This window comes from Lissotriton helveticus, chromosome 12, assembly GCF_964261635.1.
Source record: "Lissotriton helveticus chromosome 12, aLisHel1.1, whole genome shotgun sequence".
NCBI classification, from domain to species: domain Eukaryota; kingdom Metazoa; phylum Chordata; class Amphibia; order Caudata; family Salamandridae; genus Lissotriton; species Lissotriton helveticus.
Window position 1 is genome coordinate 752,727,018 of NC_136073.1, and position 60,948 is coordinate 752,787,965.

At 43.9% G+C, this 60,948-nt stretch overlaps 1 long non-coding RNA gene across 1 annotated transcript; it reads right to left on the reverse strand.

Annotated features, from left to right (window-relative positions):
- Positions 1-43,761: 43,761 nt before the first annotated feature.
- On the reverse strand, positions 43,762-57,701 carry LOC144799541 (uncharacterized). Its single transcript, XR_013603833.1, has 4 exons — positions 57,661-57,701; positions 57,536-57,571; positions 56,566-56,646; positions 43,762-43,976 (listed from the first exon to the last, which is right to left on the reverse strand). It is a non-coding gene; the product is annotated as an uncharacterized LOC144799541 (long non-coding RNA).
- Between the last annotated feature and the right edge of the window lie 3,247 nt (positions 57,702-60,948).

Below are 60,948 nucleotides of genomic sequence, written 5' to 3' on the forward strand. Positions count from 1 at the left end.
TTTTCTTCTACTTTGCTCCGTTTTATCTCTCTCCTCTCTTGTTGTTTCTTCTCTACTGTACTCTTGCTGTCTCTCATCTCTAATGACGCCCAAATTGATGTTAAACCTGAAGCAGGACACAGATTAGAATTACTGAACTTCGGTCTTTTGCCTGTGTTTCTAGCGTTGGACAGATTACCTCTGCAAGGGCCGAAACTCATGGCCTTGTTTTTGTTTTCCTTCCTTATGATGTTTTATTTACTTTGATATTGTTTCTATGTGTTGTGCATATCCTCATAGGAATATGATTTTTAAGACGTATTGATGATAGTTTTTGTGTAATGAAATTTTATGTATCATGATACTTAGTGGTCTTACTCGAGATATTATATATACCTTTTTTAACACTTGTTTGATACTGAATACATTTGATAAGACGGACAGTACATTGCCCTTTGAGTGGTTCCAAATCTATGAGTGTGGTGTGTATGACTAAGAGTGATAATAGAACAGTCCATAGGGAAAACGTTTCTTAACATAGCTTATTTATCTTATGCAACTAGCAACCAGAGGCACAACTAGAGTGAAATTTCTGGGGGGCGAATTCTTCCAGCAATCGGCAGAGTGAAGATGCGGGGTCTCTAAGAAGGGGTGAAAAACAACAAAGCCTCATTAACATGTAAATGGTCTTTTAAAGACCTGTGAAGTACTCCGGTGTGGCTGTGTGCGTGCCCGGTAAGCTGTCTAAGCCCCGGCTGACACACACAATTGGAGGGAGGGGGCTGAAGCTCTTTGAGCCCAATGGGCGTTGCGTGCACGCTAGCAACCATTGACAAAGCCAATAGTCCTGACTTGTACGTATGATGTGACTTATATCATATATCTGGACGCAATGATAGGAACAGCAAAATACAAGGCGGGCGACACACTGTGCTAAACACAGAGTTTTAACTTACATGTTTTGAAGCCACGCCCTTAATTACATTGACCACGCCCCTTTGAGAGACCCCACCAGTTTTTTCATCCCACTTAAAGCCCTGCGTGAACGTAAGCTTACACATCAGATGTTTTCCAATGCACTGGTACATTCTCAACAGGATATTGGTGGTACATAAACGCGCCTGCTGAACACCTACATTTTGAGCGCCAAGAGGCGGGTACAGCGCACTACATAAAAATGAATTCGTACATAAATATACAATGTTTATATACAACCCGATCAACTCTTCCCCCTGAGGAAGACCAGTGACATGAGAATCTCGACAATTCTGGAAGCGACTTAAGAACCCCCTGCGCCCCTTCTCGAGGGGGTAGGCATATTCTAAAGTTCCCCCAGAAGCCTTCTCCTTCTAGTACATATTACATAATAGGACAGGGCTCGCTTGCCATTTTGGGAGGGAGAGGAAGGGCGCATTTGTGACAAACACCCGGACTCACAATTTGAGAGAAGGAAAACGACCCCCCACCCATCGGCAGAAACTCAAGCGTATCAACAAAAATAAAGCGAATTGGGAAAGAAAGGATAATCAGAGGATCACTGAACTAACTTCCCGTTTTATATTATATGGCACACCTCGTTTCAATTGGAAAAGGCCTTGTTTTGCCTTGTGAGTGAGGCTTCCTGCAATATGGGGTGCGGCAAAAAGAAAACACACTTTAAATATCAACGTTTTTAAAATATCAAACAGCGGAAGGACAAAATCGTGTGACAATGAGACACGAAGATAATTTTCAGGACACTTGATGGTAAAGGTGTGCTTCCCAAGTTTGAAGATGCCCCCAGCACAGTTTGACAGCCCAAAGGGGCCCTCCATTGAAAAGGAAAAACATACCCAATCACACGCACATCTTAACCCCTGTGTTCAAGGCGGAGGGTGGAGTGGGAGTTGTAAATAAAAACTGGATGAGAAAAATAGCATAACTTATACATAAATCATTCACAGAGTGGCCCCTTTAAGTTCCTGTCTCACCAGAATCAGATATCTTCACATGGGGATGAGCTGTGAACCTGGAGTCTGTGAAGCTTAAGTCTCCTTCCTCAGTTTTAGATGAGAATGTTTCTTTTCAGCAGGAGATTTACCAGAGGGGACATTTTAAGTTGTGTTAATGAAAGAAAGTGAAACAAATCCCATAAAAAAATTACAAAACTTGAACTCTTGGAACAGGGAGGTTGTGCACCGAGAACAGTCAACTAATCTTCACAAAGTGACCTTTCTTTCAACAGCGCCGAGACACGTTCACGCACCAAATACCACTCTGATTGTCCAGGAGTTCCAGCTCCAATGCAACAAAGCTCGCTCTGCCCTCAGACAAAATAAAAAAAGAAAAACATGGCCACGTGGCCGTGAAAGTGAAAGCAATCGCAAATTGGAAACATGATCCTCCACTACACATAGCACCCTGCGCAGTGCTGCTCGCCCCCGCAAGGTGGATGCCTGGCGTGCATGAGCTGCTGAAAAGTGCAGACCGATTCCTAAAGGTCTTTTCCTAGAGCAGTGCATGCGCGCTGCCTAGGTAGGACCTAAAAAGTGGCCCACATTTGCGTATTGCCTTCTGCAAAACACTGCGCCAGCAAAGTTTTATGAAAAGAAAGGGGGTGGAGGGGCATGTTTTATGAACTTCACTTTGATAAAAAAAATGCACAGATTAGTGCACATATTAGTTCACACTGCTGAGCCACACATGAATGCAAGTGAGACCACTTCTGCTCAGTCCCCCTGCCCCGCTCCAATCAGCATACATTAATGGGCCGGCCCAGCAAGAGAAAAGGAGAGATGCCTCCGCCCAGCTGCCTCTAGAAAGGCCTCTCAGGCACCCACTGGGCCGCTGGTGGCATCCTAACAGCACAGACAACCCCCAGGCTGCCAAAAAAGCAGCCCACAGCTGGAACTCGGCTACCGGCCCTTCGGCCATTGCCCAAGTGCCCGCATTACCAATCTGACCCTGTGAACTGGGAACCTGGAAGGACCAGTGAAAGAGACAGGACTCGCTGAGCTCCTGGCAGTCCTGTAATGCTTGGGTCTACACAGCAGTGCAGAACCGAGCATGACTCAGGCGTACCAAACAGGAACGCTTCTTTGTTAACATTAAGGCCTGATTAGGAGTGAAGGCGTTATTTATCGCCCCTGATAAATGACAACATCACAAGGTACCTTATCAGGTGCAAAAAACAACACCTATTACGAGTTAATGGAGAATAATTGGCCGGTACTGACTACCTGCTCTTCTTTCATTTGTCAGGGAGATTACCGGTACTTCTCCGCTCTGGTGCAGTACATTTAATGAGAGCGTACCTGCACTTCTCTGCTCTGGTGCAGTACATTTAGTCACACACATCATTACAAAAAGCAGGAACCAAATTATGACAAGGATACAGAAAGCAACAAGGAAGAAATTACTGCCATACAACCATAAAAACTTATGGGCATTACACTATATAAGAGAACTCTAAACCGTGCACCACCACAACTATCGCACATAAAACATTGTACTGTAATGTTTTGAATAACATTGCAAGGGCAGAGATATCGTCAGTAACAGTATCGTCTGTGGTTATAAAGTCATCTAAGAATTAAAGGGGCTTTTCGATGAATGATGTCACAATAGACCAGCGTGGCTCAGTGGTTAGAGGCGGCAGACCTGGAAGCTGAGATCGACCGTGGACCAGGGTTTGATTCCCCGCCTCGGCGGGTCTCGGGCTCCAAAATTCCACGGACTCGACAATTCTCGCTCTGGTGCCTACTCAACTCACGGGGTCACACTCTGCGACTCTGGGCAATAGCTTGCTTAATCTCCACTACGGCCCCTCGCGGCGGGATGCCTGGCTTTCACCTTGTGGACACCCTGCCGGGGTTTCTCACAGGGGAATACCAGGACGGGTTCCCTAAGCAAGCGCCGGGACGCTCACGGGCAGCTGTGCGCTTTACAAATCCAGCACATATATATAAGTCAAGATGACGTCTTCAAATAAAGGAACATTCTGGAATGCATATTGTTGATATTTTTAAGAGGTGCGGACCAAGATGACCTCGTCAAACAAAGGAACATTCTAGAATGCCTATTGTTGACATGTATAAGAGGTGCAGGCCAAGAAGACATTTTCACACAAAGGAACATTCTGGAATGCCTATTGTTGACATTTATAAGAGGTGAAGGCCAAGATGACCTTTTCAAACAAAGGAACATTCTGGAATGCCTATTGTTGATATTTATAAGAGGTGCAGGCCAAGATGACCTCTTCAAACAAAAGAACATTCTGGAATGCCTATTTTTGACATTGCAAGAAGTGCAGGCCAAGATGACCTATTCAAACAAAGGAACATACTAGAATGCCTATTGTTGACATTTATAAGAGGTGCAGGCCAAGATGCCCTCTTCAAACAAAGGAACATTCTGGAATGCCTATTATTGACATTTATAAGAGTTATAGGCCAAGATGACCACTTCAAACAAAGGAACATTCTGGAATGCCCATTGGTGACACTTATTAGAGGTGCAGGCCAAGATTACCTCTTCAAACAAAGGAACATTCTGGAATGCTTATTGTTGACATTTATAGGAGGTGCAGGCCAAGATGAATACTTCAAACAAAGGAACATTCTGGAATGCCTATCACTGATATTTATTAGAGGTGCAGGCCAAGATGACCTCTTCAAACAATGGAACATTCTGGAATGCCTATTGCTGATATTTATTAGAGGTGCAGGCCAAGATGACCTCATCAAACAATGGAACATTCTGGAATGCCTATCGCTGATATTTATAAGAGGTGCAGGCCAAGATGACCTCTTCAAGCAAAGGAACATTCTGGAATGCCAATCGTTGATATTTATTAGAGGTGCAGCCAAGATGACCTCTTCAAACAAAGGAACATTCTGGAATGCCTATTGTTGATATTTATTGGAGGTGCAGGCCAAGATGACCTCTTCAAACAAAGGAACATTCTGGAGTGCCTATTGTTGATATTTATTGGAGGTGCAGGCCAAGATGACCTCTTCAAACAAAGGAACATTCTGGAATGCCTATTGTTGATATTTATTGGAGGTGCAGGCCAAGATGACCTCTTCAAACAAAGGAACATTCTGGAATGCCCATTGTTGATATTTATTAGAGGTGCAGGATTTGACAGAGACAACCGTTTTTTCTCTACACTGGAGGGCCCTTTCAAGGTAAGCATTAGGTAAGGATTCAAGTTAGGACTAGGTGTGCACTTTTTTCTCTGCACTTACCTCATGTACATTTATAGAACATATTTATTCCAAAAAACAATGTAACGTAATTCAATGTAATAGTAATAAGCATAGTTAATGTTAAAAAATATGTTTGTGCTGTGTTTTGGCAACAATAGAAAAGTGGAACAAAATTATACTACTCAATACAGTGTTGTAACACCATAAAAAAATATCACGTAACCCCTACAAGAGCATAAGACGGACAAGCACACCCTAACTCAGTGACCAAAAACACCACAACTGGACGCGGGGAACGAGTGGTTGAAATCTATCCTAACCACAAAGCTCATAAAACTAAATTTCAAAGCCTCTAAAATGGGAGCCCAGCGCAGCACTCTGGTGCATCATTTACTTCCTCAACACGGATTCAGATAATTTACCTTCCTCCGGTTAGGTCTGGCCTCAGGCCGTACCCAGTAGGGTACACAAGCACCCTCCCTGCCTCCTCACATCTCCAAGGTCTGTCTTCCCCTGCTGCTCCTTCCAATCAGACCCTTCTGTCGGTTTGAGGTGGTGGGCGCATTATTTTATGTTTACTTTAGGAAGCTTCGGGTCTGTCTCTTTCAGCCATCAGCTTAGTTTGCTCTGGAACCTTAAGCCATTGGCTTGAGACATTTACAATCGCTTTTTGGATCAACCCACAGTAGTATTTTAGCCGCATCGTTTTGCTATTGGCCGCTTTGGTGTGGCCTTCTGCCTCCAGTGGGTTTCATGATGGACTATTTTAAATCTGAACACGTTTGATGGGGGGCTACATGCACAGGGGAGCAGGCACAGACAAAAACATCTGAAAAAAAGGAAAGAAAATACTTTTTTTGTAGCATTCATTTTTTTAGCTGGTCCCGTGAGCTGCGGGCACACTCAATACATTTGATATATGTACTGCGTAAGCACGTCAGCTCAGTTGCCATAAAAATGTAAATGGAAATATATGCGTATGTCCACCGTAACCCTTTGCATAATGTGCTTTTGTGTGGAGGAAAGAGTGTGACTGTTTACTTGAAATGTTTACTTAAATAAATCAGCTTGTCTGGGCCTAGAGCACATTCAATATCCTCTTCTCGACTTCATTTTCAGTCCCTTATCCCTCCAAACTATATCCAGTGCAGTTTACTAAAATACTCATTGTAGTGTTGGACCAAAGCTCCACTTTTATGCCCTTAACACTTCCATGCTAATGACAAGGTCAGCTCGTCATGCAGTGCCCATTCATTTCAATGGAAATTACAGCAGAATAATTCAAGTGCCTTAGCACTAAAGGGGTTAAATGGTAATGTGATAGTGAAACAGTATGTGGCTGGTAAAGACCCACTCTGGGTAGGATAAGATGTGTCTCTCACACTCCACTTCCCGCAGGGACACTGAAAATTGACTGCTCCACATCACTACCTCCCCCTTTTTCCCACCCTGTACCGCCTCTTTCAAGCCAACACACAAACTTCCCACTTCCACCCACCTCCTTACGTCACTTCCTGCTGCCTCCAGAAATGGCGCTGACCCCTCCTTCCTCCAGAGTTACGAGATAGGTCAAAGTGAAGAGTTAAATGAGATTGTGGCAATATATGGATGCTTCTCATTGTAATCACAGAGAGCAAGGCCATGCATACACATGTGGACTTATGCTCATGTACATATGTAAAAGATTACAACTGTCGCCGCAAGGCAATGGAGCCCCGCTGACACGTAGACGAGATACCTATGGACCACTGTAAACCTCTTACTAACTTATGATTGTTTCTTTCTTCAGGAAGGGTCCTCGATGGAGTTAGCTGTAGTTACTTGCAGAGATATTCCTTTAAGCTGTGTGGTTGCACCTTGTTTGCCCCTCCAAGCATTATTCCTCAGTGAATCACTATGCGCTAAACCAGGGGGATGGTGCTGCAATGGCAAACAGGACAGAGGGTCTCTGTCACACTGTGAGGGTCAACGCCATGAGCTTGTCGGGATTAGTGACAGGAATATTGAATACCGAACAGTAATGTTGCTGTGTGATACTCTGTGACCCCCACTTAAAGAATAACCCAGTTTATCACATCTTTTTTGTTCAACTGTCCACCATGTCTTCTATCTAACATCAAGGAATTGACAAGGAAATTTCCCTTTGCATACAGGACATAGTTATTCGATAGTAATTACTGTCCACACAGTGTATGCGGTGTACAATATTTTGATTCTTCAATTTAACTTCAACTAAGTATAATTTATTTGCCTTTTGTCATGCAGCTAAATGACACAGTCGTTTTATTACTTTAAATGTATTTATTTTTTGTTGAGCAAGGCCATGGTCCTTTGCAAGGAGTGTTAAACATATTGGGAGAACATGTTTAACATATTCGTAATGAAATAGAATTAGAAGATATGATACAAGACAGTGTTTTTATTTATTTATTTTGCGGGTTTAAATAGTGTGAAGAGGATATGAGAGGCTGTCAGAATGTTTACAATAGAAAAAGTTACAATTCATACACAATTAGGTTTTGTTACATTATGGTTTCTAAGCTCCGGTTTTAGGATACTGGGGCCTTATTATCAAGAAAGGGCGATACATTATCGCCGCTTTTATCGGCAGGAAACTGCCACTAAAGCGCCGATAATGGGCTTGATAATATGCCCTTGTGAATTCCTATAGAAGCCCAGGTTAACACCATAACCTGGGCTTCTATGGGAATTCACAAGGGCATATTATCAAGCCCATTAACGCCGTTTTAGCGGCAGTTTCCTGCCGATAAAAGCGGCGATAATGTATCGCCCTTTCTTGATAATATGGCCCCAGGTTTTTAAATTCCATGTTACCGACCTATGGCCAAATGCAATCCAGAAACTTTCGGATATGGTGTCCAGACCCACCGTCTGCCCTTTCCGTAGGCATGAATCACCCATCGCCATGGAGCCACCACCAGTTCAGAGAGGTATACGCTGCCTTTCGTGATGTTGGGAAAGAGTTGACCAGTCATAGGTCCATATAGAAGCGTCTTATCAATACTTCAGTCCCACCTCTATTCATGGGATTCATTTCTTATTATTTGTGTAAAGGATAAAACAAGAAAACACAATTGTTCCTCTCTAACATGGCCTTGAAGTCTCAGACAGCCATTTCTACCTCCAGTTGTAGAAAATTATGGCAAAACCCCTTTGGTGATTGCAGTCATAAACAGAAAGCCTTGTCTGAGAACGCACATATAGATTTCAGAAAAATTCAAGACAGTGGGAGACAATGAGTTCTTTTTGGGTCGAAGGCCTAAAAGGCTGCGCTTGCGCAGTCTTAGGCCGGAGATTTAATGACTCTTAGTAGCGCAGAAGGTCCCGCCTCCCTGCCCTGTCCTCCTTCATTGGCTGGCTTCCTAAACGGAGGCCAGCCATTGGAGGAGAGATGCGTCACTCCAAACAAGCCCCGTCTTTTTCGGATTCGGGGGCATACATTTTGCTGTTCTTTAGACAGTGACGTTGTCTGTCACTCAAATCAGCAAAACCACGCCCCCGAATCCGAAAAAATCGGAACCTTGAGGCCGCCATTTTTGTTGTTGTCTGCAGTGAGGATCGATCTTTCATTTAGCCCTTCCTCTGCAATCCACAGACACCCGGTTATGCCGCCCTTACTTCTGCCCTCTTACTGCCCTGTGACAAGCCCTCCCCTGCCTGGGCACTCTCGGCTCTTCACTCGTTTGCAGTGCGGAGCGTGCGGCTTTGGGTGGAGCCTGCCGTGTGCGCTGTTCCCTGGGCCGAGTTCAGAGTGTCGTCACTGGCGGGAGGCCCTGCTGCGGCTGCATCCGTTGCTGGATCCCCGCGGTGAGTGTGAGTGGGTGTTGGGGGGCAGGGGTACCCATTAACTTGCATGCTTGAGTTATCTTGCATGCGGGTGCGGCAGTGTGCTGTGCCTGCAGCAGCCCGAGGCTGCCAGGCGCTGGGAAGGTGCCCGAGAGCGAGGAAGCGGCCCACCGACCCGCCATAGCCGGGGGCTGACGAGCTGTTTTAGTAAGCCTACAGAAACAGCAAAATACATGTCGGACGGGTGGGGGGCTAAAAGCAGATGCAGTGACAGAAACAGCAAAATACATGTCGGACGGCACACTATGCTTAGCACACATTTTTAGCGTTTGTGTTTTTAAGCCACACCCTTAATTAAATTGCCCACGGACGTTTGAGAGACTCACCACCTCCCCCACCCACCCTCTGGATGCAATAACAGAAACAGCAAAATACATGTCGGACGGCACACTATGCTTAGCACACATTTTTAGCGTTTGTGTTTTTAAGCCACACCCTTAATTAAATTGCCCACGGACGTTTGAGAGACTCACCACCTCCCCCACCCACCCTCTGGATGCAATAACAGAAACAGCAAAATACATGTCGGACGGCACACTATGCTTAGCACAGATTTTTAGCTTGCTGTGCCTGCAGCAGCCCGAGGCTGCCAGGCGCTGGGAAGGTGCCCGAGAGCGAGGAAGCGACCCGCCATAGCCGGGGGCTGGCGAGCTGTTTTAGTAAGCCTACAATGTAGAGTCACTGCTCGGGCTCACCTATGGGCCATGCTTAGAGAGACCCCCTCAACGCTGTCCGTGTCTCCTTTCCCCCCCCCACCCTCCCTCCCGCTGTCTCCTTTTCCGCCCCCCCCCCCGTCCGTGTCTCGAGCGAGGAAGCGGCCCACCGACCCGCCATAGCCGGGGGCTGGCGAGCTGTTTTAGTAAGCCTACAGAAACAGCAAAATACATGTCGGACGGGTGGGGGGCTACTCGCAGATGCAGTGACAGAAACAACCCTCTACCTTATTTAAAAGTGCGGTGGGCTCATCCAGAATTAAATGTAAATTCACATTTGCGCAGATGGATTGTTTAATGTCCGTGGCTGCCACCCCTGGTGACACAGCTATTGAAATGATAGTGGTCTGGTGTAGGGCTGTAGGACGGCGCCTCAGTTACCTCAGTACCTTTCTTTCCATTCTTGGAAGGTGGATTTTTGGTTCAGGGCTTCTTTCCCTCACAGGTCTCCATGCACCTGGATCACCAGGGCGGGCAGGGATATGGGACTATGAGTGGGAGCTCTGTCGCAAAGCAGGCATCTTAGTCTCTGTCAGCCCACCTGCCAAATGCACTCTTTTAATGCATCAGCCATTTGTGCTAACCGCAGTTGTTACCAATCGGTCCGCATGGCATGCAAACAGCATGTGGACTGCTGTGGACTAGCTGAAGTAAAGGTATTAAGCCCCAGAGATTGAGGACACACGCTCACTAGGATATCATATCTCAGCTTTTACTGAAAAAGCATGTAATCTGGTAGCTCTTTTCCTGTAATACCCACTGTTGCTCCACTTCGCAATCCTGGGAAAGTGTCGGAATAGAAGCATTGTACTACTTTTTTAATTGGCAGGTCAATTATGCAAACCTTAGTTTATTTAATCTTTTTTAAGTTTGCGCAAAAAATCTATATACTTTTTTTTTAAAACCAGTGGTATTTATTTGATGTAATCCCACTTTATTTAAAATTGTGTATGAAAGGTTTCTTAGTCACCAAAACCTTATCCTCGGATAATGCAGGAGGAACAGTAGACTGTCTTATTGTGTCTCCCTCACTACCTCACTCTTTCACTACCTCACTCTCTCTGTCTCTCACTACCTCACTCTCTATCTACCTCACTCTCTCACTACATAACTCTCTCTAGCTCACTACTCCACTCTATCTATCTCACTACCTCACTATCTCACAACTTCTCTCTCTCAAAACATCACTACCTCACTCTCTCACTACCTCACTCTCTAGCTCACAAGCTCACAACTTCCCTCTCTCTCTAACTCACTACCTCAATCACTCTCTCACTACCTCACTTTCTATTTCACTAACTCACTTTCACTCTCTCTTTCACTACCTCTCTCTCTATCTCACTACATCACAACATCACTCTATGCTTATATCTCACTACCTCACAACATCCCTCTCCCTCACTACCTCACTCTCTCTATCTCACTACCTCACTCTCTTTCTACCTCACTCTCTCTCTATTTCAATACCTCACTCTCTATTATTTCAAAACCTCACTCTCTCTCTATCTCACTACCTCACTCTCTCTCTGCTAATGCAATAGGTATCGCATATGCAAAAAAAAAAGCTAATGCCCATAGAAATGACAATGCCATTTATTTAGGGATACAAACAAGATAAAAAAAATAATGAGCAATACCAATAGCTCTACCTATAATATTGCAGAGACCATTGCATTGTAAATGCTTGTTAAGGCTGGAGTGAAGGAAGTGGCCATACCAGTCTTTTTTGGGAGGCAGATCCAAATTGCCTGAGAAAGAATGCTTTATTATTGAATTTTTCTCAAACCTGAGAAGGTCAAGATTTAGGTCGGCCCTCTCTCTGAGGTCTTTACTGCTTCCCATTAAAGTCACTTTATTATCCACTTAGTTAGGTGTTTCTAAATGTAATACTTTGTATTGGATTCAATAGTCTTGAATGCACGTTGTGCCTCTAGGGGTAGCCAGTTCAATGATTTCAAGATTGGGGTGTTGTCATTAAATTTCCTTCTTCTAGAGAAGAGGCAAGCGACAGAGTGAAAGACCGTTTTCAATGATGCAAGCCAAAGAAGGCCTGTAAGGCACTTCCACATTCAGTTCAGGATTCAGCCATCGTTTGAACTCAATTCGGTAGACATATTGGCAGGAAACATCTGATATAAAGTGTAATTCTGAGATGATAGCAGCGCTTGGGATTGCCTTGATGTGTGCGGACAAGGAGCTTTCAATCTGGCATGACACCCAGATATTTTCTCTAAGAAATATTTTTGGGTGAAATGCCCATTTTGTGAGTTGTTCAAGCCAGTCATTTGGTAGTGTGCAGTTTTATTAGAAAAACAGAACAAGGGCTAAAGGTCCAGAAATGTGAAGGTTTTCAACAGTCGCAAACCCTACAATTCAACAATTCGGGGGTTTGAAACTGGTAAAGAGCAATCTTCTAATGTACTACATGCAATTTACCAATTGGAACACTTTTTCCAAATCGCTAAATTGGTTTAGAAACAGTTACAAATTTGGTATTTGTAGGTGGCATGTTTTGGGCATTTCTTCCAAATACTGATTTGAAATTCTGTGCATTAAATGTTAAGGTGGTAACTAATTTGCAAAGGATACGGCATCAACTTTGGAACCCTTTCCTTTGAGAACTGGAATGGCAGCTTCAGGGGGAGGGTGTAATTGCCCAGGGGACCACTGCTAGCCATCACTGAAGATTTTCAAAATGGAGTCCTTTTTTTGTTTAAATGACGCCCTAATTAATTTAAGGAGATCAGGCTACTTTAAAAAAAAATCTATTTTGAAATGCAATCACAGGATGATGATCTGCGGTCCCTTGCAGGCCACCATCACCGTATGTGGTGTCAAATTTAGGGAGCAGAAATTATGACCTGCCTATTTAATATTCTCTAGGCAGATCACATTGCAATGCCTTGTGATTCCTCATTTGAGCACTGATTGGTTGGTACAGTTGTCAGAAATTTGGTAGATACATTTGTCGGTTCACAAAACAAGAAAAATGGTTACAAAATGTTGGATCACAAATTGTAATCAGTATTTCAGCACATCTGGCCCTAAATCATTGGTGAATTGTGCTTTACTTTCATCATTTTTATCCAGTTCAGTTTTTGTGTTATTATGAAAGTAGTTAAGGGCTTTAGGCTATAGTCTGGTACATTTTGAAGTATATTTGTTGTCATCCATGCATTGGAGAAAGGAGTCATCATGTTTCCACAGGAGTTCAACTAAAGATGCTATGGCAATGTTTAGCATGAAGAGTGCCAGTACAAAGCCTTGGTCACTGCTGAAGGTGAAGGGGTGAGGTTTGAGGTTGAGATTCCAAATTTCATCCAAGCTACCCCTTTCCTCCTCAGCTGGCGGCTGCCCCAGCTCTCTTTTGACAGTAGTGAACAGAGCGTTGGGACAGCTGTGAGCTGCCTCACCTTTCCTAGCCTGCAACATTTAGTTTACCATGGAGGAGTGGGGCAGCCAGGGCTGGACTGGCTACCGGGCGTTTTGGCATGCTGCCGACCTGGGGGCTGATTTCACTGCAGTGGGGCTGATTTCGTTGCTGGGGACCTGTGTGTGCTTCGAAATAAACAAAGCAAAATGAATGATTTTCAGCACACGCTGGTCCCCATCAACAAAATTGGCCCCCAGCTAGGCAGCATGCCAAAACGCCCGGTAGCCAGTCCGGCCCTGGGTGCAGCTGGCAGCTATCTCGACTTTTTTCTGAGCCCCCCCCCCCCTTTCCGTTCATCAAGGGGGAGGTGTAAGGAAGTAAATGTCCCTCTTCTAGTTGGGCAGGAAGCTAGTAAATAAAACCCTCCCTGAGACAAAGCAGGGGAGGGTGTAAAAATCCTGCTGACACTTGAGAAATGAAGGTGTGCTAGTAAGTATCTATACATGCTTAGGTAAGGTTACCATGTTTCTCCTTGAGGTCAACTTAAGATTTTGTGTAAATGTTCAACAAGATGGGTGCCTGTGCAGAGCCTTGGAGCACTGCTTAAGGCGAAGGTGTGAGTTTTGAGGTCGAGTTTTCAGTTTGCATCTTCAAGGTTGATAGCAGCCAAACAAAGCATATTTTTTTTTTGCCTCAAGATCAAGGCATCTCAGCAGCCATCTTGGTCCCCTACAGGGCCGGACTGGGAACCAAAACCGGCCTTTGCAAAGGGCTCGGCCGACCCCTCCGGGGGGTTGGGGGTACCGCCGAGCTCTTTGCCAGGGCCGGTTTTTGGCCGATTTTGTTACAGGGCCGATTTCGCAGCTATGCTGCAAAAACGGTCCTGTAACAAAAACGGCCCCCAGGGGCCCAAAACCGGCCCCCCAACACGTGGGGCCTACCCGGGGATTGCCCGATGCCTGCTACGACCAGTCCGGCCCTGGTCCCCTGGTACCATCCACTCTCGAGAAAAAAGACAACAGCTTCCCAGAAAACGATCGCAACACTGCTGTGCTGTTGAGCTGGAACAATCACCATCTTCCATACCCAAACCATGGGAATGTCTAGGGTATCTTATCACCACATTTGGCATGAGAATGGAGTGAATACAAAGTTACATCAGTCCAGCAGTGCCAAAATCGGAGCAGATATGGAGAATTTTCTTGGCTTTGGCTAATTTTTATAGGTATTTCATTCCTTCATTTACAGCTGTAGTACAACACATAAAACACATATTCCGCAAAGGTGCCACATTTACTAGAACTGCTTAGACAGAGCTTTCTTTCACAGTCCTGAGAGACAGAACCAGGACTCGACTAGGGCTGGCCCGACTGGTGGTTGTCGGCATCTGGGAGCCTTCTGGAGATTCAAAGGGGCTTGGGGAACAAACCTATGTTCGGGCCTGGCAGGAGTAGGATGAATTCATGCCTCTTAAAGATCATTTCAATTCTGCTCAGGTAGCCAGCCTTGATTGCTTTTCCACTTCCTCCTCCATTCGGAGTACTTTTGTCAGCAGGATACTACATACCTGCCTTTAAAAAAAAGAAAAAAGGAGAATAGCTACTTGAACTCATATCACCATTTCCAGTTCTTGTCCTTTGGCATCCTTTTACTCATGCAACACCACCTCGGCCTGTTGCATTTTGCCATATGGATTACCGGTCCTTACCTGATATCACCTCATTATTGGCGTACACACGTTGAGCATCCCTCTGCCCTTAGGGCCAGGCTGGTTCTGTGTAGCTGCCCATTTGTTTTAGCCCATGTTACAATTACAATTTGCATGTCTTTCTTTTACATACCAGTGCGATTATCAAGGACCCCTTGAACAGTAAATCATTCAATTCCTAGGACAGGGAAAATTAAATGAAGTAAACAACAATTCCTAGGCAATCATCAATAATTGTCAACACAAACAGATACAAAAGGGAGAGCAACTAAATGAAACCAAGAATGATGATTTTATAAAATAGCATTCATTTTAATAATATTATAAAAACAATTCAATAAAAAATTGCGTAACAACACAATACAAAATATTAATCAAACAAACATATAACGTATCATTGGTCAAGGATCAAAATAGAAAATGCATATATAAAAAATGCAAATAAAAAAACTAGTGGCAAAAGTGTATAATTTCTATCTATATAATAGAAATTATACATTTTTGCCACCAGTTTTTTATATATGCGTTTTTTATATATGCATTTTCTGTTTTGATCCTTGACCAATGATACGTTATATGTTTGTTTGATTTATATTATGTATTGTGTTGTTACACAATTTCTAATTGAATTGTTTTTATAATATTATTAAAATGAATGCTTTTTTATAAAAGCATCATTCTTGGTTTCATTTAGTTGCTCGCCCTTATGTATTTGTTTGTGTTGACAATTATTGATGACTGCCTAGGAATTGTTCTTTTAAATACCCTCACCCATTACAACTCCTAGTGCTATGTCCGACAGCATGATAACTGCACATCGACGGTCATTACACACAACATGAAAACACTTCCCATGCTGGCTCAAAACATAAACAACTTTCACCCTTGCTATCTGTGTCAGTTAGTGCTTCTGCACGCCACATAGGGGCAGAAAGCACTGTACAAATGCTTACTACAATGTGATGTCCTTAGTTCTGACTGGCGGTGGGCCATTGTGCCATCATGGTATACCACTGGACTTTAGGAAGAGCTTTTGAGACACGTCATTCAGTCATTGTTCAGATGGTCTAGTCTTCTTCACAGCACAACTGATGTTCAGTGGACATGGTGTCAGTGAAACTTTCGGCACTTCACCATGTGTCCTGAGGAGGCCGTAAGACTGGCCGAAATGCGTCAACCCACTTTTTAGGAGCACAATAATACATTTTCAAGAATGTAAAGGACAATGAGTCTGGAGGATATTATAGGCAACAGCTAGCCTTTTTTGGACCTCCATGACCTTTTGCCATGCTATCTGGAGGTGGACCACAAAGCAACACTGTACGGTGGACGTCTTTTTCAAAAACACTACAATAAGAAAAATGTGTGCTTACACATCTCTCATTTTAGTGGTACATTGATGAATAAAATTGTTCTGACAGTTTCATGATTTTTAAAGGTAACACTTGTAACATGTTGGACTTGTATGCATATGTGTAATATGGGCGAGTTAGGGAAAGTGTGATATAAAGCAATCAAGTATAACCTTATGGTTCCAAAGAATATGGCATGCCAAATAAGGTTATTTTGTTGTTGACTAAATATGATGTCAATTTATCCCTTCAGAGAACCCTTATTTTCACGTAGGTAATAGGATACAACAGCAACTTCACTGTACCAGCACCCAGACACAATATCACTGTTTATTGTTGAAGCATAAATATCCCATTGGGTGATTGGTTTTTATTTATCTTCAATCCATCCCAGTGCAGTATAATTAACATAACATAATATGTGTATTTGTAAAGCGCACGTATCACCAAAGGGTCTCAAGGCACTGAATAACAGATGCATATTGTTACCCAACTCAATGGTACTCATTTTATCGACCTCGGACGGATGTTGCGGGACATTCATCCTCTGACGATATATAAAGACCACAATATTTTACAGTTAATTGCATCACAAAGAGCCCTAACCCCTCCCATCCCAGATGAGATTGCTTTATATTGTACAATTTATTACTTAGCATTCAGGTATGAGAAACTGGAACGGTGATGCCTTTTCTCAAATGTCCACAACATATGCCAAAGCATCAGAAAACATCAACCAACCACTACTGCTTTTTTGTATCGCCTGGGCTAAAGATGAGTGGTGGGTCGGGGTTTTCTTATGCTCTTTGGGGTAATGAAGTTAGTGTTTGACTGTCTTTTTGGGCTATTCCAAAATCACAATATAGTGGAGTTTTGGAGGACATAGCAATACATGGTGGAACAAAATAATTGGTTCAAATGGCTGTGGACCACCCTCCATGCAAAGGTGAAGTAAGATGTGATTTTGTAATAAAACAAGTTGTAATTTAACACAGTCACAGTATAGGAGAACGTTAAGAACAAACTTCCATAAGATAAACACCATATGGAACAGAGTTGTCGGTTCAGTTTCCATAGCAAGTAGATTTCATTTTCAATTGTAATTGTATAAGGGATATAGCTGTTGTATTGAGTGAGTAGAGCTCCTGGTTCAGTACAGTGTAGGAAACAAACCTATCTCTTCAGCACTTTCTACTCATTGCTTTATAGGTAGTTTTGCTGTCGAGCCAGTACTTTTCAGAGTAAGGGTTGTTGGGTCAGCATGTCGCAGATGTGATATTTGTTGGATCAGTCTGTTGTATAGTGGAGAAATGTAGCATATATTTTTTATTAAGATGAAGACAGGTAGATTTTTACGAGTTATACATAAGGGTTGTGGGATCAGAATTTGTATACCGAGAGTTGTTACTCACAATACCAGAGCAGTTACAAGTTTCCTCTGAGTAACTGACTTTCATTACTTCCTTCAGAGTCTGATTGTATCTAAATTAAACTTCTGTGTCTAACCTTTTCAGTTTGTTGTGGCTACATTACATCCACTGCAGGCAGCTGCCTTCCAGTGCTACCATAAATGGCCACAAGAAGGCTCCAAATAGCAACAAATCACATAAAACAGGGTGTGTGGTTTGCTTGCATTAACAGAGCCTCATAGTGGGTCTCTGAAACCACTTGACCCAGAGGTGAGTGGGTTGATGCCTCAGCGATCTCTTGCAGACTATGGGGCCTATTAGGATGGCGGGCGGACCTGGGTCCTCTCGCCATCCTAGCGGGAACGGGACCGCCCACCTGCCATGCGGCGGTCCCGCACCCCTGATCATGATGCAACTGCCACCGCAGCGGTCGCATCTGGCATTTTCACATTCTGGTCGGTGCTGCACCCACCACAATGGTAAAATGCCATGTTGTGCATTTCCATACCCAACGTTGCAGGCACCGCACAGTGCTTGCCACCTTGTGCATAGACATGCAGGGGGTACCTCCCAAGGGCTCCCACCGGGGGCCCGCAACAGGCCCCCAACGCAAATCCCTGCCGATGCCGCCATGGAAAGGCCTTGAAAACCAAACATCATATCATGGATGGCGGTGCCTCCTAGGCACCACCGCCATATATGTGCCCCAGCTCCGCCCGGCCGGCAATCGTAACGATTGCGGACCGGCGGAAAAGTGGCAGACGGACTTTTCGTCCGCCACGATACCCACCGCCATCGTAATCTGGTGGTGGGTAAATCCCATTACGATGGTGTGATGGTCGCCACCGCCGTGCCCACCGCCATCGTAATCTGGCGGTGGGTAAATCACGTTACGATGGCGTGACGGTTGCCACCTCCGGCATGGTGGTGGTGATTGTTATGCCTTCGTAATCACCCCCCATGTATTTAACCATTATAGATAAAGACATCCTCGCCGTTCGCTTCCGCCAAGTACCGGAGAACTATACCATTGGAGACTTAGGACCTAATCCTCTGGGGGGGGTAAGACTGTTTGGGAGGGGAAGGGAGTTTCTTTGGGTTGTTTGGAAAAGCAGAAGAGACCTATTCATTTTCACCTGTTTTACACTGATGGAACGCGGAGCTATCCACTAAGGATCCGATGCAAATGCCGCCCGACCTCCGGGTTGTGGGATAAATGGCCGTGTATGGATATTCTACTACTGCCAGCGAATTTGTTATGTACCATCGAGCAGGTGCCTACTGTGTGATTATATTTGTTTCCTGCAATAAAAATATATTTGCAAAAAAAAAAAAAAATAGAAAGCCATAGTGTATATTAGTGTAGGCATGACGCACTTATCCTGTTTTATATTAAACATTGACTGCTAAAAAATAAATTAAAAGCTTTGCTGTGGCTGTATATAAAACAATTACAATTTTCAGCTAAAGGACTGCATGCATTTGCAATCATTGCCGCAAACACAAAATTGCACAAACAAACTACAGTTGCAAGTATAAAATAAAAAAAATGCATCAGGGCATTGACCTCAAATTCTCCTACAAGTGATACTCAAGTCTACACATGGGCTCTGCTTGCCGTACCTAGGTCCCACAATGTTGGGGTGTTGCCATAAGAAAAGAAATGTGTTGTTCTTAACGTTTAAAACAAAGCTCGTCTATCGTAGTATTTTTTAATGTGTTATTACATCTTACACAGATGCATGAATTTAATACATGTCTGCCTGCTCGGTCGATCCATTAATTAGTGAATCTACCTATAATTACTGTAGCTCTCTGTGTGTCTTTCTGTCTCGGCCATTTTTTTTTTTTTTTTTTTTTGCATGCCTGCGAGATTAACTCTGTTGAGTTAACAACCGGCTGCGATCAGTAGATAAAATAGGTAACTTAAACTTGTCCTCCAATGCCAGAAGCGAGGTAAATGATCTGTGGTCAAACTATTTATCATGGGGGACCAAGAATATAAAATAAACAACGGCCTAACGATTAAGTCAATTTCCGATGATTTAATCTGGTGCACAGATTACTTTCCACCCGGATCATTCCGCAGAATATAATATTCAGATGGCTATGGACAGCATCAGAAGTGAGAAAAAAACATTTGATTGTGAATGAGGGCTAATGATAAAAAAAAGTGTAACTTGGTTTTCTGTTTTTATTTATATCTAGTTTATGTTACTGCCTGTCTCTTGTTTCCCATTCTTGATCTCCAATTTCATCTTTCCATCCACTTTCGCGTCACTTACCCTGTTACCCAATAGAGTTTTTACCTTTGTGGTCTTCAACTGCTATCTATCTATCTATCTATCTATCTATCTATCTATCTATCTATCTATCTATCTATCTATCTATCTATCTATCTGTCTGTCTGTCTGTCTGTCTGTCTGTCTGTCTATCTATCTATCTATCTATCTGTCTATCTGTCTATCTGTCTATCTATCTATCTGCCTGTCTGCCTGTCTGTCTGTCTGTCTGTCTGTCTGTCTGTCTGTCTGTCTGTCTGTCTGTCTGTCTGTCTGTCTGTCTATCTATCTATCTATCTATCTACCTATCTACCTACCTATCTATCTATCTATCTATCTATCTATCTATCTATCCATCCATCCATCTATCCAACCATCCATCCATCCAACCATCCACCCATCCATCCATCTATTCACCCTTCCATCCACCCATCCATCCATCTGATCTTTCACTTAATCTTCAATTCTCTCCTGTATTCTCATTTCTTTTTTTCAATTCTCTATACTATGTCTACATATACCGCTCCCATGCACACCATCTTTATGTAACATTATACTCAGATTTCTCTCCCATTCTTTGTTTTACTGTCATACAATTTCACTACCCCCTTCTTACTTCTTATCTTTGTCTCCCTCACACTTCACCTTTCTTGTGCCGACTCAATTACCTGTATCCAGTTTTCTTTCCTTGTATCTCTTCAATCATCTACCCTTATGTTCTATCATACTCTACAGTTTCCCTGTCTCTTGGGGTGTGAAATCTGTCCTTAGCCCTCCTCAACCCAAGGAACAATTCTCAGAAAGGGGGTCACTTCACTTAATACAATTGGTTTGTTTGAAATTGAAGTGGTATTTAAAGAGCAAGTCTGCCACATGATCCAGCCAATTCAGTGGGAGTGGAAGTAGTGGGGAGAAAACACTAATAGCTAAAAGTTGGTGGGCTATTGTCTTAACCATCACAAATGTCTCATTGATGCTACAAAACGACCATTTAATCGAAACAGAACTCGGACATCTTAACACTTGGGGGCGATTCCGATCCGGTAAAAAAAACGTCCGTACGAATCGTATCCGGAGCCCTCTCAGTACGACTCGTACACACGCCGTACGACCCGACGAGTACGATCCGGACCGGGGCATCAGGATGCGATCCGTACGGTCCACGTCAGGTAAGGGCGATTCGTACGGAAAAGCGCACAATCACTTACACACTGTACGGTGCGTACACCCCATGAGCGCAGGGGTACGCACCGTACACCCAGCGTACATGGGGTACGGTGCATACCCCCCATGATCACAGGGGTACGCACCGTACACCCAGCGTACATGGGGTACGGTGCATACCCCTGCGATCATGGGGGGTACGCACCGTATCCCATGTACGCTGGGTGTACGGTGCGTACCCCAGCGATCATGGGGGGGTACGCACCGTACCCGGGGGGGGCGTTCCGTACCTGTTTCGGCGCAAACTCTGCTTTTACGGCTGTTTTCAGCTCCCGTATAAAAAGGGTCGTACGGAGCGTACCCGACACGTATCGTACTTGCTGGGTTGTATAAACCAGCCGCGAGCCGTACAGATGTCGCGTACAGCGGGTTCCGACGGAGACTCGTACGGGGATTCGAGTCGTACGGTCTCTGTACGATTCGTACGGAGTCTGGCTCCTGGTACGAATCATACTTCGTCGTACGTACGCAGGACGTTGCAGGGTAAGATTCGTACGGGAAACACGCTCCTAACGGCTATTCGGAGCGTTTTTTCCCGAATCGGAATCGACCCCTAAGAGTACTCAGGTAGGAGACCTCATCCTTCAGATATACAGATGTACTGTTACAACCTTCATTAGTGATCAGGCTTGGTAAATGGTTGAAATATAAAAACAAATTGATACTAATATCGTTAAAAATAAAATAAAAATATCGATTTTCATTATATATTGTATAAAATAGTCAATCTGAAATAGTTTAACATACAACATTAATGTAATGTAAAATAAATAATTTATTTATTTTACATTACATTAATATTATTAATTTATTTATTTTAATATTATATATATAAATATATAATCATAAAAACACACACACATCTATATACACATTTATATAATGTAACACTGTTAATAAAACATATTTTAATTTATATCACATTTTTGAATTATTATTTTTTAATTTCCTATTATAAAAAGCACACATATATATATATATAGTTAAACTAAATTACTAAGTTAATTGAATATAAAAAATTATAACATTAAAAAATGTTATGTTATGTTATGTTATAACAATTTATAATGCGCTCAGCGACCCCAGCGAAGGGGCATCCCGGTATAATAAAAATAATAAAAAAAAAAAAAAAAAAAAAGTGTATTGAAATATTACAAAAATTAATAAAATAGCTATATATCAATAAATAATATAAAATTGAACACAAAAATGGTACTTGTATATACATGAAAAGAAGCGCAGAACCTCACTCAAAGTTTCCAAGACAAGTGATTTTATTGCGGCAATGTGTTTCGACCTAAGGAGGTCTGTGTCACAGCCATTTTGGCAATAGGGCCTAACCAGCTTTAATCACATGGGTGCTCATGACGAGCTCAGTTCGTCATGAGGCACGGTGGGCGTGTGCTCATGACGAGCTGAGCTCGTCATAACGGCCGCAACGCTCGCACGCGGGGCTAATTCCCCCGCTGTGCGAGCGTTCTACAGAAATGGGTGTCACGAGCACCGGGGCGATGTGCGCGCCCCCCCATGAGGTACCGGGTTTTTAGGAACCCGGGGTGCCAGGGGATAACACCCGAAGACCTCTGAGTTCTCCCTTGTTCCGAACCACAGAAACACAGAGTCTTCTAGTCGCAGTCAAAGATCAAGTTTTATTGGTAGCTACCAAGTAACACGTGTCCCAGAAGTACACCACACGCAGAGTAGGTTCTCGGGAGACTGTTCGTTTTTACAGAACCAGCCGTCTCCTTATATACAAAATATATAGCTCCAAGCAAGAATTCTTGAGTTTATGATATGGCTATACACATATTTCTACAATAATACAAAGAGCGAAGTCATGTAAGCAAGCCCATGTTTTAGATGTCCAGTTCGTTGATAGATTACCCGGTTAGGCCTGGAACTCCCATCAGATATCGATGAAACCTCAATAAAGAAGGGTACCTCCTAGTCATAAAACTGGCCATAAACAATGAATGTGGACAGGTGCGTGTTTGCAGAAAGCATGGTCTGTATGTAGTGAATGGTTTGTGGAATGTTATGCACTGATGTTATCGTATTCGGCCACTGGGCGAGGAGCCGCCCAAACAGGTCTGGCCGAAGACAGTGGAGTCAGTTGGGACAGGTCAGGGGGAAGTCAAGGAAGGTGGATGTGTCTATTTGGATCAAGCTCGACCTTTAATTGACTTATCATGAGGGCAAGACGTAAGATGGATGCCGTTTACAAAATGGAGTCTAAGGGGTCGGAACGGAAACTACGATTTAGGGGTGTTGGCAAACTTCGATTATGATGCAAATGCACAGGAATGATGTCCTAGTCATTATCGGTTCGTCGATACCAAATTCGTCATGGTAGGTGGATGTTTTGTGACACGGAAAAGGACCTCGATATCGGATTAACAACAGGGTCCAGATTTTCAGAACCACAGACCCTCCTTTTGCCCTTATGTAAGGCAATAACTCATGTTAATCTGAGTCCAAATCGGTATGGAGAAATTCGCGGAGATGTTGCTGTAGCATCATTCTGTCACTCAGTTCATCCCTTGACACAGGCTTCCGTACACACGAAGTAGCACAGAGGCCACATAGTGCAGGAGCGCATTGTATACATAGGCAAAACATGAACAGGAGTGCCAAGATCATCCCAATGAAGATCAAGGTCTTCCATCCCCAGGCGGTGATCAGCTCCCAGAACCACCCCAGCAAGGACCAATCCCCTTTCTCAACGTGAAGGGAACCAGATATTTCATGTAGCTTAGAGATGGCCTGGTATACCGTCGGCGCATTATCAGGGATGAAAATGCAACAACTAGATTGGATGACTCTACACACACCACCACGATCGGCGAGTATGATATCTAGGGCAATTCGGTTCTGAAGGGTCATGAGTCTATCCGACTGAAGCTCGGTTGTCAAATTGCCAAGGGCTCCGGCCGTCATAATCACGGCGGATTCAACTATCCTTGCTAACTGACGAATATTCCTGCTGTTCACCATAGGCCCCCAAAACGGCAGAAAACCCTTTGCGAAGTCAGCGAATTCCTGACCCGCGGTGTCGTCTTTACTCACGACACCTCTAGCTGTCCTTGTCCGATGGTAATCTGCTCTGGCCGTGTAGGTGGGAGGTAGCAGAAATGAGATGAAACATGTACCTGCGAAGTTAGGGGGCAACCAGGTGTAGGCTTGGTCGTGGCAGACGAAATACGTGCCTTTGGCTGCTAAGAGTATAGGGGAAGTTCGGGAAGCGAATACATATGTTTCTGTGCAAATGCTCTTTCCTAACTGTGCTGTGGGGTCCCTACCAATACCCTGTAAACATAAGTGACCTCGGTGGGGCACTATCCAAACTGGGCGGGATTTCTTTGCTGCCTGGCTCTTGACCAGGTAAACCCCATGTTTAGTCACGTTCCAACGGGTGTAAGGACTGAGTTCATCCTTGGGCATTGTCAGGTATGTGTCGATATCCCTACTCATATTTCTTATCCCTGCAATTAGTGCCTTGTTACTGGAATCGCTCTCAGTGGAGCGGGTCGGGTATGGTTCTAGGGCGAAGAGGAACATGGTCTGGAAAGCCCACAGAGAACCATAGTAACTGAATGGCAAAATGAAGTATGGTACTCCCTTATCGGTTGTGTGTGGCATGAGTCCGCATATCCAACAGTTTGATGTGTTCATTATGGACTGGTGTTGGTGTAGAAGCTGAATGAAAGAGTTATTTACAAATTCGAGTCTTCGGGCAGACTCGTGTTCAGGTAGAGGGTGAAAGTAGTGTGGAGAAATAGTGGGAGGAGGTGGTGGCTGGGTGTTATTCGAGAAGGTAACTTTAAATACGAATAGTGTATAACCAGTAAAAAACACGACTATGCTACATAACATTAAAACACATATTATCAGGAATCTTCTTTTGGACAGTATCGTGCATAATTCTTTTTCAAAGTTCGTAAGTCTGATAGGTCTCTCTACCCTAGGAAACTCCATCCTCTAGTTGCTGCCCGCGGTGGTTGATTGATTCTCCCAGGGGGTGCACTCTGTTCAGTCCGGGGTAACTCCCGTGGACCAACCAGAACCGTGGACCTAAAACTTCCCAGTTGCACTCCCCAGACTTCAACCGCGACCCTAGCAGCAGAACCGGATGGCGGTTCGAAAATCAAAAATGAGCAAGTTCCCTGGGACGAGAGAGCTGAAAAATCAAAAATAGTTCTTGGGGGAAAAGGGAAATCACATTAGATCAAGCTTTATTAGTCTCTTTGTCTAGACCGTATGTTGTACCGTCGTTTCCCAGGTACGGTGTGGTCTTCAAACAATGTCTCAGGTTCGGTAGTGTCTAATTGCATAGATGGTGACACAAGTCCTTGTAGAATATGATCACTCTCCTTCTCGGTACCAGTCTCTTTCAAACGTGCATCACTGAAAGGGATGAAGCGAGGTACGGATTCGGTCTCGGAGTCGGCAAGTCCTTTATTGACCCATCGGTCGTATGGAAGGGGTAGAGGGACCCGTTTACAGTGGGTCCCATGTACCCAGTTCTTCTTGCCTTCCACCCGAACTGCTGATCTCGTTGAAAGCAGCACCAGGTGCGGTCCGGTCCACCTCGGCTGTCCGTTGCTGGTGCGCTTGAAATTCCGCACCAAAACCCACGAGCCGGGTTCGATGAGGTGACCTGGATCGTCAGTGGCTGGCGGAGAGGAACTGTGAACCTGTTGGTGTAAAACACGCAATTTAGTTGTCAATTCGCACAAATAGTCAAGCAGTACGGGGTGTTCTATCTCACTGAGTTTCCTTGGTCTTGGCACGCCCCAGATGTTGGCTGGGCGGCCAAACACTATCTCATGGGGGCTAAGTCCTAATCTGGAATGGGCAGTCACTCTGGTTGACAAGAGTGCTAGGGGCAAGGCGTCGGGCTATTTAAGACCCGTACTGGCTTGGATCTTGGCTAGTTTGACTTTTAGAGTGCCATTGTAGCACTCTACTAATCCAGCTGATTGGGGGTGATTTGCAGCGTGGAATTTTTGGTGGATGCCCAGACACTCACACACTCTCTTCATCACGCATCCTACGAATTCACTTCCGTTATCACTCCAGACAATTCTAGGCATACTGAACCTCGGGAAGAATTCTTTGACAAGGGCTTTGGCAGTCGATAAGGCGGTGTTGTCCTTAAGGGGGTACGCTTCCACCCACCTTGAAAAGGCGCAAACAACAACGAGCACATACTTTAGGTTGTTGCACCTCTCCATGTGGATGAAATCGAGCTGCAAGACCTCGAACGGGTATGTTGGAGGCGCAAAATGACCAGCTGGAGTTGGGGTTCCCCTACCGGGGTTGTACTTCAAACACACCATACAGTTTTTGACCACATTCTCTGCATATTTTGGGATATTGCTATTCTGCCATACTGGAGCCAATAGTTTACATATTCCTTTCGAACTGATGTGCGTAATTCCGTGAGCCATCGTTACTACTGCAAGTACGTATGCATTAGGTAATAGCCATCGCTGGTGTTCTGATAGTTCGACCCAACAACCATTCGCATCTAATCTACCTGTGCTTTCTCTCCATTCATTCACCTCGTTCTCAGTGGCCTCGGCTTGTATCAATTTCACGCTTTCAATGGTGTCCTCACACATTCCCACATCAGCAATCCATCTAGCGGGACCCATAACATACATCCGACTCGTTGTGTTCCTTGCAGTTTCTTTCGCAACCTCGTCTGCGAATGCATTTCCGCGGCCAACATCATCCTGAATCTTTTTGTGTGCACTGCATTTTATGATGGCGACTTGTAGTGGCAAGGTAAGTGACTCAAGGAGCTCATTAACTAACTGACCATGTTGTATCTTTGCACCATGGGACGTAAGGAACCCACGTTCACGCCACAATCTCCCAAAACTGTGAGCCACACCAAAGGCATATTGGCTGTCAGTGTACACGTTCACTCGCTTTCCTTTCGCCAACACACATGCTCTGGTAAGCGCTATAAGTTCTGCGGCTTGTGCAGAACCGTGGGAAATACGCGCGGTCTCTACAATGGTGTGTAATGTCGTTACGGCATATGCTGTGGTCGTATCACCATTCGGCAACTTGAAACATGAACCATCAACCCATAAAGTGTCATTGCATTCGGGAAGGGGAGTGTCCTGTAGGTCTACTCTCCCTTTTGTCTCTTCTTCTGACCTAAAACAGCAGTCATGGTTATCAATCTTGTCTGTGTCTGTTTCTGTTGGGATGGGAAGTAGCGTAGCGGGGTTGAGTGTATCACACCTCTTTATGTGGATGTGACTTGCTAGCAGTGTAAGTTCGTAACTGGATAGTCGAGCGCTAGTAAGATGCTGTGTCTTTGTCCTATTTAACAAAATGTCTACTGCATGCGGAACCATAACGATCAGAGTGTTATTCATGACTAATCCAGCAGATTGTCGAATGCAGACAGCTGCTGCGGCGGTTGCTCTCAGACAACTTGGTAGGGCTTTAGCCACAGGATCTAGAGTTGCCGAAAAATACGCGCATGGGCGCTGTTTGTCCCCAAAGTATTGCGTTAAGACTGATAATACACAACCTTCTTTTTCGTGGACATATAATGTAAAAGGCTTACTGTAGTTGGGGTTTCCCAACACAGGTGCCGAACATAATGCATCACGCAACTCGTGGAAACTCGTCTGACAATCTTCAGACCAAGGCATAGGATTAGGCGTGTCTTTACGGAGTAGCGCCAGCAAAGGTTTGGCTAGTAGTGAAAAATTCGGTATCCACTGTCTACAGTACGATGTAATGCCCAAGAAGGCTCGAACCTCTCTCTGTGTCCTTGGGGCACTTAGTTCTGCAATTGTCTGTATTCTTTCTGGTGTCAGTCTCCTTCCCTCCTTCGACAAGATGTGACCTAAGTAGGTTACTTCTTGTCGACAAAATTGTAGTTTGGAAAGGGAGACTTTGTGCTTCATGTCACATAAGTGATGCAATAGTGACAACGTGGCTTCTTTGCAAATCTCTTCAGTGTCCGCAGCGATCAGCAGATCGTCTACGTACTGGATCAAAGTTGACCCATCTGGCAGCACAATTGTGTCTAGTTGTGTTTTCAGAGCCTGACTGAATTCTTCTGACCTAAAACAGCAGTCATGGTTATCAATCTTGTCTGTGTCTGTTTCTGTTGGGATGGGAAGTAGCGTAGCGGGGTTGAGTGTATCACACCTCTTTATGTGGATGTGACTTGCTAGCAGTGTAAGTTCGTAACTGGATAGTCGAGCGCTAGTAAGATGCTGTGTCTTTGTCCTATTTAACAAAATGTCTACTGCATGCGGAACCATAACGATCAGAGTGTTATTCATGACTAATCCAGCAGATTGTCGAATGCAGACAGCTGCTGCGGCGGTTGCTCTCAGACAACTTGGTAGGGCTTTAGCCACAGGATCTAGAGTTGCCGAAAAATACGCGCATGGGCGCTGTTTGTCCCCAAAGTATTGCGTTAAGACTGATAATGCACAACCTTCTTTTTCGTGGACATATAATGTAAAAGGCTTACTGTAGTTGGGGTTTCCCAACACAGGTGCCGAACATAATGCATCACGCAACTCGTGGAAACTCGTCTGACAATCTTCAGACCAAGGCATAGGATTAGGCGTGTCTTTACGGAGTAGCGCCAGCAAAGGTTTGGCTAGTAGTGAAAAATTCGGTATCCACTGTCTACAGTACGATGTAATGCCCAAGAAGGCTCGAACCTCTCTCTGTGTCCTTGGGGCACTTAGTTCTGCAATTGTCTGTATTCTTTCTGGTGTCAGTCTCCTTCCCTCCTTCGACAAGATGTGACCTAAGTAGGTTACTTCTTGTCGACAAAATTGTAGTTTGGAAAGGGAGACTTTGTGCTTCATGTCACATAAGTGATGCAATAGTGACAACGTGGCTTCTTTGCAAATCTCTTCAGTGTCCGCAGCGATCAGCAGATCGTCTACGTACTGGATCAAAGTTGACCCATCTGGCAGCACAATTGTGTCTAGTTGTGTTTTCAGAGCCTGACTGAATATTGATGGGCTTTCGCAGTAGCCTTGAGGAGCGCATTTGAAGCGGAAACTTCGTCCTCCTAAATTGAAGCCGAAAATATCTCTACTCTCTCCAGCAATTGGGATGCTGAAGAAAGCGTTTTTCAGCTCAATCACCGAGAACCAAGCTGCTGAAGCTGGAACCATTGTCAATAAAGCAGTAATGTTGGGGACAACTGGAAACTGTGGTATAACTACCTTGTTCACTTCTCTAAGGTCGATCACAAACCTGTACACAGGGGGCTGTGAAGGATCAGTACGCTTTAAGACTGGTAAAACCGGACTATTACAAACATTTCCTGTTGTTTCTTCGATGACATCTTTGTCAATCAGATCATAAACAATCGTCAGCAACGCTCTTTCGCATTCGCTGGATATTTTGTATTGGGGAATACGTGGCAACCTAACGTTGGCTTTCAAAGTTATAACGTACGGTGCTATCTCCAAACGACCTACATCAATAGAACCATTAGCCCACAGTATATCAGGAAGTGATGATAATTCAGTTGGAATATCTTCTTTTGACAAATACATTGGAGAAATGACTTTTTTCCCTAAAGTAAGTTGTACTCCCGAGGGAGAACAGTACAAAGTCGCGTAAAACCTCTCTAGTAAATCCAATCCTAACAGATTTTCACCGCAACCCGTTGTAAGAATGAGCGGTGCTTCTAATTCACAGGGGCCAATAGAAAGGGATATAGGACTAGAGATCGGGTTCTTAACAGGGGCGCCAGAGAAGCCTACTGAGACGTTCATTTCGCCAGACAAAGGTGCGCCAGGAAGTGTCGAGTGCATAATAGAACTTTTCGTAGCACCAGTATCCAGCAGAAATGGCTCTGACACTCCTGAGGCAATTACCTCGACATAAGGTCCATCCTGATCTACTGGAACTGAAACGACTCCCTCTCTTTGTCCATGGCTGTCCTAGCAATCGTTGCCCTTATTGTCATGTTCGGTGTAATAGTCGTCAGCATAGTACTGAGCTGACCTGGACGATGCATTATTTTGTTGGTCAAAGCTATTCATGGAATTCTGAGGCGGGAAAGAAGCTGTATTCTGAGTGAAATTTCCACGGCCTCTACCTCTAGGGGCATGCTGAACACCTCTTCCCCTTACACCTTGAGCACCGTTCAAACGTCGCGCAAGGGCCGGACAATTACTTTTGAAGTGACCCTCTTCCTTGCAATACGCACATTGATTCGGGCCATACGGAACACGCTGGTGGGAAAACTCGTTTCCTTGCGCGTTTCTTGAATACTGCGGTTGTTGCTGATAATTGGGCTGACTAGCCATACGAGGCGGATAGGCCTGCTGGAGAAGAACTTTAGTTTTTAAATCTTTCGTCTTTTTGTCGGCCTTATCGAGCTCGTCTTTGCGCCTGTTTTCGTAGTACTGAGCTGTTGCTAAAATCTGCGCTGACGTAGAGACAGCCCAAGCACTCTCAGAGTCTTTTAGTTTCGTACACAGTTCAGGAAGTAAATTATGTACAAATTTGTCTACGAGCAATCTTTGGCCACCCTCGGTAGCCATATCCTGACCACTATGATCGGTGAAAGTTTCCTCGAATCTCGTGAAAAAGTCAGACACATTCTCATCTTTCTTTTGCTTGCACGCAGATAGCTTGTCCCAGTTTACGCGTACTTCAGGCATAATTGTCTTCATGTACACTATAATTCTACCGGGAAGTTCAGCTATTAACGGCTCAGGCTTGAAACCACCGACTTGTCTAGCATCTGTAGTCGCAATGTTCGCCCACGAGTCACCTAATTCTTGGTCATGATCCGTATGACGAATTTTACTCCATAAAGGATGTGGAACAACGTTCCCAAACAACATGTCTATATCCGCTAAATTCATTATACATGAGCTTGCAGTTTGGGACAACTCCTTATAAAACCCAGTCGGGTTTTTACGGGGATCGGGTAGTGTCTGCCTGAGTGCTAAAACTTCGGATCTCTTCCAGGGGACATGTACCCATACGCGCTGGAAATGAGGCAGAACCGGTGGAACTGCAGTTGCGTCACCTTCCCTCCAAACCGGAGGAACCTCTCTCATGGGGTACTGTCTCGCTCTTTTCCTACTAGATGTACCACTTTCAGAGGATGACCCAGAATTACCGCCCGTACTTCGATGTGATAATAATATCTCAACTGCTTTTTCAACGTCGGGACCCACAATCATACCCTCCCCAAATCTAAATCGTACACTACACAACTCTTGCTGGTTGCTCTTCTGACCATTATCTTCCAAATCCTCACACAGAAAAACACACATCTGTTCAAACACGTATCTTTGCGTTGGTTCATCCCATTGACGAAAAACGTTCATGACAGCCTCTACATCATATCTTGCTGTGTCAATAGCCCAATTCCGTGCTAGCTTATTCAATGATTCCCTTTCCTGATAATCGGGCATTTGGCTTCGTAATTGTCTTCGTTCCGTATTAGGGGTCGTGTTAGGCGACCGAAAAAGTGGTGAAGGAAAGTTAGTAACAATGCTGGCCATTTTATGCCAGACGGAAGGTGAAAGTGGAGGAATAACTGGTGGTAGAACAGAGTCACGCAGAGCAGAAACAGAAACATTCGTAGAACGAATATCAGAGAGACTAGAAGGTGCGCTAGGCGAAACTTTAGAAGGAACAGTAGGAGAAGTAGATGTGATCGGTGAGCCTTGATGAGGCTGCACTAGAGAAACAGGAGCCAGCTGAAGAGCAGCTGGTGAGTGCTGTAAAGGAGCCTGTATAACAGCTACCAAAGGTGCAACTAAAGGTTGCGGAGGTGTTGTGGCATTTTGTGCATAGGGTGGTGGTGAATTCAATAAATGGGACATTAATGGATCTTTCTCGGATCCTTTCTCTTGACCCTGTCCCTTATTTGGTAACATCGGGTAACATTTATCTACTGCTAGTTTCTTGCTCCTAAGCATTTGTTCTCTTTCCTGCTCTTCCTCGTTATCTCTGTATGCAACGGCAGCTTGCACCATCGACATACCTTTTATTTCTTTTTGCTAATTTTATTTCTTTCTGTTTGGCTTCTTTGCGCCATAGGCGGAAAGAGTCAAACATCGCCGGCCGGGCTTTTTTCTTGAACAATTTGACCTCCAAGTTATCTAATATTTCTGAGTCGAAACTACCATATTGGGGCCATTTTAAAACCCCATCCTTGTGGGTGTATTTTATCCATACTTCGTTATATGCGATAGGACCTACGCCGTGTTTTACGTAGAGCTCATACATAGGAGTTCCAATCGGAGGAACCGGACAAGAATCCTCTAATCGGGAGTCCTTACTACAACCAAGACAAAACAAGTTTCCAAGTCTGCTAAAACCAGGCATCTTCGCTCACTAGTCTAGCTTCAAACTTCAAAGGATTATCTATTACGATATTTCTCGTGAATGCACGAGTCCTTCGGCTTTGGGGCTTGCAAGTACCAAATCAAAGCGTATCTCAAGGATACCAAAAACTAAGGACAAACTAAGGACTGGGAGACGCTCCACTTATACTTAACTGAAGTATTTGAAGATCTGTGACGTCGCTAGAAGACTCGTCTATCGTTTCGCTCTACCAAGGATCACTGGGTCCAAAACAAGGCGATAGTCAGGGCAGCAGTCCTTCGTAGCCGTCGGGACGCGGGGAACCTCGCAGCAAAGACCTTCGGAACCACGTCGACATACAGGGGTCGCTGAAGTGGCTGGCCGTCCTCCGGAATTTTCACACGAAGCTCCTCACGAACATCTGGCTTGGACCGTCGCCGCTTGATATCGCCCCGAGTTGGGCGCCAACTGAGGTACCGGGTTTTTAGGAACCCGGGGTGCCAGGGGATAACACTCGAAGACCTCTGAGTTCTCCCTTGTCCCGGACCACAGAAACACGGAGTCTTCTAGTCGCAGTCAAATATCAAGTTTTATTGGTAGCTACCAAGTAACACGTGTCCCAGAAGTACACCACACGGAGAGTAGGTTCTCGGGAGACTGTTCGTTTTTACAGAACCAGCCGTCTCCTTATATAAAAAATATATAGCTCCAAGCAAGAATTCTTGAGTTTATGATATGGCTATACACATATTTCTACAATAATACAAAGAGCAAAGTCATATAAGCAAGCCCATGTTTTAGATGTCCAGTTCGTTGATAGATTACCCGGTTAGGCCTGGAACTCCCATCAGATATCGATGAAACCTCAATAAAGAAGGGTACCTCCTAGTCATAAAACTGGCCATAAACAATGAATGTGGACAGGTGCGTGTTTGCAGAAAGCATGGTCTGTATGTAGTAAATGGTTTGTGGAATGTTATGCACTGATGTTATCGTATTCGGCCACTGGGCGAGGAGCCGCCCAAACAGGTCTGGCCGAAGACAGTGGAGTCAGGTGGGACAGGTCAGGGGGAAGTCAAGGAAGGTGGACGTGTCTATTTGGATCAAGCTCGACCTTTAATTGACTTATCATGAGGGCAAGACGTAAGATGGATGCCGTTTACAAAATGGAGTCTAAGGGGTCGGAACGGAAACTACGATTTAGGGGTGTTGGCAAACTTCGATTATGATGCAAATGCACAGGAATGATGTCCTAGTCATTATCGGTTCGTCGATACCAAATTCGTCATGGTAGGTGGATGTTTTGTGACACGGAAAAGGACCTCGATATCGGGATAACAACAGGGTCCAGATTTTCAGAACCACACCCACCCCCCAGCACAGCGGGGGAATTACCCCCGCTGCGACGGGGTTAAAAACAAACCACAACGGTTTATGGAAAGTGAGAAAATACATACAAAGCACCATGTCGCCTAGTGTCAGGATGTAGGAGAAAACAGACTGTTTACATAATACCATCTATACGTGTAGGACATTGCATCATGCTAAAAGATAAATATCAAAAACATATGTTATGCAAAAGAAAAGTATATATTGGCCCAGAATTGGCAAGGACACTGTTGTGAATGTAGGAAACCCAATAGCACCAATTAAGCCACAGTGTACATGTCACGCGTCTGTAAGCACACCAATATTAAACCAAAAACATATTGCATCCCAAATGGAATGAAACATTGATTATGGAAATATGGCTGACACAGAAAGCAGAACAGAATGTCAAATGGCATGTTCATCCAATAACGTTGTGCATTGCTAATGACAAAACAATACAAATGGTCATGTGACCACATTCCCAATCCGATAATCCAGCCAAAGTTGTTCACAATAATGGCCAAGTAGCCTGTTGTGTCATAGTAATTCGAATGATGCATATAAATAACCCCTTTTGTCATGTGCGACAAAAAATGAAAACAGTGATCCCCTTCTCAGACTGAGGAGCCACACAAAAGTGCAAAAAAAGTAAAGGGGTTGGGTAATCAACAAGGGACACAATTGTAGTAGTTGCCCTGTTGTCGGAGAGATTTCTCTTTCTTTCTCTTTCTTTTTATTTGGTAAAGAAGTGTTCAGACAAAAACAGGGAGTAGCAATGGTTGGCTGTTTCTCCCCCAGCTACACATGTTAACATGTGGGCTCGTGGGAGGAACAGGTCCTGAGAAAAACCCACAGTGAACTGTACAATGAACATGTCATGTATTGGCTGAGATTTATAGACAATGTATTCATTATATGAAAGGGCAACAAAGAAAGTGCACTGAACTTCATCAAGGAGATTAATAATAACAATGTAAATCTCAAATGTACATCGCATGTCAGTAAACAATCTATAGATTTCCTAGATGTTAAAGTTTATGTCACGAATATGAAACTAGAGACCACACTGCATCGGAAAGCACACAGCCGGCAATTCCGCACTGCACGCTAAAAGATTTCATCCCAAACATCTCGTTAATAGCATCCCTTACGGTGAATTTCTTAGACATCAACAAATTTGCAGTACTACTGGAGACCTTGAGAAATGTCGACAGGAAGCTAGGGAAAGATTCTCACGTAGGGGCTATGATGATAAAACATTATATGTGGCTATGGAAAAAGCCACTGAAAAACCCAAAGAGACCCTCTTCATGCAAAAGAAGAACAGAAGTGATCATAATCAGGTGCCTGTATCATCTATTCAAACAGAGGCCACTACAATCTGACTCATAACTACATATAATCATCAAGAAAGACAACTCAAGGCGATTATTAATAAGAATTGGCCGATTGTACTAACAGATGGGATGTTTATTTATTTATAAAGTTTTATATAGGGCGAACATGATCCCAAAGGATATCAGAGAGCTTTACAATAGTTGTAATACAGTCAAAAAAGGAATCCAACCCAGGCACCTAGAACGCTGGCAAAACCAACACTCACGTTTATACGTGCACCATCTATGAAAACCCACTTGGTTAAAAGTAGTCCAGAGATTAACCAATCAACTTCATGGTTAAAACCAAAGAAAGGGTTATTTAAATATTCATCCTGTAGGGTCTGTAAATTCAGCATCAACACAACACACTATTCCACACCATTAAATCCTACCCCGGTGGCAATCAGAGGCAATTTCAACTGTAGGACTGAATTTGCAGTTTATGTGCTGGAGTGTACCTACGGCTTACGGTATGTTGGAAGTACGAAGCTGCAGGTACATGTCAGAATTCACCTGCACCTTCAAGCTATAGTCAACCCATATCCTGTGGCATGATACTTTAAATCTAAACACCATATTGATTTAAAATGCCTCAAATAGTTTGTGATTGATGCCATACCAACATTAAAGTGAGGTGGAAACAGAGAACGAATGCTCAGCCAATTAGAATAGTGTATGATAGGTGAACTTGACTGTAGAGCACCATTAGGTCTTAATAATAATGAAGATTTACATAACTTGCTATAAATAATTCTAATATTTGAGGTACATTCAGAGAGAGCCATTTTTAGCACGTGAAGTTTTGTTATCACAATGATTTTTTGCACATGACTGTAACCTCTTGTTCTTATTAGATAAATGATATACCTAGGTGTTTATTTATTAGATATTTATGTATGTGTTTATTTATGTAGGACTGATCATGTGACGATAATGAACTCAGCTCTCTGGAACCATAACCAAATAGAAATTTTGGTGTGTTCTAATTTGAATTGTGTTGCGATCCAATCTGAATCATGTATCCAATTTTCACCTCAATATTGTACCCAAGGGGGCAGGTTTGAGACCAAACATGTGATAAACAAATATGGTTTTATTATATACACATAAGTTCCGAATGCCGACCAATATACATATGTTTTTAATAGATGTGAGATATCAAAGAAAAAAGAGAAAAAACAATATCATGTACATATATGTATTTTGCACACTTATGCACTAAATACTTTTAAGAACCATGCACTTATTTACAAATATGTCAGCACGCAAAGCACTTTATGATGGACATTTGTGTTTACAATGTACATCAAATGACAGCCATGTAAATATTTTAGACTTTTTATGATATATAATAACATGTATGTAATCTCAGCCAATATGCAAACACAAACAGGGGGTAGCATTGCTAAATGCATTATGCAGTAATAAGTGCAATGTTTAAACGTTCACCAGTATGCATTATGATTTAACTATGTATTCATCTATTTATAAATGTATATAGTTATTTTTATGACATGTTGTCTACAGGTATGAATTAAGTCTATTAATGAATTTACAGAATTAGAATGATGTATAACCGGGTCATTGTAAATAGTCTATCTACTATGTCCATTGCGAAAAAAAAGAAATGTGACACATTCAGGGTGTTTTTAACGAGGTCAACCGCAGGGCATTTCATTATGTGATCAAGGTCACGTGCCGTGCGCGAAACGCGTCATGATATGGAGGAGTGAGGTGGAATAAAACTTTGCACTGCTATTCAAGTGGAGTTCGTGCCCATGTGTTTGTCCGTTGGGGGAAGTGGAAGGGCTTATGCATCTCTCTCTCTCTAAATATAAATATATATATATATATATATATATATTTAGAACAAAGGAGGCGGCCTTGCTCACGGTTAGGCCGAAACGCGTTGGTGGGGTGAAGTCTTGCAATAAATAAGGCTTAAATCGATCTCTGACTGTGCCGCCTCCTTTGTTCTAAATAATTATCCGGGTCAGGATCCGACCCCTGGGCAGAGCACACACTGTGGAGCGCGCTCCCATGGCTATGGGATCTCTTTGGTTGCTGATATATATATATATATGTATATGTATGTATATATATATATATATATATATATACACACACACACACATATATAAAATAAGTATTAAAATCAAAAAATAAAACATACACTATTCCCGCTCCAGTCTATGTAACAGTAGAAAAAGCTTGAGACTTGAAGGTTAAATGCACTATTCCCACTCCAATCTGTGCAACAGTAGAGAAAACATTGTACATTGAAGGGGTTAAATTTACTATTCCCATTTCAGACTTTGCAACAGTAGGGAAAGCATTGTAATTCAAAGGGGTCAAATGTATTATCCCCCCCCCCCCCCACCCAGTATGTACAACTGTAAAGCGTTGAACATCAGAGAGGTTACATTTTCTATTCCAACTCCAGTCTGTGCAACAGTAGAGAAAGTGTTGGACTTCGGAGGGGTTACATTTACTATTCCCACTCCATTCTGTTCAACAGTAGGGAAAGTGTTGGACTTTGGAGGGGTTAGATTTACTATTCCCACTACAGTCTGTGCAACAGTAGGGATGGCATTGCACTTCAAAGGGGTTACTTGACTATTCCCACTCCAGTCTGTGCAACAGTAGGGATGGCATTGCACTTCAAAGGGGTTACATTGACTATTCCCACTCCAGGATGTATGTCACTACAACGCATGCTTTTACAACGCATGCCATTACGACGCAGGTTTTACAACGCAAGTCATTAAAACGACTTGCGTTGGGGGGTGCTGGATAGTGAATAGTTTAATTTACTATTCCAACTCCATTCCCCGTGGATAGTAGGGAAGGTGTTGGATAGTAATTAAACTATTCCCTATCCTAGAGCGCCCTCCAGCGCAATTTGTTGTAATGACTTACGTTGTAAAAGCTGCGTCGTAATGGAAGTGCGTTGTAAAAGTTGCGTTGTAAAGGACGTTTCTCCCCACTCCAGTCTGTGCAACAGTAGGGAGAGTGTTGGACTACAGAGAGGTAAAATGTAGTATTTCAGCTACAGTCTGTGCAACAGTAGGGAAAGCGTTGGCCTTCGGAGAGGTAAAATGTACTATTCCAACTCCAGTCTGTGTAACAGTAGGGAAAGCGTTGGACTTCCGAGAGGTCAAATTTACTATTCCAACTCTAGTTTGTGCAACAGTAGGGAAAGTGTTGGGCTTCAGAAGGATTAAATTGACTATTCCCACTCCAGTCTGTGCAACGGTAGGGAAAGTGTTGGACTTCAGAGGGATTGCATTTACTATGCCCATTCTAGTCTGTGCAACAGTAAGGAAAGTGTTGGACTTCAGAGGGTTAAATTGACTACTCCCACTCCAGTCTGTGTAACAGTAGGGAAAGCGTTGGACTTCGGAGAGGTACCATTGACTATTGCAAATCCAGTCTGTGCAACATTAGGGAAAGCATTGGAGTTCGGAGGAGTTACATTTACTTTTCCCAATCCAGTTTGTGCAACAGAAGGGAACATTTTGAACTCCAGGGGGGTAATATTTACTATTCCCACTCAAGTCTGTGCAGAAGGAAAGTACTTCACTTCAAACATATAACATATTTTAATAACCCTATTATGCATGTATGATGGCTATGTTTATTCGGAAAAAAACTTCTTACTAGTTTGACACATCCATACCACTGGTTGATTGTACCTTATGGCAAACTGCGGCTGGCAGGGTGGCAAAAGAACATGCTTTCTCTCTCACATACAGAAATCCTCCAATTCTTCCTAGTCTTTGAAGCAGTGAAGGACTAGCAAAGAAGTATTAAGGTATATTTCGACCAGAATTGTAGAAAATATTTTGTTACTCTGCTGGACAAGGTGTGTTGGTTCCCATTGCCCACTATCTAGTCCTTTTTCAATGTGCACACAACCCACAAAACATGTCAAAGATCTGATAGGGACTGCAAGAAATTATTTAATTTGTCACAATTTCCAACAGTATACTGGATGCAACTGTACCGTCCTGCAGCTGCCCAAAATGAAGTAATCAAACTAGAAACAAATGTATGTCCCATTTGTGTAATTTTAGAAATATTGAATTCTGAGACGAGATCAAATGCTCAAGTAATATGTTTGTAAATACTGTGGCAGAAGCACTAATGCCATAAAAAATATTGTCTAACTGTATTATAAAAAACTACACAAGGTGGCTTACTGTATACAGTGGAAATGCAATTCTCCCACCATGGGTCAAGAACAAATATACATATTAATATGTCACATGCTGGGGTCAGCTGAGCAGAGTTTTGTGGAATATGCCATGCAATGTGTTCTAACTATGACTGCCAGATGTCATGTCAGAAGAACACCAAATTATTGTTAGCAGGAGCACTAGTCACAAGAGGTCTGGTAAATGAATCAAATACTACAAAGCACACATTTGTTAAATGAAAAGCCAAAACATCAGGCCCCATTATGATGTCCGACTGACACCGTAGCAGGATGGAAGCCGCCCGACTATTAGTCGGTGGTTCCACCGGCAGTATTAGGATGGGACCACCCGACGGGTAGTCAGAAACATCAATTTTTCTATTGAAGCTCGCGCGGCGGCCGAAAAAGGGCCACAGCACTAGCGTCAATAGAAAAAATAATGTTTTCAAACATCCCTGCACCGTGACATGGCGCAGGGATGTTCAGGGAGGCACAGGCCCCATAGCGGAGGGCCAGGGGGGTAGGGGGCCCTGCTAGAGGCCCACGAAGTCACTTTCCACCTGCCTTTTCATGGCAGGCGGACCGTCATGCAAGGGCAGGCGAAAGCAACATTGTAATCCCGACGGCAGAGTTGAGGATAGCTCTGCTGCCATTTTGGGATTACAATTCCGCCAGTTGCCCCGACGACCTCCGTGTGCCCATCGGAAGCGGAGTGAAATTCCCCCATAGGTTTCCCTCAGACTGCCAATATTGGAATATGGCAGTCAGACGGAAACCTATGATGTTGGGAGGAAAGCCTCCGCCGAGCTGTCAGATGACTTTCCGCCCAGCATCATAATGAGGGTCATAGCGTTATGCTGACTTTGAAACAATCTGGAAACCATATTCCTGACACTACCAAATGTGGGGAAAGCAGTCACCAGTCTTGCAGCAGAGAGACTGTGCAAAAGAAGTACCCATGCCTAAATGCCTTGCTCATCAATGCACGCTACCCAGGGTGCTCACCGGCAAATGTGGGGTCTGTATTTGTGGTGATGCAATAACAGGCACAAGAAATGTGAGCAGAATCCAGCATGCCACTTTCAAACCCACAAATGCTTTCCTTTTCCCTCTGGAGTCATGATAAATATGTATTAATTGGTTCATGTAATTTTGTGTGCAGTAGTCCACATACTACTTGTACTATTTTCTATTTTTAATGAAATTCTGAACTTCTGGTCACTGAGGGGCAGATTAGGATGGCGGGCGGACTTTAGTCCGCTCGCCACCGTAGCGGTGCTGGGACCGGCTGCCAGTGGTGCGGCGGTCCCTCACCTGCAATTAGGATGCCACCGCCACCGTGGCGGTGGCATCCTCTATTCCCAGCATTGTGGCGGGCGGAGCTCACAGCACCGCCCGCCACAATGCTGGGAATGCACTGTGTGCATTGTCATGCACAAGGTGACATGCACCGCGAGGTGCCTGCCACCATGTCCATGACAATGCAGGGGGGTACCATAGGTACCCCCCATGTGCACCCCCAATACCCTGGGGGTCTGCAACGGGCCCCCAAAAGCAGACTCCACATGACATTCCATGGCGAGGTATTGGCCATGGAAAGCCATGCTCCACTGCCCATGCTAGTATGGATGGCGGTGTCTAGCAGACACTGCCACCATATATGGCCCCTTTTCCGCACGGTCGACCGGCGGAAAGCCGGCGGACAGTCTTTCCGTCCGCCGGGGTCCCCCCGCCATACTAATATGGGGGGAAATGGGTGGCGGGCGGGGATGGAGATCGCCACCACCATGCGGGCGGTGGCGATCCGACCTACATCCTAATTGACCCCTTAGTATTTTTTGTGAGAGTATGAATGTATAAAAAGTTTACTTGTAATTTAACAAAACCAAATATTTGAAAAATAGTGTTCATTTTATTTACTTTTTCAGCATGTTACTTTGTGTATTGTTTAAAGAGAGCTATATTTATGTCACAACATTTATGACAAATGGCTCAAGTGATTTAGGGGCATATATATCAAGCCCATTTCCGGTTCATAAATGGGCCGATTTTCAGAATCGGCCCTTTTGCAAACGGAAAAAAGCCTTTTGGGATGTATCATCCCAAAAGGCCCTCGCAATATAGGGAATCACAAAATTTGCGATTCCCTATTTTGCGCATGCATTTAAGGAATCGCAAATTGCGATTCCTTAAATGCAATGCAGGAAGCACCCAAGTTGTGTGATTTTGCCCTAAGAAACCGCAAATTACCACCAACTTCAAGTTGGTGGTAATTTGCGATTTCTATGAAAAATTAACTTTTTTGCATTTTTATAAGTGGCATGTGGTGCACATACATGCCCTTTGGGCATATATGTGCGCCACATGTACACACATACATATTTCAGGGGTGCAACAGGGTGTCCTTTTGACACCCTTGCACCCTTGAAATTGCATTCTCAATTTGCGAGAACCTAATGGCTACTCGCAAATTGTGAATGTCTTCCCATTCATTCCTATGGGCCTGTAGGCCCATAGGATTGAATAGCAAGGTATTCCTTGATTGCGAATCGCAATTTGCGATTCGCAATTAAAGAATATTAAGGAATCGCAATTATTATTGCAATTATTACATACATAACATTTTACGAGAACTTAATAGCGATTTGCTAAAAATCGTTATTAAGGAATCGCAAAAGGGCTTGTTCATACATATGCCCCTTAAAAACATGATAAAAGGAACAAGAACCAACTCTGATCTACTGGCAATTATAGAGACTGAATGCCCTTGATGTATATCTCAAACTGATAAAAGATAAATCCAGACATAAAAAAGAATTGAATATACAGATGAATCTCCAAGTTAGAATAAACCCTATTAAACCGTTTTGTACTTAGAGTATGGCTACGTATTGAAGAGTAAGCCCAATAGCATTTCTACTAGCTGTACCTCCCAAATATTGTTTCAAAGCAATTTTAACATTGCATTCATCCCACACATTCAAAAGTCATGTTTAATCATGTCTTTTCATCCTAAAAGATGTATTCACATAATAAAGGTACAATGCAGTAAAATATATATTTGAATATGGATATATTCAGAAATTCTAGGAAAGTTTAGCTGGCAGAGCAACCATTTATTTTTATTTACAGCAAATATGTCATAATTTTACATATTTCCATTACTTCATATTCTTTGGGAACCGAGTTGAAATCAAATGGGTGTTTAGCAAATTCGCTATATATGACTTTATAAATAAATAAATAAATAAACTGGGCTTCACAGCACTGGAATCCATTCTAACAATGCACTAATGGTTTGCAGGGCTCAGGTTGTGCACTTTCACTTAGTTTGGCAGAGCATCCTGTTTGCATGGTTGTATTATGAAGGTGTGCTTGGTGTATTAACAGCACTGTATGTTGTTCTCTTGTTATGTACATGATCTGTTTGGAGCTGGTAAAGAAGGATGAGTGGAGTGCCTATATCAGAAAGCAGATCCCCATTTGTGATAGTAATAATGTCAAGTGTTATGGTGTGCCATGCACGCTGGATGCTTTCTTTTGTAGTTTGTGAAGATGTGCAGGTTGTGTTTGCTGACAAGTTCACTATGTGTTATTCTGCAGGCAGAAGTGTGGTGTTGTGAATTTGTGTTTGGCTCTGTAGTACATTCTGTAGGCTGTGCAGAAAGACTTTGTTGTATTGTATAGTGAACTGACAAGTTCACTATGTGTTATTCTGCAGGCAGAAGTGTGGTGTTGTGAATTTGTGTGTGGCTCTGTAGTACATTCTGTAGGCTGTGCAGAAAGACTTTGTTGTATTGTATAGTGAACTGACAAGTTCACTATGTGTTATTCTGCAGGCAGAAGTGTGGTGTTGTGAATTTGTGTGTGGCTCTGTAGTACATTCTGTAGGCTGTGCAGAAAGACTTTGTAGTATTGTGTAGGATGAGATAGGCCTTTATATGTCATTGTATCAGGGAAACGTGTACTGCTATGTATAGTGTTGCCGTCCTTCCCTTTGTTGCGCGTACCGTTTCTGTGTGTGGTTGAGCGGGGATTCCATCCTTATGTGTGCAGTGTTGGGACCGCGCCTTCTGGGATATCGGCTGGGGCTGGAGCAATGCAGGCTGGTGATGTTATTGGGATCTAGTGGAGGATCCCCAGTGACAGGAATGTTAGTCAGGTATCTACCACGTCTTGCTTTAAAAAAAGAAGTGATTACTATTTACATCGGAGTCTCCTGGTCGATATTCAAAATTTCCTTCATCAAAGACATTGCACTATTTTTTCTAACATGGGTGAAAATAACGATTCTCCAAATAAAATGCTGAGAGAATCTGAATTTCATTAAAGACACAGAGGCTAATATTCTGCATTTTTCCTTTAATGCCACTCCGCCCAGCACTCGAAAGAACATTACATCATAAAACAAAAGCAATCTAGAATAGAACATCCACACAGTATGAGTAGTCCATACACGGAACAATCTTCCTCTTCAAAATGCTAAACTTGTTCCCCCTTTTTTGTTAAATGAGACTTGAGTAAACAGCAATGGTGTAACTTCTTACAGCAACTGTGTAACTCCTTACAGAAACTGTGCCAATGAGTATTATCTGAAAAAAATAAGAATTGTTAAAGTATCTTTCTAAACAAATCTTTCAATAAAAAACATTAAAATGCAAAGATAATCACTTACACAAGGAAATGAATAAATCAAATTCTAAATACTTTATTTACCAATATATATATATATTATTTAAATAATCAAGATAAAAGATCCCATCAGATTAGGATGGGACTTGGGATAAAGCTAGCATCCATGTCTTTAATGAAATGGCATTTTATTTGTGAGAATCGCTATTTCATTACAAGACCGGAGGCTACCATTATGCATGTTGGTAGCCCTCTGATACCACATCAGACATGTGTTCAACTGGCATTAGACCAATCTGTTCTCATAATATCTTCCAGACTTCTACCTCTTCAGAAGGTTTGAATAGCCAAAGAGAATGAGCGTGAACCTTTTGCAAATTAACACCAGTCTGATGCATGGAAACTGTGGTAACTGCTTAAAAAGGTTTTAGAAATGAAATCAAGAATTGGTCAACACCATCAGGTCGAAACTAACGCATTTGAGAGTCATATTCTCTCATGCAATACACTACATGCAATTTCTTGCACAAATCAAGTCTCGGATAAAGTTATCCTGAAGGGGTCATAGCACCTGTTACTTATTTCCAATGCCTAAATATCTGAAGCTTAACAACAAGAGGTTAGACATAAAAAAGAGGCTAGTTCATAGTAAATTGTTTCGAATCAAATTAACTTTTATCTGGCCATCTAGTAAATAAGGACAAGAACCAAATTGACATCCCACTGGGTTTCATATCTCTTATGGACTCTGCAAACCAAAGCATAATACTAGACCTGGGCAGAGCTCGCAGAGTTTCACTCTGTGGAACTACTCGGTGTTGCCAAAAAACTCTGCAAAATCCCATAGAGTTCCGCGAGCCGGCTGAGTATATTTTTAATTATTAATTAGAAATGTCATGTTGCCATACAAAAATTCAGACTATGCTACCTGCAGTTCCTAAAATTAGACACTAGATGTCTCTGTTGCATCAAATACATATGATTTCAGTTACAGGTTGGAGGTTGGTGCCCAAGACCCAGAGACGTGTAATCTAATATTCTACACGCACATGAATTAATGATTACCTATACATCGTGCATATTCTACAAAAAGCTAAAGCTAAAGTAAAGAAACTCAAATTAACTCACCTACGTTTAAAGAGCGGTGTTCAGTTTGGGATTGCCAAGACCCACGGCTCATAAATGACAGGGTACTGGCCAGATTGATGTTATCAATAAGTAGAAGAGAAGTCAAGTGGTTCACAGAGCACACATTCTCTTAATAATTAATTTATTAGCAGATTGCTGATCAGAGGTGTCTCCTTAGAGACGCCCTGCAGATTTGGTAGAAGCCAGGCGCAGCATTCTTCCAGCAGTGGCGAGAGAGAAAAGGTGGCCAAGAAAACTGATTTTTTTAGCAGCCCTGCATCGGAGAAGGAAGGTTGCAGGGCAGGCTGCTGAATACCATTAGCATCACATGTGTCACGTCGTCCCCACAATGATGAGGCAGACGCTGGTACTTTATTCACAAAGCTTTATTCCCTACTCTCTACTACCCCTCATCCTATTTCCCCCGACTCCTCCTGTTCCTGTCCCTCCTACAACTCCACCCCCCCCCCCCCCAACCACTAGACTGCTGCATACTTCATTACATCTCCCCTTTTCTTAATAAAACAGAATTAAATCATGAAATGTTTACAGTTCCTCAATCAATCGCACAGGTCTACGGATGGTCCGTCGGGGTCTGAGAGGTGCATCTGCATTCTCATTCTCAGACTCAGCCTGATACTCAGGCCTCAGTAGTGCAGGGCTGGTGATTGCCATCTCTTTGGTTGAGGTTTCTGTTGTCTTGTCAAGAGCATCTTTGACAGCTGGGGTGCACTTTTGGAAATGTGACACATTAGGTGTGATTCTCTTATTTTCAGATTCTGCGGTTATCATAGTTCCTTTTTGCTGAGTGACCACGAAGGGTTCAGCCCGATACCTACAGTCTGTTTTCTTTTGTTGCTCCTGTTTGACTAGCACCCAGTCCGCTTCTTGAATGGACGGGGATTTGGCTCTCCGCCTAGTGTCAGCATAAGACTTCATCTTTTCTTTATTTCTGCGATCTTTGTCAGCAATGTCCTCATGTTCACAGTTAGCTGAGATAGCCTGTAAAGTGTCTTCCCAAGTGGGTATTCTGGTCCGGATGGGCCGCCCCAGCATGAGAGTGGCAGGGCATTTACCGTTGTCGCATGTGGAGTTGTTCGATAGCCCCTCAAGACTTCATTCAAAGCAACTTGCAGGTCTTTCTTATCCAGGGAAGCTTGCTGGAGTGTCTTTTTCAGAGTGGCCATAAAACGTTCCACCATTCCGTTGGCCTGTGGCCACAGGGGAGTGATCTTACGATGTTTAAAGTTGAGGTGTGTGGCAAACTCCCCGAACTCTTGACCATTGAAAGGTGACCCATTGTATGTTTTGATCTCTTTTGGAATACCCCAGGAGGCAAATACTTCATCCAGGACAGCAATGGTACTAGTAGCCTTGGTGGACGAGACAAACTGTGCGATGGGGAATCTTGAGTATTCATACATAAGGACTAGAATGTATTTCCCTGATTGAAGGGGTCCAAAGAAATCTAAGGCAATTTCCTGCTGAACACCACTTGGTATGGTAGACATTTGAAGGGGAGCAGGAGGCTCTCCCTGGTTCACCAGTTGACATTGAGGGCAGTCCTTGAGGGTTAGTTCAACCATCTGATCTAATAGTGGGAACCACACTCTCTCTCGTAGCGCTCTTTTGGTGGCCACCACCCCACGATGACCCTCGTGAGCTAAATTGATCACGCCTTGACGAAGTTGCATAGGGATGACTATCCTTTGATCTCGGAGTATGAGCCCCTCTGTTGTGACTGATAGTTCATCTCTCACATGTTTGAATGCGTTCAGTTCTTGTCTTTCACTGAGACCTCGGTTGTCATCATCATTGGAATGTCGCCACATGTTCGTTTGTAGTCGGAGTTTCACTTGTTGTAAGATAGCACCCTGAGCAGTGGCCTCACAGATGGCTTCCAGCGGGACAGCCGGTGGTCTGGCTTGGTCGACCACAAAATTAATATATTCCTCTGCTAGTGACGATCCTGATGCACGTGAGGTTCTGGGATGTTTCGACATATAGTCAGCAGGATTGGCAGACTTTCCGGGTTTGTGTATGATGGTATAAGTGTATTTCTGTAGTCGTAGACCCCAGCGTTCTATCCGAGGAGGCATCTTGGCTCTTGGGTTGCCAAATATGGTGACTAACGCCTGGTAGTCCGTGACTAACGTAAAATGCTTGCCGTACACAAAGATATGAAAATGTTCGCAAGCCCAGACCACAGCAAGACTCTCCTTCTCTGGCTGAGAGTAAGCCTTTTCAGTGTCCGTTAAACTCCTGCTGGCATATGCGACAATGTGTGTCTGATCGGTGTCATGATCAAACTGCGCAAGAATGGCCCCTAGGCCAACAGGGGTGGCATCAACCGTGATTTCCATTTTCCTTTTGGGGTTGAAGTAAGCCAGATTATCTGCTGATTTAACGGCCCTTTTGATCTCCTGAAAAGCTTGCTCGCATTGTGGTGTCCACTTGAATGGCTGTCCCTGCTTGGTGAGGTTACGCAACGGATAGCTGATGGTGGCATAGTCTCTAATATACCTGTCACAGTAGCTTGCCATTCCTAGAAAAGACCATATGTCACCAACATCCTGCGGGCTTTTCGTGTCATTCAGAGCTGCTACCTTCTCGGGGTCGGGCTTCATCCCTGCTCCAGAAAATATGTGTCCAAAGAATTTCAAAGTGGACTTGTGAAATTCGCACTTCTCTCTGATGAGTGTGAGGTTCGCTTCTAGGAGAGCATGGCAGACTCTATCCAGCGCCGTGTCATGTTCCTGGACAGTTGCACCATATACCAAGATGTCGTCACTGTAATTCAGTGCGTTTGGGATGTGGTGATTTATCTTCCTTATGGATTCTTGAAATATCTCCGCGGCAGAGGAGACTCTGAAACTGAGCCGCTTATATCTAAAAAGTGCAAGATGAGTGGCGAACGTGATGATATATCGTGATTTTTCGTGCAACTCAAGCTGGTGGTATCCCTTATTCAGGTCTAACTTGGAGAAGACTTGAGCTCCATTGAGAGACGCGATCATATCACTCAAATGCGGCCCCAGAGGACGCTCTCGCTCAATGGCCGTATTTGGGACCCTCATGTCGATGCAGAGGTGCACTTTCCCGGGGGTACCCTTTTTCGGCACAATCACCACTGGCGAAACCTACGGGGTCGGACCTTCCGTTCGCTCGATGATATCAGCTTGTAATAGTTCTTGTAGTTCGTCCTCCACAGCCTTCTGGAGGTGGAATGGGACCCATCTGTGATGTTGAGCGACGGGTCTCACCTGTTCGTTTATGTGTAGGCGTACCTGACATCGTGCCATTTTCCCGAGTCCTGTGAACAACTTGGGAAACTTGTGGATGATGTCTGGGTCATCATGTACTCGATATAGAATTTCTACCAGCCGAAGTCGCTCAGCGGTGGGGAGGCTGAGGAGACAGTCGGCTTCTGGTCCTTCAATCACATGTATGTGAGCAGGTACAGACTGGTCCTTGTGAGTGAGAGTGGTTGCAAACTTTCCTAAACACGGAAGTGGTTTTTTCGACATCCAGGTGTACACTCTGACGTGTGCAGGGCTCAATGGAGGGGTTGGCTTAATTCTCTGGTATTCAGTCACTGGGATGTAGTTTAGGGAAGTGCCACTGTCGAGCATGAACTTCGACGCGTGATTTCCTACGCGAATGTCTAGTCGTGGGTATTTCTTGAGCTGATCCGGGTCAGCCACCATGCAAATGTACTCGTCACTGTCCTGTGACACAGGTGACGCCGACCTCGATTCTTGTGAAGGTGACCGTCTCTGCCACTGTGACTGGCGAGACTCTCGGCTCGACTGTGAGGATCCAGAGGATGATCCTTGGCGGTCTCGGACTACTTTGGCATGATGTCGCACAGTTGTTGGGCGAGACGATCTTATCTGGTCTTTCTGTCTGTCCTTCCTATAGTCCCCGCAGACATTCTCAAAATGATTGTCTCTCCCACACTTCTGGCATTGCTGCCCAAGCGCTGGACAGGAATCTGTGTGAGGGAAGTCGTATCCACATCGGTAACATTTGAGAGGACGCTCCCGTCTCTTGTCCCTTCTGCCGGAGTCATGACGTTTGTGTCCTGTATATTTGTGATGAGATTTAGGTCTTGACATCCTCCGCCTATCACGAGAGTGTCTGCGAGTGGTACGTGCTTGAAGTCGGAAAGCCTGTTCACGCTTTTCCACAAGTCCCGCCTCCATCTTCTTGGCATGTTCCTCATCCTGATTGTGAACTCTGGTCATTTCTTCGATCTCATCTAACGTGTGGCTTTTCCTTAGGAGGCGTCTTCGGAGAGACTCTGATTGACATCCCTCTATGATACGTAGTCTGATGGCATCTTCCGTGGAGAAGTTGTCAAATTCACAATATCGAGTGCGCCGTCAAAGTCTGGTGATGGATGTGCTCGTGGGCTCTTCATTTGCTTGTGATGCCAAATTGAAGGTGTATCTTTCATAATCTACATTTCTCTAATGTAGGAACTTTTTATTCAGGGCGTCACGTACTTTGACATAGGACCCCGCATCATCAGTCGGCAATTCTTTGATGAGTTGACTAATCTCCTTCCCCACCAATTTACGGAGCGCAATTAGTTTCTGATCTTCTTCCATCACCTGCGAGCCTTGCATAAAATCTTCAAAATCCTCAGGCCATTCTTGCCACCTGAGACCCATTCCTCCTCCAGCTACAAGTGCGAGTGGTTCCGGAGGGCGTAGATAGGAGACACCCATCATGCCTAATCTGTTGGTCGCAGCTGGAGCTTGCGCTCCTCTCTGTGGCGATGTCGCCATCTTGCTCTCGTTTTTGTGTTTGTCAAGGCTTATGCAGGTTACCAGTCAGTTGACTAATGAGAGAGAAAACTTCTTTGGCACTTGTTCACTAGTGTTTCTAGATCCTTTAGTTGCTTTCTTCCTTTAATTTCAGTCAGTTATTTCACTTGGCGCTGAATATTTACTTCGGGACTTGCATTTGCTCGTGCTTGTTAGATTCAGGATTTGCATTTGCTTGTGCTTGTTGCATTCAAGACTTGCATTTGCTTGTGTTTGTTACATCTGAGATTTGCATTCGCTTGTGCTTGTTATATCTGGAATTTGCATTTACTTGTGCTTGTTACATTCAGGACTTTCATTTGCTTGTGCTTGTTGCATTCGAACCTTGCATTTGCTTCTGCTTGTTACATTCGGGACTTGCATTTGCTTGTTGCATTCGAACCTTGCATTTGCTTGTGCTTGTTACATTCGAGCCTTGTATTTGCTTGAGCTTGATGTAAAACTCACGGCCGCCTGACTTTAAGATGGCCGCTCAATATCCCTGACAGGGGATAGGAGCAGGCGCCTGACTCTAAGATGGCCGCCGTCTTTGAAATCTCGTTCTCAGCGAGATTTGGCTCCACATCATCACTCCCGGCTTCTCAACATGCAGGCGGGCACTCACCACGCTGGATTCCGATCCCGGCACGCTTGAAAAGTCCAGGACTGCTGCACCTCCTCACCGGCAAGCTTCACAGGCGCAGGAAGGACCGGGGTGGGCTCCCAATGTCAACGCCTTCGCGCACCCGATCTCCACAGTTGGGGTGGGCACCCAATCTTCCACGCACAGCGGCACTTGCAGGGCCACGCTCCACACGACCTCCAGGTCGGGGAGCTCCGATTCAGGGTCGCGCTGCCGGCGGCTTCACTTCTGTCACGGCACGCGCTCGAAGGGGGGGCACGCTCGTCGCGACGGCGACGCCAACGATGCACCACACAGGAACAGGTCGCTTGCTCAGGGATTAGCGCATTTGCACAGTGCAATCATCCCACCCTCGTCGCCAGTTGTCACGTCGCCCCACAATGATGAGGCAGACGCTGGTACTTCATTCACGGAGCTTTATTGATTACGACCCTTCCTCTTCAGTCCCTACTCTCTACTACCCCTCATCCTGTTTCCCCCGACTCTTCCTGTTCCTGGCCCTCCTACAACTCCACCCCCCAACCACTAGACTGCTGCATACTTCATTACAACATGCAGCAGATGGTAGTAATGGACTGGAGAAGAAACAGTGCTGTGGGCTATATTCCTGCAGGCTGCCGCACTGCAGCGCTACAATGGAGGGGGCTAGCAGGTAGTACTACTGCTGTGTGGAGCAGAGCAGACACAGCCACTCTGAGGCTGATGGAGCCTACTATAATGCTCTACAGCTCACATATTGCTTGCTTTATTACTGCAGCGCTGACAAACTTCTTCTGGCTTGAACCCAAGCTATCTGCAACTCTTGGTTGCAGACAGTCGGTGTTTAAGAATATGCTTTTTGAAAACAATGCCTGAAACACCTAGACAAGTGAAGTTCAAGCATATCTAAAAAAGACTTAAGAAGCATAATTCAAATAATAAACATGTCAGATTCAGAACGAGGCTGCGTTTCAAGCCTCGTTCTGAATGCCAACACATATATTATTTGAATCCTGCTTCTCAACCTGCTTTTTGATAGTTTGAATGCCACTTGTCTGGGTGGTGTATATTTCAGGGCCTGGGGTGGCGTGGAGCTAAACTCTGGTACGAGGTGGCTTTCAGAGTTTTTGCAGAACTCCGCTTTCCAAGCGGAGTGCCCAAAACTCCATAAACTCTGCCGGCGGAGCGGAGTTTGCAGCCCAGCCTTACATAATGCCCTACACTGTTGCCATTAATCAGACTGTGACTCACAGAGACTGCTGATCTGTAGTAAATAAACTCTCTATAACTAAGGCCCCTTACAAACTGATCTACAAGGAAGATATCTACTTCAACTAGAGAACCTTCCCTGGCATCCACGCTCCTTTTCATGCACCAAGGTAACAACATTCTTCAAATTCTTATATACCACGAAAGGGTTCCTCGACCCCGACATCAGGGAAGATCTCTGGATACTTCCCATGCAAGATAGTTCAAAGACCCTGACTGTACCAGAGGATGCTCCTCTCCATCTATGTCTTTCAACATACCCTCCATAGCAGGAAGAAGAAAAGTGGAATGCGTCACCCGAATTCCAAAATCTTTTGAAAGCATGTTTGAGAAGTCCAAACTGGGTTATCAGTATAAATGAACATCTCTCTTATCTCACTTTCTGAAGGACTCTCTCAGTTATTGTGAAGGGTGGAAATCCGTAACGGTTTGTTCCCTTTTAACTCTGAATGAAGGCATTCACCGCTAGGGCTCCTGGATCAGGGATCCAACCGTACTTGTTCAGTTGAAATGTTAGTCTGCTCTCAAAAAGGGTCTACCTTCAGAGGACCCCAAAACTGAGCTAATTCCCTGAAACAAACTTTGTTCAGTCTTCTCTCGTGGTAATCCCTCAAAATTCTAGAATTCCAGTCCGCAGATATATTCGCCTTCCCAGGCAATTACTCTGCCCACAAACTAATGTTATGTTCTAAGCAATAAAACCCAAGGTTTCTTGGCTAAAATTTAAAGATCCAAGATTGATGAGCATCCTAAGCAACTTTTATAAGCCACTGTACCCACATAGAATATTCACAGTAATACTGCTGTGCCTTGTAAACAATGTCTGAAACTCAAGAGAGGATAAAGACCTGCTGTTAATTCCAAACAGTTTAAATGATGCTATCTGTCGGAGTTTGAATAATCCACCATGTTTCTGTACACCCAACACCTGCACCCCAAACAGTTAAACTTGCATCCAATTCCAGAATGAAGTCTGGTGAACATGCCAAGATTGCCCAGCTATACAAGCCATCTAAATTCCTTAACCATCAAACCAGTTCCTCCTTTTCCTTCTGATCCAGAGATATCTCGTCTCCATATCATAAACCTACCTGAAGGGCACTTGCCCTATCCTATGCAAAGAACGATAATGTAAAGGACCACAAATTATTGTCTGAAGTGAAGAGGATAGTAAATCTACAGCCAGATTCATGAAAGGAAATCCGGCTCGCAAAGGGCCAGATTCTGAGAATCTGGCCCTTTGCGAGCGCAATTTTTGCATTTCGGATTCATCATCCCAAATGCAAAAATCGCAAAATGCGAAATCGCTATATTGCGAGGAATTGCGTTTAAGGAATCTCTATTTCAGATTCCTTAAATGCAATTCATGAACCATTTCAGAATTGCGATTTCTCAATTTTTGGCCGCTATTTACCGCGAAGTCTGACTTCGTGGTAAATAGCGAAAACGTAGAAAAATGCACTTTAGTGCATTTTTCTAAGTTGTATGTTACACACACACGTCCTTTGGACATGTGTGTGCGCAACATCAGTCTACATTTTCATTTCATTTCAGGGGTACTATAGGGTGGCACCCTTGAAATCGCATCCTTATTTGCGATTAGCAATTTGCTAATCGCAAATAAGGAGGCTGTAGGAATCGCAATTTTTTTGAGATTTCTACATGAATCCCGTTTTGCGAGTCTTTAATAGCGATTCCTTAATAATCGCTATTAAGGTGACCTTCCTAATCCCTCATTATCCTTCGGGATCTCATTTATTTACACTCTGCAACGCCGCCGTACCCCCGGGTTGACGGCACTGGGCTGTGTCTTTGTTCTATGACAATAACTAGGTTTTTGACTGTTTGCCGGCCCGACGGGTTGTAGGCGAGAAATGTTTGATGTGATCCACTAAATAAAGGTCTTTATAAAAAAATTAAAAAATTATAATAATCGCTATTAAGGACTCGCAAAACGGGACATTGATGAATCTGGCCGCTAGTAGCCTGGCAAGCTCTCTTATAGTTGTAGCCTGAAGCAGAACTATGTTGACTGAACCTATTGTGAACCCTAGACACGTCTAAAGAGTGTGAAGGGATTAGGATTGATTTCTCTGTGTTCACTATGAACCCTAGACTTACCTGAAGGTTTTCGTACAATAATTGGAATTGACACTGGGACATAAACAGAATATCACCCAATTAAAAAAAACATGCAAACGCTCCTTTCTCTCCCTCATAACATTGGTGAAGCACAATGCTGGTGAAGGAAGGTCAAATGGAAGTGAACAACATTTGTAAAGTCCATTCCGCCTAGTGAACTGAAAATAAGGTTGGTATTCCTTCACCATGGGGATTGTAAACATTGGCATGCTTCAGACCCTATTTACCAACTAATTGTCTCTTCAGCAACATGCCTCTTAAAAGGTAGATCCCTTCCACCTTGTAGTGTCTGTAAACCAGGAATTGGTTCAAATCCCTTAGGTTTAAAACAGAACTTCCCCTGTCATGTTTCTCTACCTGGATGAGAGTAGTTACAAAAATTCTTTTTTCTTTGCCCACTTCTAAAATTGCTCCCTATAAGAAAATGGATTTTACCTCCCTGTGTACTACTTTTTGGTTATCTGCATTCAAAACCAACTCCATTGGGGAGTATGCTGAAAAAGGGGGGGTGTCTAAGAAATCCAATCTGAAGCCTTGGACAGTTTCTTAAAACCCATGGATCCTGTGTAATGGCTTCCCACACTTGCGTAAAATGTTTGATTGCACGATTGCCTACCGGGCGGAAAAGGCCTGTAATATGGTGGCGGTGCCTTGCAGGCACCGTCATCCATATTATGATGTGGGCGGTTTCATGCCTTTCCATGGTGGAGACTCTGCCATGGAAAGGCATGGGGGAATCGCTTTGGGGGCCTGTTGCGGGCCCCTGGGGGATGGGGGGGCTGCACTTGGGGGTACCCATGGTACCCCCCTACATTGGCATACACAAGGTGGCAGGCACCTAGCGGTGCCTGTCACGTTGTGCATGCCAATGCACGCCATGCATATTCAACATTGTGGCGGGTGCTGCTCACAGCACCGCCAGCCAGAATGTTGAATATGTAGGATGCAACTGCCAGGGTGGCGGTAGCATCCTAATTGGCGGTGCAGGACCACCGCACCACTTGCTGCCGGTCCCAGTACTGCTAGGGCAGTCCGCCCGCCATCCTAATGGACCCCTTAGTCTCTGCACCAAATTTGCAACATAGCTGCCCATACTGTCTGTGTCCGTACTGTTTGCTGTATTGAAGCTTGGTAAAATGTTTTCAATATAACAAGGTGAAACGACTGGCGTGTTCTCTTTTTACCCTCTTCTTTACCATATATGCAGCTTAATTTAGCTAGAAATGACTTGCACTAATTCTCTGGGCCTTTCAGTCTTGAACTATTGCGACACTGAGTGGTTTTAAAAGATGGGTCCATTGTAATCAATAAGGATGAAAACACATGCATGAGAGACATTTATTTCCAAAGCAGGTGATACCACTGAAATCAATGCAAGGCATTTTTCTTGTTAGAAGGTAATAATGAATGTAAAGAGGGAGACACCCATTAAATGAGAGTAAGCTGAGATAAATGTTTTTGCGGCATCATGGGAAAAGGTTGGAGGAATAAAGGGGCATTTTGGCAGAAAACAAAATGTCACACTACATTTCATCAAGGTTTTGAGGCTTTGTTAAAAACGGCAATGCCATCAGACTTTGGACATGGGACAGGCTATCTGAGGTCAGTGGTCTGGATGAATCAGCGACTTCACTTCCTAGATGAGGCAACGACAGGAAATGGGAGAAGTTGGAAGAAGAGGATCAGGCAGAAGAACATACACACATGCCAGAGGCCAGCTCTGGCATTTCTACGACCCTACCATGCAACAATTTTTTATCCTGCTGTGTTCCTCTGTTTTCTACATACTGATAGAACCCTCTGTCGAGATAACTATGCAACAGAACAACTGGTGACAAAGGGTTGGGAATCAGTACCCTCATGCTGATGTCTGCAGAAAGAAGAAGTGGCGACGTGGAGAGGGCACCACTCCAAACAGGCACGTAGAAAGCAAGCCGCACAGACTGCTAGGAAGAAACGACAAGCGTACATGCACTGGCACACTGCTGCGGCCATGTAATGAGGGGGTAACTGCAAGAACGGTGGACCCCAAGTGGTAGAACCCATCTCTTATGACAACGAATAAGGCAGCAAATGAGACAAACAGATTAAGAGGACCCAATCTCTACCACCCACCCCCACAACTAAGAGCACAAGACAAAGGGCCATGTACCCCAGAAGAACAACAAACAAACATGAAAGGAGTGCTCATTAAATAATACACCGCCCCCTTCAAACTGCATGGAGGTCACCATCATATGGTCAGAGGACCTCCCAACAAACTGATGCATACCTCCCTTTTGGGGTGAGGCACCCTCATTAAATTTAAAGTAAAATACCATCTAAAGTCAGGCTACTCCATTTGAAACCACAGAGACTGCTTTTTTAAAGTGAGGCGCTCTCATTGGTCAACACTAGAGCCACTATCTTGAAGTCAGACAACATCCGAAGACAAGCCAGAATAGTGCAGCTAAAGAAAGAAAGCAGCAGATAAACATCACATCTTGAGTTAGAGATAAACTGGAAGCAAAACTACAAGTAAAATCCCAAGATCAGCACATCCTCCGAGACAAAGTTGGGACAGGGTCAGCATCATACCTCTACCCTCTGGACCAGCTGCTTGAACCTCCAGAAACACCACAGGATCAAGATGAAGGAATGCTTGATTGACTTCCACAACTTCATTGAAGCATTGGGAGAAAAGAACAAAAAACAAATTCTGTCAGCGATGAAGAACCTAGAACAGCGTGATTTTGGCTCCACCCTTACATGTCACAAATCTGCCATATATACGTGCACTTGGCACGATATACTCTGTGTGTCCTAAGGTTATTAATGTACAGGGTTACACTTGAACTCAGTGCTGAAGTGCATTTACTGTAGAACTAGAACATCATTTACACTGTGTGCCTTCAAATTATTAATGAAAAATGAAGTCTTTAGGTACTTGAGAAACCATCTTCACACTATTAAAATGTATTTACTTCAGAAACGAGAAAGATTTATGTAAGCGTATGCACTGTTTTCCCAATTGAATTTATAATGCTGTTCTCACTTACATCTATATTCATGTATTTCAAACTATATTGCATTTACTTAAAGTGATAAACATGTGTTTCCTGCGGACACAGGGACCACTCCTTCCTTGCACTCCTTTCTCTTTCATTCAAATATTACTCAATTTCTTCAAAGCACTGTTTGTAAATTTTGTTTTCATTTCCAAACATTATTTCGTAGCGAGTTTTTCAATCTTTGTATTTCATTTTTCCATGTTTTATGCATTTCTTTTCACATTATACTAAGTCCCAATGCATTTCAAGCAAACAGCTCTTCATCAGGGGATAACTTTCTCTGAAAATATAATACGTCTTGTTGAGTAATGGGTCACTTACAATAAATATACATGGTTAAACTATGAAAATAAACATGTATTCATGTACTGTTATACCGCATTGGTTTTCACATTGTATGCCTCTTGAAATGTATAAACGCGAGTGTACCATTTACTGCTTCTGTCAACCACATACGTTTTATACCTTATAGCCCTTTGCCTCAATAACGCACTAACCTTGAAAACTTCGTCTCAAACTCCCAAACTGTCAGGCTGTAAGGGAACGAAAAACCTCGGTAAACCGCTTGTCTTTTGTGAGTGTTTCGATATTAATGCGCAAAGTTAAAGAGACGTGTTCCTACCCGGTGCATGTTGTCTACGCTCTTTCCTCGCTACCTCGGCGTTCGTCGCTCTATCCCTGCGTGCTGATTACGGCTCTATGACCTATTCCCGCTCACGTGACTACGTGCGTGTGCGTGTGTTATTTACTTATAGTTAAAGTGACCCGCACTTCAATAAAACTGACACTGTTATTTCTGTTACTCACGAAATTCCGCTGGTGCTATGAACATCTGTTAGGGAATATTTAAGTGAGCTATGGTACAAAATACATATTCTTGTGATAAAATATATGTGCAAGGGCATATTCTATAACTGTATTCACTCGTGATAAATAGGTGATTTACAGTACATATTTACATAACAATTCTCATACCCTAAAGGCTCAGTAGGGTACCTACCTATGCACCAACGACGTATATGAAAATAAAGAAACATACACACAACCAACTAAACCTTGAGTGCACTACCACGCCCCAAAAAATTAGAATTTACTTAAAGTGAAACATGAATCTAATTCTGAATTTATGTACTGACATTTTTTATTTGTTTGTAGTTGTATGTGCGCATATGAACATGTACTAAATGTGAACCATTGAATCATACATTTTAAGTTGACCTAATTAAGCCTATATTTCTTTCTGTATAAAATACTGTTTTGCCATTTTTGCTTGCATGTCTTTTTCTTGCAGGTACGTTCACATGTTTTGTTAGTTTGAGAATAGATGTAACACTGTGTGAGTGACAGAGAGCCTGAGTAAAGGACATTGACAAGATTTTGGAGATCCAGAGTGTTTTTACTGACAATTCCTGTTCAATAATGTATCAGGAGTTGCAAGCTATTCAAGGTTGACATCGTTATCAGGTCTGGTCTGGGCGAATCTGTCAATCGTGCAGCTCATAACGTGAGAAAGGAAAGGGCAATGGAGCCCAAGATGGCATGAACATGGGGTGACAATCAGAAGATTTGTGTGGTATTAACTGGTGTTCTCACAGTTTGATCACAGCACTATTCCTTTGGACTTTGAGAGACACAGACTTCTATGCTTCTCCTTTGATTCTTTACCGATCATGGCTTAGGCTAACACTTATTTCCATACCCCTGGAAGACTCTTCACTGAGCTTCTGTGATGCTGACACCTTCCTGCATTTCCCTCTTTCCTGCATTTCCCCAACTTTTTGAGATCTTTTAGACTTAACCACCCGTGTTGGTTTAGACTCTAAATTAGATGACTTTAGACATTACACATGTTTTGGGGAGAGGATCAGAGTCTCTTATCCGAGCACCAAATCTCGTTGTTAACTTTCTGTATTGTTGTGACTGAATTCCTTGTCTGTCTCTAGCTGACGCGCCTGAACTTCTGTAGGAGGCTCGGCTATCCTGTTGTTATTCTGTATCTTTATAGCATGATTTTGAGATTCATTTACATTAACTTGACTGTTAACTTGTAATAACTTTTTTTACTTTATTCACTGATTCCTGTTCCTTATTGTGTAGCCAAATGGGAAACACTGTTAATTAAATTGCTTGACTAGTGCTAACTCCCTTTACCTTTCAGTCGACACAGAAAGATCCATCTGATAACCAATGGTAAGAGGTTAGCCCAGCACTGGATGAAACCTCATACTGAAAGAAGACCACACAAACATCAAGGCACTATTACTGGACTAAGCAGCTACCTATCAAAAAGTACGAGAGGCCCAAGATGTGAAGCTCCTACTGCAAAGGATCGTAGACTACAAATGATATACTTTCATCTGAAGAACTGCAACCAATCTAGCAGAATAGATTATAAACTGCTATCCTTACAGTTGTGGTTGTATATGGGGGCATGACATTTATAGAGTGGGACAATAGTGGCAATAATGCCTTTAACTAGATCTGAAAGGGTTTATGACTCCCAACTACACTGCAACCGAGCCCTAGGCTCTTGGGCTATATCGCTTTAACAAATAGTAAAAAAACATTAAAATGGGAGTATGTATCTAGGCACCCGAATCTAATGAAATAGGCCTATTCTAAGATAGCTGGTGCACTAAAAACTATGAGTAACTCAGTTTCCCAAGGCCTAGATCATTTTTATAAGCATGCCATAAGCAACTGTTTTCAGCCCTGACAGACCTGCTATCAAAAGGGCCCAAAAGTTTGATAAAAAACAAAGCTGCTCCGCATTCGTGGTTCATGATCAGTGTAGACTTGCAAAGGTTGCACTTGTGAAGTCTATAAAAGCTAAAAACCGTGGAGTGATCACCACAGCATGGAGGGAATACAAGGAGGTGATGGCCCTTGCTAAATCAAGCTGGGGGAATGAGCTTTGGAATGACCTGAGCATACAACTAGATCTGGTGACTCCAATTCCTTTTGGGGTATAATTGTACATGGTAGCCGCCATGCCGTGCGAAGCGAAGTCACATGCCACGAGCCCAAATATTGTACAACACAAATAGAATCATTAGAATAACCATTAGGAAGTCCCTTGAGACCTTAAAGTCTATAGCTCCTATGAAGGCTCTTGCCCCAGACTGTATCCCGGGTGTTCTTTTCGCAGCTGAGCTGGGTATACGGTGCCTTACCTAAATGTCCTCTCACTCGCAATATTAGATGGTGGCCCTATAACAAAATCATGGCAGAGTGCCGAGATCATCCCCATTTATAAGGAGGGATGACAGGCTGACCTTAGAAACTACAGACCCATCAGTTTCATTGATGACCTTCAGAAGCAATCCTGGCGGCAACTTCTGGGTAAACTTTCTGACTGGGCTAAAGAGAACTATGTTTTATCAGTTCTCCAAGCGGAGTTTAGAACTAAAAACAGCAAACTAGATCAACTGTTCCATTTTTAGGTCGAGCTAGAGTGCGCATGCGAAGCATGCGTCTAGCTCGACAACTATTGTTTTCAGTCTCCTGGGAATCTGAGACAGCGTTCGGCCACGCACTTCTGCTGTCTCAGATTTGTCCTCGTGAGCGCGCTTTTGCTGCTGGCTGCTTGCTGTGTGTGCGCTGTTTCGCTTTCGGTTTTGTCTTTCTCAAGACATGTAGTGCTGGATGCTAAAGAGGACACTCGCGTACAGACCCCCTCCCCCCCACCAACCAGTCATCGGGCTCTTTTAACACACACACACGCATACATACACACGCATACACACACGCGCGCACACGCAGACACACGCGCGCACACATCCCCCTCACACCCCACTCACCAGGTTCTTCTCGCGTGTCTCTCGGCAGCCAGCGGGTCATTCTGGTTAACAGGCGGGGGCCGCGGGGCTCTCCACGAGCACGGGAGACCCGCTAGCTGAGACGCAAATCT